A 72,089-nucleotide genomic window follows, 5' to 3' on the forward strand; every position below is an offset into this window, starting at 1 on the left:
TGGTAAGTGATTTGACACACATCAAACATAACACTTAAAATGACCGGATTTCTCCTTTAAACGTTAATAATAATGTTTGTGTTGGTTTCCAGGACGACCCTCTGTCCTCACTGCCTCCCCCAGGTCCTACTGCCCGCCTCCCTGCGTTCAGCGACACAGAACAACCTGGTGAGACAGACACACGCACACACACACATTTAACATCTTTATTTGCGTTTCACATTTAACAAGAAAGTCTTGAACGCAAACAATAGTAGATGCACAGGCCTTGGGAAGCTCAACAACAAGTATTTCAGGATACAGATCACGGGTACAGGAAGCATCGTCTCCTCCATACTGTTTACGGTGACTGCCAATTATCACAGACACTGAACAGATTTTAGCCAATATCTTATCAGCTCTGGGCTTGGGCATTCCTTCCATCTGCAGGCAGGCCTCTCACCACTGATTTATGGACATTACCGAGGCTTCCAAATATGAACACAAGCAGTTTACATTTGTAACCAAGCTGTATAACAGCCAGGGGTGCACATAACTTTTTAGGTCTCGTACGCAGAAGAGCACCTGGACATGTAGTTAGGGAATTTTAGCAATATGTGTGGACCATCTGTGAAAAAATTTACTACCAATAGCTTTCTTCACCAATGTGTTCTTATAAGTGTCTAGAATCACCTCTCAATTAATGCAAACCCAAATCCTCGTGGAAAATCCTGGAGAGCCAATCAAAGTTAAGGAGCCCAGAGGGCTTTGGTGAAACATATTAAAAAAAAAAAAAAAGTCTAAAATGAACTTGTGAGGTGTCTAACTAGGGGTTTTCAGGGGTGCTGAATCCATTCCAACCATTATTTTTGAGTAAAAATGTCTCCCTGGACATCTAATATTGGTATATTGGTTATTGTTAGTGTATAATCAGTGTATAATCAATGGTAAGGGATTGGGGTGTTGTTGAATTGATTCTATTCTGAAAAATAAAATAAGAAAATATTGCTAAACACTTGATAAGAGTGTACTCCTACTTTGCACATGCTCAGTGGGATACACTGTCTGAATGTGGGGAAGGAGCGGGAGTGTTGCATCCTGGCAAATATGTCTGGACGGTTTTAAGGTACGGTAGTTTATCTACTTTTTGGCATTTATTTTCCTCTGCTGGCAAAACTTTTGATTACTGTGAATTTAGATGTCAATTTTCTCTAGCCTATTGCTTACATTAAACAACCATTAGTTAAACAATCATGACACTTGTCTTTTAGTAGACAACATGGAAGAGGATTCTGTAGCTTGTGGCTTAAGGTGCTTCATCTATGGTCGTCCTGAGGCTGATATTCAAAAGTCACCCAAAAAGGCTATGCACATTTTTTGTCTTATTCTGAGAGTGTGGATGATGCAGCATTAATCAGAAGACTTCATGAGGACTGGAAAAACTGAGATGACCCCAAACTAAGATACCATTTGGAATGCAAAACCGAGCTATACAGTCGTGCAAGAAGTACAGTATATCCACTGGATATCGTAAGTATTTTTTCATTGTGATGAAAGTTGCCACTTGCAGATTTCAATCCTATTCTATGTTGTGAGTGACATCATAATTTAATAAAAACTTTAAACATAATCTATTCTTTAGAGCAAGCTGAGCAAGTCCAACGGCCAGACAGGAAGAAAAGACGCAGGGCATTGTCTGGGTCAAGTAGTTCAAGTCCTAGCTGGCACACTTGATCTACTATAATACTTGCATCCTTTGCAATGAAGGTATCAATGTTGGCACATTGAAAAGAAACCCTGGTAAGTCTTTTGTATGTAAGATTCAAATTAATTTTGATAATTGTTTTTCTTGCTCCTCATTGTAGGCTTCCACTCAAAGTCAAATTATTTAATCATGCACATACTGTATGTGGCTACCTTTTATCCAGACAGAGCTTGGCAGTTGTATCGTGCACCTGATAATGTCTACCAGGACCGACTGAAAAGGAGTTTGATGCAGAGAGCAAAGTGACGAGGTGATGACTGGGGACTTGAAGTCGCTGGTCGCCTGGTGGCAGAAGAGGCAGTATATCATATTCGATGCAGAAGAGACTTTGAGAACCCTGTTACAAAGTCTGACGTAACATTGTATGGATACACAATACAGCTGTACAATACAACTCACATTTCTTATCCTTTATTAGTCCCCCTCATTCCTGGACCCATATCAATCTTGCAGAAAAAAATATTTTGAAGTCAAAAGTTTCACTATTAAAAATTATATTTCTTCCCTCGGGATAAGAAATGTGAGTTGTATTGTACAGCTGTATTGTGTATCCATACCTCAGACTTTGTAACAGGGTTCTCAAAGTCTCTTCTGCATCGAATATGATATACTGCCTCTTCTGCCACCAGGCGACCAGCGACTTCAAGTCCCCAGTCATCACCTCGTCGCTTTGCTCTCTGCCTCAAACTCCTTTTCAGTCGGTCCTGGTAGACATTATCAGGTGCACGATACAACTGCCAAGCTCTGTCTGGATAAAAGGTAGCCACATACAGTATGTGCATGATTAAATTATTTGACTTTGAGTGGAAGCCTACAATGAGGAGCAAGAAAAACAATTATCAAAATTAATTTGAATCTTACATACAAAAGACTTACCAGGGTTTCTTTTCAATGTGCCAACATTGATACCTTCATTGCAAAGGATGCAAGTATTATGGTAGATCAAGTGTGCCAGCTAGCACTTGAACTACTTGACCCAGACAATGCCCTGCGTCTTTTCTTCCTGTCTGGCCGTTGGACTTGCTCATCTTGCTCTAAAGAATAGATTATGTTTAAAGTTTTTATTAAATTATGATGTCACTCACAACATAGAATAGGATTGAAATCTGCAAGTGGCAACTTTCATCACAATGAAAAAAAACTTACGATATCCAGTGGATATACTGTACTTCTTGCACGACTGTATAGCTCGGTTTTGCATTCCAAATGGTATCTTAGTTTGGGGTCATCTCAGTTTTTCCAGTCCTCATGAAGTCTTCTGATTAATGCTGCATCATCCACACTCTCAGAATAAGACAAAAAATGTGCATAGCCTTTTTGGGTGACTTTTGAATCTCAGTCTCAGGACCACCACAGATGAAGCACCTTAAGCCACAAGCTACAGAATCCTCTTCCATGTTGTCTACTAAAAGACAAGTGTCATGATTGTTTAACTAAGGGTTGTTCAATGTAAATCTAAATCTAAATTCACAGTAATCAAAAGTTTTGCCAGCAGAGGAAAATAAATGCCAAAAAGTAGACAAACTACCGTACCTTAAAATCGTCCAGACATATTTGCCAGGATGCAACACTCCCGCTCCTTCCCCACATGCAGACAGTGTATCCCACTGAGCATGTGCACAGTAGGTGTACACTCTTATCAAGTGTTTAGCAATATTCTTCTCATATATTCTCTTATTTTATTTTTCAGAATAGAATCAATTCAACAACACCCCAATCCCCTACCATTGATTATACACTGATTATACACTAACAATAACCAATATACCAATATTAGATGGCCAGGGAGACATTTTTACTCAAAGATAATGGTTGGAATGGATTCAGCACCCCTGAAAACCCCTAGTTAGACACCTCACAAGTTCATTTTAGACTTTTTTTTTAATATCTTTCACCCAAGCCCTCTGGGCTCCTTAACTTTGATTGGCTCTCCAGGATTTTCCACGAGGATTTGGGTTTGCATTAATTGAGAGGTGATTCTAGACACTTATAAGAACACATTGGTGAAGAAAGCTATTGGTAGTAAATTTTTTCACAGATGGTCCACACATATTGCTAAAATTCCCTAACTAATGTGACTTGGTGCGCATGGCGCCCGTCCCGTTTTGTCAACGGGGGGGGGGGGGGGGGGGGGTTCAGCACGGTGCCCACCGGACAGTTTTGTCAACGGGGGGGGGGGGGGGGGGAGAAAAAAAGGACGCTCTGCTTCTAAATTCCGCCGATTTTCGCCGTTTTTTTTTCTCTCGCTGTTAGATAAAGCCCCCAAGGTTGGTGCCCTGTGCTGCTGCGCTGATTTTATCCGCCAGATTGGGACGTTCACGGCATATTTTGCACCATTACGGTGCGTTCATCATCGGTGACGAGTGCCTCTAACAGCCGCTGCTGGCTGCGTGCACGCAGCGAGGCAATGCGAGGCGATGCGAGGCGACGCGAGTCATATCTCTACCCCTGTGCCTAATGCATAATACATGGGGCCGACGGGTGCTTTAGAGTGATTGTGTGAGTGTGGCTTCAGGAAGTAAATTTCTAGCCTCGATCTCCAGGCTTTTATTTTTTAGTTTTGCTAAAAAATAAAAGCTTGGAAATTCCTGTCCCAGCTGTTGGTGCGCAAAAGCGCCTCGCGTCGCCTGATGTGGTGCGCATTTTTTATTTTGGGTGCGCACGCGCACCTGCGCACCAGTTATGTGCACCCCTGATAATAGCATCCTTAAGCCTTTGGTACTTTAGCGCCTTGGTAAGAAATGCCTTTTCCAGACTGTGGTCAAATGTACATGCCACTTCCAATGTATATGGTGTATTAGCTGTAATACCTGAAAAGGCATCATTTTCATTATTGCACAGTTGGAACATGCAAGATTTCGCTATTTCGCCTTCTACCGTTTGCAATACATTAAAATCGCAATAGAAGTCAATGAGGTTTTTGGGGGGGCAAAATTTACACTTGATTTTATTACCTTTGTAAACCTTTTCATACACACTTTGTTTTCCATCGCTAGTTTAAAGCCTTTTTAAATCATCATGATATGCGTTTAGTAGATTATGGTCCCAAAAATGTTTTAATTAATGATAAATGATCTAGGGCAGTGGTTCTCAAACTTTTTCATGTCAAGGACCCCCAAATTGACACTTTTTAGCCCGCGGACCCCCATTTGAAAAGATATGCCAGGGAAGAGAAGACTTTTACGGCTCTATAGCAGTGATTCGCAACCATTTTAATTTCAAGGACCCCCAGTTTGACATGCATTAGGGCTACGGACCCCCATTTAATGGCATTTCTACCTCTGGGACCCCAATTTATATTGTAAAATCAATGTTAATGTAACTCTGAGAGTGTACAAATGGAACCAAATGGACCCGTTAGGGTCCATTTGGTTCCATTTGTACACTCTCAGAGTTACAGACCCATAAGGGTCCATTTGGTTCCTGTCCATCATTTAGCTGGGGACCCCCTGGAACCCCCTCAAGTACCCCTGGGGGTCCCCGGACCCCACTTTGAGAACCAACGATCTAGGGTTTCTACTGGTTCTTCCAAGTGAAGACCCGCCCTCGCTGCGGTTGCAGCCCAAACAAACGCAACCCGCAGCTACCAATATTTGTGTCTGAGAAAAACGAGCCCCAAGTCGGTTATAATAATGCAGACATGGCAACACTCACTGGTTCTAATCTAATGTCTGTGTGTGTCTTTCTCTCACTAGGTAAGAAGAAGAGGAAAACCAGAGGAGATCATTTTAAACAACGTTTCAGGAAGAACTTCAGCACTCTGCTGGAGGAGGAGGTGAGACTGATCACTCTGTCTGTCTGTCTGTCTGTCTGTCTGTCTGTCTGTCTGTCTCACTGACTGCAAACGAATGCTTGCTACCACTTGATCAGACCTAAAACCTACTTTATTGACAACTTTTTAATGTAGTTTTACAATTCCATTTAGTTTTAGTCAGTCTTAGTCTTTTGAATACATTTTCATTTAGTTTTAGTCATCTGAAATGTTTTAGTTGACTAAATATCGTAAGATTTTAGTCGACTAAAGTTTATGTTGGTGGGCCTTGATGATGTCGTAATGGCTGATTTATAAATAAAAAAATCTAAAATATTACAAATTATTTTCCAAGATGTCTTTGAAATTAGCCGATGTATAATAGGGTTAACTTATTTAGCTGTGGACCCTCTGGAACCCCCCTGAAGGACCCCAGGTCCTATATTATTATTTTTGTATTGCCTACTATCCTGTCACCTGACCTGACTGTGTCCGTTGTCTGATTGGCAGAACCTGTCGGAGCGCCCGGAGCCCAACTACCAATCGGCCGAGGCGCCGCCCTCCTCTCTGCCGCCCCGCCAATTCTGCTCGGCGTGCGGCTTCCCCTCTCAGTACACCTGCACCTCCTGTGGAGGGCGCTACTGCACCACCAAATGCCTCCTCACGCACAGAGAAACCAGGTACGTGTGTGTACGCGTGTGTGCGTGCGTGCGTGCACGCTACAGCATTGGTTCTCAAAGTGGGGGTCCCCAGCAACATGTGTTAATATAGCATCACAATAATTGTAACCTTTTATACTTTGGATATTCAAAAATAGCAGATCTACAAGCTCATAGCGCGGCACTATGAACTTGTAGATCTGCTATTTTTGAAAAATCTATATCCAAAAATCCAAACCTTCAAACCTTTGAATATATATATTTTTTAAAGTGAACATTTGTAACTCAAATCTTTGCTTCTGGCGGGGGGGTCCCTGGAACAACATACTTTGAGATAGGGGTCTTGTGGGCCAAATACATATCATTTTGGGGGTCCTTGACATGAAAAGGTTTGAGAACCACTGTGTTACAGTACATGTGAGAAACCTGTATAAGCAAGAAAACTACGGAACTGGGAGCGCCCGTATTTCCGGCGCGGGGGCGGACCCTTTGAGTCCCTATTTTTGCTGCTTTTGTGTGACCCTGTGCTGTGACGACAGCAACGATGTAAAAGTTGCTGAAAATATCCGATCTACAAGCTCACAGTACAAGCTCACAGCGCATTGCAAAGTGACGTGTTATTTTGCTTTTGTACGACCGACACTCCTGTGTGACAAAATAGAGCGTTCATTTGACAACATGAAAAGTGGAAATACAACGATTTGTACTGCAAGTACTGTATGCACCTGGTCTCTCTGTCAAAGACATTTGTTGGTGCTGTAGTGCCTTCCACAGGATGTGCAGGTGTACTGCAGTACTGTGTGTGTGTGTGTGTGTGTGTGTATGTCAATTATGTTACACCAGCGGTTCTCATACTTTTTCATGTCAAGTACCCCGAAATTGATATGTATTTGGCAGCGGACCCCCCCCACTGAAAAAGTTTTGTGCCAGGGACCCCCAGAAGAGAAGATTTATGTGTAAAAAAAACAAAACAAAACAAAACACTTTAGATATTTAAAAAATAAATAAAAAATCAATAATAGCAGATGCATTTTTGAATATCCAACATATAAATGGATGAAGTGGTTAAAATGATTGTGATGCTATGTTAAGTATTTTAGCTGGGGACCCCCTGGAACCCCTTCCAGGACCCCTGGGGGTCCCCGCACCCCTCTTTGAGAAGCTGTCCAAAACCATTCCTTTTTCCTTTTTATATCGTTGCTGTTGGGCAGAAACCTTGCATATCCATATGTATATATATTTTTGTAAATTAACGCCCTACTACGTCGTCATAGCAGTGTCAGACAAAAGTAACAAAAATAGCAGATCTACAAGCTCAAAACTGGTGTAATTTTAACAACATCTCAAGCAACATCTCAAGCTCAATTTTAACCATGTTGGAGTGATTGAAAATACACGTCTCTGCTTCTGGTGACCGATATTGTCCTTCTAATGAATGTTAGACTAATTGAAAACACGCATCCCTGCTTCTGGTGATCGATATTGTCCTTCTAATGAAGGTTAATCTGAGTTCCCAGAAGTTTTCGCCAGCTCTCGCATACAAATGGGAGGGGCGAGGAACTTCTGGGCCAAAACCCCTGGTATTTGTGGACGGGATGTAACTTACGCTCAGAATCTGAGCGGACACGCCTCTTACCGGTCTGAGAGCTGTGCAACTCGTCTAAAAAGTCCGACGAGAGGCAAACAGCAGTACACAACAATGGCGGCCGAAATTTCTCAAGGGGAAATTGCTTCCCGTCGATCCTATTTAGATGCAACACCCACTGCATGTGGATCCCGCCCCCTTTTCTTCATTGGCTGTTGATTTGAATCAGAACTCAGTGGCCGCGCCCCTGTTGTCCAGGATCCAAGCCGAAGACTCCCAGACTAGCACCTGGTCTCTCTGTCAAAGACATTTGTTGGTGCTGTACGCAAAAGTGCCTGAGTACTCACTTTCTCTCTCTCATTCTGTCTGTCTGTCTCTCTCTCAGGTGTTTGAAGTGGACACTATAGCGGTATCCGTGACAACAGAATTATGGGATGGTGAGACCCGAGCGGCACCACGTGTTAAATGTCAGAGGTCACGACTACATCGTGTTGATGTATTTTTTCTTTAATACTTAATAGATTATTTAATGTTCTTTAAACTGAAAATTAAAACATGTAAATAAAAATGTCTGTCTTTATAATGTTTGATGATTTCACATCAGAGAAGCTCAGGATAGTTGGCTCGTTTCAAAATGGAATTCTTGCTGCGCCAAAGAAGAGGAAAAGGGAGCCGTGAGTGACGCACGCTTTTTGCTAAATTATATAGGCAAATATTAAAGAGAGGTTACATTACAAATCAAAGTTAATGAGCTGCACGCCGGGCGGTGTGAATGGGGCTTTAGGATAGTTGTCCTCAATGTCCTGGTATTCACAACAGAAATATTTGTATGGTTAAAAAAAAAGGTTTTAGAGTTAGGCCTACATTACAATCGGTAAAAGATCCAGTTTGGGATTAGGGTAAAGAGGTTACAATTAGGCGTTTAGAGGTTAGATTTAAGATTAGGCATTTAGATGTTAGATTTAGGGATTAGGGTTAGGCATTTAGATGTTAGATTTAGGGATTAGGGTTACATTACATTAGTCATTTAGCAGACGCTTTTATCCAAAGCGACTTACAATAAGTGTATTCAACATAGGTAGGGAACGAAAACTACTAATCGCCAGAAGTATTAAGTGCATTTTCTGCAAAAACAAGCAACCAAGAGTATACCTAGCGCTAAGGTAAAAGTGCAATATATCAGCTACCTATTTCCTTAAACAGATGAGACAAAATAGCAAAAATCAAATGAGCAAGAGCTAAAACAAATATGTGTTTCGACTAAACAAGATCCAATAAAACAATAAAACAAGCGTTGGTACAACTAGTTAACAAGTAGGTCAGGCACAGAGGAAGGGTAGTGTTTCCTGAAGAGGTGGGTTTTGTAGGGTTAGGCATTTAGATTTAGGGATTAGGGTTAAGATTAGGCATTTAGAGGTTGGGGTTAGAGTTGTGTCTGATTTATACTTAGTTGTGCGCACCGAATATATGTCCAGTCTTTAAATCATGTAGAATCACTGGAGATGCTGGGGTTTGAACCCAGCATGCGCTCTACCACTGAGCTACATCCCCTGTGCTGTTAGTGCTCAAACTCACACAATTTCCTCTGTGATGCATTGCGAGCTTGCAGATCGGCTATTTTCGGCATAAGGTTTATGGTTAAAAATGGCAACGTGCGTGCGTGTTTGTGTGCTTGCGTGCCTGATATTTAACCCATTAAGACCTGGAACGCATCTGTGTCACTTTCGATTTCTTCGGCTATTCAAAAATAGCAGATATACAAGCTCATAGTGCGGCACCGAGTGCTGCGCTATGAGCTTCTTAATGGGTTAATAAATGTATGCTTAAGAAAGCATCGTTGAAATAGCCGATCTACAAGCTTCAAGTTAAAGGCCCACTCAGTCATTCAGTACCGTTGAACAGAGACTGCGAATAGATTACGGAGATCTTTTTTCAATTCATTTTGATCAATATTTCAGCTGCTGACCTCCACAAAGTAAGAAGGATTGTCTATCCACAGGCTAGCACATCCATAACGCACTGTTTATAATAATCTACCAAATAAAGATTGGAGATGCTGGGGATTGAACCCAGGGCCTCATACATGCGAAGCATGCGCTCTACCACTGAGCTACATCCCCTGTGGAAGCATTCCTTTAAAAAACATGATGCGTATCTCCCGTTATATAGAAGTTGCAGGAAATTGTACCAAGATGTTTTGCGTGATCTTTAGTTTTATCTTTATCTATTCTGTCGTCATGGCATCAGGCGCAAACAAATCAGTCAGCTCCATATATGGGCACAAAAGGGGCATGCCCATATATGGGCATACACTGATGACATCAGGGATCTCTTTATGCCCATATCATATATGGGCATAAAAGAGACAAGGCTTGACAGATACAGAGATCTCCATATAAGGGCATAAAAGGGACAAGGACCGACAGATACAGAGATCTCCATATAAGGGCATAAAAGGGACAAGGACCGACAACTACAGACCTCTCCATACTGTATATGAGATTTGGCGGTGCGATGTAGGTGTGAGGGCCGGAACTGTAGATGTTTGTGATTTTTTTTCACATTTTCATTTTTTTTTAAAGTTTTTTTTGGTTTCACTCTAAACTCTAGAGTTTAGAGTGATTTTATTTAACTATTTAACGCTCCGAACGTAACGTCCAAACGTGTAGTTAATAAATGTAGTAGAGGTGCTCCGATCAGGTTCTTGGGGACCAATCACCGAGCATCTGAAGCCTGATCGTCCATTACATTTTTTCATTTAATTTCATTTAATTATTTTTTTTAAATTATCCTTATTATTATTATTCATGTATTTATTGTGTAGCAATAGAAGACAACATGTCTCAAAACACTGGCTTAAATAAATATGAATTCAAGACAGTAAGACCAATACTGACAGTACCTCTTAACATTGGCTTGCAGTTATTGCACACTAAATAATATTATTAGGCTGTGGTGTGAAAATACATGCACATGTATTTGTCCACACCAAGTTTCTTTCTTGCTGCTAGCATGCACAAGACATTTGACGTTTGTTCCATTTGATGCATGTCCCACCCAAATGTCCGCCCAAATTTCTTGTTTGTGAGATACATTTGAGAAAACATTGAGAAAATTTTGATTATATTTGGGCAAAAATACATAGAATCTTGCTTCATCATATTGAGTTCCGCACGGCTCCATATTTGGGACAGACTGATCGTTGGGACTGTGGATCTGAGATTATTAATTCTCAAGATGAATGAAATATTCAGCCCCTTCCAAAAAAAACACATAAAAATCACAATCATACAATCAAAAAATATTCAGGGATTTTTCTTCCTTGGCCTACTGGCAGCATGCACACAAAACAGCAAAACCAAGTCAGTCACTGTCACACAAAGATTTGGGATACAGTATGTATGTGCTTACACGCATACTGTACATACATACCAAACAGACACATGCTCTTCCAGATGGCTTAATTGCCTTTCAGGCGCCATGCCATAAAAAAACAACTGATAATAATGTTCAATACATACTGTATGTACATACATTCATACTGTACAGACAAAACGCTCTTCCAGACAGCTTGCCCTTTAGGCGGCATGCCGTAACAAAAAAAAGAAAATAAATTCCACTCCTCTACCTTTCTCTATCTTCATCTGAGGACATTCGCCCAGATTGCCTTTAACGTCAGACACTAACCCAGAACATGGCATACAAGCATTAGGTCAGGTCCAGGGACCACTAGCGGTTGAAATGTGGGTCAAATATTGTACACTCTTGAGACCCCAGTGTCGATTGGGGTATTAGAGACAATAAACTATATCAAGGTCCGTGGCCTAATCAAACTGTGGGCCCTTGAAATGAGTATGAGTACAACAATGCTTGTGTAATTGCTCAGTGGTTTAATCATCAGAGGCAGGGCCGGTGCTACGAACCGTTTCGGTGCCCCCCGGGACCGTTTTGTCAACAGGGGGGGAATTGACACTTCCCCGCCACGTTTCACTGTTCTAGCGGTCCTTCAGCAGCCGCTGCTTCTAAATTTCGGTGCTAGTTCTGTCTTCATTCACATTCTCCCCGCCAGTTGGTGCCCCCCCAAGGCTGGTGCCCTGTGCTTCAGCACCTAAAGCCCTTCCGTTGATCCTGCACTGATCAGAGGAGGGGGAGGAGTCTGGCTCGATGCTGTAAGCCATGAAGAAGGCGTCGGGGTGGGCGGGGACGAGGGGATGTCCCGGCGACACGACCTCGAAGCCCAGGAAACCGAAGGTTCGCAGCAGGGCCGCCCTGTCGTGGCGCTTCTTGTGGAAACAGATGAACACTCTGTCTTTCCGCAGCTGCTCTTCCGCAAACTCCAGCAGGAGGGCGAAGCTGTCTTTGCTGCCTTCGGGCAAAGGCCCGGGAGGGATCTCGACGTAGAGGTGCCCGCCCTTCAGCGCCGCCCTCCAGACGCAGTGCTTGGCCCCCGTCGAGCGACAAGGCGCGAAGAGCAGGCAACGCATTCTGCAGTTGGCGGGCGGGGGGCTTTCCAGAACCAGTAGCTTGGCGTCGGAGTAGAACAGCTGCAGCTGATCATCGTGTCGGCCACCCGGGATCTTTAGCGGTGCGTGGGGGGTGTCAGGAGCACCACAGAGGCCCCGGACCGGGGTTACTGCAGCGGGGGGTGGACCTCGTGATGGGGGAGGAGGTCCCTTCACTTTCAGGTTTACTGCTTTGTAACGACATGTTGGATAAGTCTTTCTCTTTTTTTCGTATGAAACAGTGGCTATTCAATATTGTTTGCAGGTTGGATTTAATCATGTGGTAATCTTGATGAATCTCCTTTGGATCTTCTCGAAGTCAAACGATTGTGCTGTGTTTTGTCTTTCTTCCCTGCAGCTGCTAATGCTATATATGGGCTAGACCCCCCGCAGTGAGTGATGTAATCATGACGTCACTGGAGCGTCATTGTCATGTCACGAATTCCCCGCCTCCTCATTATGGAGTATGGAGAAGACCGGAAGACACTCCCCTCTGCACGTCTTAGCCATTCACAGCGAATGCCTTTTTTATATGAGCAGCTTTTTAGCAAGGTACCCGTCTGTCTGTCAGTGTCCCTTTTATACCCATATATGGAGATCTCGGTATCAGTCTGTCTGTCTGGATGTGACCCTTTTATCTGTCTTTAGTGTCTTATGTGTCCCTTTTCTGCCCATATATGGCGAGCCCAACCGCAGTTCTGACCATACTCTATGGGGATTTGCAGTTCTATCAATGTTTTATTTCTGTGTGTATCGATATCCGCGATACACACAGTGAGCTTGAATTTGATTGGTCATAGGACAGATCGGAGATAGGACAGATACACACACACACACACGCTCGCTCGCACGCACAGAGATTTGCGTAAGTTATAAATAATAATAAACATTTTTCTATTTATTAAACTACATTATGTGGCTCTCAGGATCCACATGGGAACGGCTCCATTGTGGATCTGGGACATCAGGTGACCAGCCTGTGACATCACTCACCATCTGTGACATCACTCATCTTCTGTGACATCACTCATCTATGATGATGTATCTATGAAGATACAATAGAGTCCAAATTTGGACAAGGTTTAAGCACGATCACAGCCTCATTGACTTCCATTATAATATTAATTAAATATTATCCAAAAGTATAAAACGTGAGCAAAAAATGAAAACAAAAAAAACTTAGGTACTTCTGTGGCAAAGAAAATAAAGTTTGGCGCTGATCAGTGCAGCAGTCTGTGAGATTAGCTCCAAACCCTCTCATGGCTAACTTCTTGCAGAGCCGAAAAGATAAATACATTAATAAATAGAAATTTTGGACTTGCCCAGAACTAGGGACTCCAGGATGAAAGTGGATAATACGGTTGTAGTCCAGTTTCTTTCTTTTTTGTCCCCTTCTTATTTGTACCTTTATTTAACCAGGTGAAGTCGGCCCCATTGGAGCTGATTCTACGGCCATGAAAACTCAAAGCCTTCCCCCCATCTTCTGTGGACAGACGAGGTACGGGTACATAGTGGGCGGGTTCAGGGAACGGAAATTAAAAAGGCTTAGGGTTAGAATAGCCCAAGTGGCCCATTGATGGCTTCATAAATGTGCCAATGAAGCCATCTGCAATGGGATAATGAAGCCAGCACTGCAATACTGTCCTTTAGTACATGTTATTTTTTCCCCTCACCTGCTTGTTTCACCATTGAAGTTTCCTCTTTTTTTTAAATGACATGAGCTCCACAGAGGTGAGCCGTCTCTGTCTACCTTTTTAATTTCAAGGAACCCCAAGTTTGTTATGGATTTGGCCACAGACCCCCATTTGATATATTCTTTTGAATATCAGGGACTCCAATCTACACTGTAAAGTCCTCAGTGTTTAACTCTGTCTGATTGAACATTTGGACGCCCGGTGGTTCCTGTGACTAGACGAGTGTTCTAGAATAGGGTATTTTTCCACATCATTTATATATATTCTTTGAATTATTAACTTTAATTATTATTAATTTTATAATTGAAGTCAATTAGTCTGACCTGAAATCTTGCTCAAGCCTGTGACTGGCATCACAGGCTGGCATCACAGGCTTCCAACATACAGTATGAAGTCCAAGTCCACCTGACCACATGGTTCCCGAAATCCACATGATTCTATTTTTGCATTTTTGTTCAGTTCAGTCAGCAAGACAAAATTCAATGATACATTGTGTGAAAAAAGAAAAGAAAAAATTGGTCAAAAGAGATTTTGCAAGCATTGACTCAAGAAGATTTGGCATTTTGGATCCGTTTTTAAAAGTCATGCATTTGATTTAAATGATGATTTAAATTTGAATTAGTTTTGTTTTCCTAGTAGTTCATCTTCGTTGTTTCTTGCTGTTTAATCAGTTGCCTTTTTTCAGGACCAACTTGTTCTTGATGTGTCCTTGCTTCCTGTGGGAAGTCTTTTTGGATGTGTACGTCTGCTTGGGATTGAAACTGCGCAGTTTGTGGTCCAGAGGTTCCCTGTTCTCCGGGTCCTTGACCTTGTAGATTCGGACCAGCCAGTGTTCTGAGGTAAACGCCTCCTCCAGATGTTTGAACGTTATGTCTTTGCTGCCGATCACGTAGCCGCGTGCCCGGTCATAGCCGGGCTGTTTCTGGGGGTTCACCTGCAGCTCCCCGAAGCGATAATAGCACATCTTGTACACGAGGGAGTTGAACATCGTGGTTGTACCGGCCTCATCCACCCTGTACTCTCCTTGAGGGGTGAGGTAGTCACTCTCCCTGATGTCTTTGGGGTGTTCCCCCTCCGATATCCGCACCATCCACAGGAACTTGCTGATGTCATCACCCTGGGCCATGACTCCCCCAAAGATGACTAGAACATAGTCTACATCCAGGGACCTCAGGATCTCATAAGCTGCGCTCTCATTGGATGCCATGGCTTTTCCCACCAGTGCTATGTGACTATTGTTCCACGTGTTGTTGTCGACTATCGTGGTTCTGTTAGCCATGCCGGCGATCTGGTAGCCGTAGTCCCACCACGACATGATCCGCGCGTGATCATCTGTGTTCTTTCTCAGCCAATAGTACGCCTCCCTGTAGTCATCGATGATGTTGGTCGATCCATCACGGTTCCCTGTAGTCAGTACCACACTGGGGTGGGAGTAAGCAGACTTGGTGACACTGGTACAGTGCATGGCAAACAGCACGAGTAGCATCAACATCGTAACGCACACTGCAGTTTTGGTTTTGGACCCAAGACCCTTCTCTATCTGCTCTATCTCTGGCTTCTGCTCAGGCACGTGTTGTTTGCGCACCTTTCCAGACCCCTCGATCTGCCCTCTCTCTGGCCTCTCCTTCTCGGGCATGTGTTGTTTACGCACCTTTCCAGACCCCTCGTTCTGCCCTCTCTCTGGCCTCTCCTTCTCAGACACGTGTTGTTTACGCACCTTTCCAGACTTATCAGAGAGCTTCCCAGAGTTCCTCTTGTCCTCTGCGGGGGGTTTGTTGTCTCTGTCGGTGTCGTCCGACAGGTAACATTCGAACACACTGGAGAACGCCACTGCGGACAGAACGCACACCACTGGAGTCAACGTCAAGATCAGACGTGACATCACACCGGCGAAGTACACCGCACTGATGGCGTACAACGCAACAAAGACTCGCTCGTCATTGATGTTCTTGATGCAGAACCATAGGCCTGCCGGGAAAGTGCACACCAAGACATGCAGGTTGAAGAAGAAGGGCCACCAGGTAGGCGTTTGATGCTCTGCCACCGACGCTATTAAGGGGATGTGGACCATAGCATAGCCGGTGTCCCAGAGCGAGTAGAATCGCCCGCTCCACGGAGCGATGTAACCGGCGTACGTCAGGTAGACGAGAGCGAGGGTGCCGACGACAGCCGCGGTCGGGATACAGAGGAAGAACAGAGTCAGGAACTCTCGTCTGCTCAGACGATCCCTTAAGTAGTGGATGAAGGCGTAGGCCTGCAGCAGGCCAAACACACCTGCAGCAGCCATGTGCTCGCTGGTCCTGACTGGCTGGAAGCCCACAAAAGGAATCTGCAGGGACAGCACAAGGCCCATGATGTAGAACGTACTGTAGGCGACGTACACTCGACTGCTATAGCGCTGCATCAGCAGTAGTACGAGCACATGCAGAGGGATCAGATTGATAATGAACACATAACCTCCCCATGCAGATACCATGTAGAAGTAAGAGATACTGCAGAAAATGGTCCAGAGCACAGAGCCGGTCTTCACTGATTTCACCCATAGGTAGTAGGTGAACTGGAGGGCAAAAATGGCAATGCCCTCGTTGTCGTAGGAGCCCGCCACCGAACGCTGGGTGTAACCGGGCACGATGGCGATGAAGCAGGCGGCCAGCAAGCCGGCGCTGTGGCTCCACAGCTCCCTGGTCAGCAGGAATGTGGAAATGGAGGTTAAGCCACTGAACACCGGCGCCAGGAACACACACACGTCACGGATGTGAACGGTGATGTGCAGCAGGTTGAGGACGTAGTGGATCAGTCCCGCAGTGACCATCAACCCTGGAAATACCGTTCCCCCGACAATCCTGCCCAGCGGGTACCAAGCTCTCTCGTCGAACCAGTTAAGGAACTCGTAGAAGCCATTGGTGGTGAGATATTGCGTTGCTCTGTAGTTGAACCACGGGTCAAACTCATGGATGATGCTCTCGAACCGGATCACAGCAAAAAGTCTTGAGCTGAATCCTACCAACCAGGCCAGGAGAAGGATGGCAAATGAAAGTAAAGACAGCCACCCGGACGCTTTGTGCTTCCCATCGCTGGACGTGTGGTGCTCCTCCTTGTCCGCTTGATTTACGCGGGGTGTCGTTGCGTTCTGCAAAGTGCGCCCTCCTGCCATGCTCCCTTGTGGCCTGCCTTAGTGATTTTCACTCTTCTTTGCTTTCCCAGTCCCTTTGTTTTAATGAAGAAGTACCATTAAACCCACCCAAATACTGACTCTCACCACAATTTTTAAAACTACGAAAAAACTGCCAACGACTGAACAACGGTGAAGAGGGCACACCTGATATAATATGGCTGTTGCGCTGATGTCACAGTGACGCCACTGCAGATCCGCAGGGCTGAGGGGTGCTCCTGGACCCGGGTTACTGCAGCGGTGGGTGGACCTCATGGTACTGGAGATACTTTTTATTTCAGATGTATTCGTTTTGGTCCAATAACGGCGGGGCTTCATGTGGATCTCAGACAGTCCAGACAGTATGACACCATTCGTCTATGACATCACTCCATATTATGGGCAAGGTCTCTGCCCGATTCGGCCAACATTCACTTCCTTACAGACGGCTTGATAAAGAAAATGACGCCGGCGTCTCTTTCTTATGAAATACATTCCTTGACAGACGGCTGAAAGAGTCCAGCTGATGATGTCATCCGAGCCATTATAAAAAGTGATTTAAAGAAGTATAGAACCTGTGACAAAAAATTGGTGATGCTCTAAGTTGGCCTATAGTGACAGCGTGCACAAGAAATATGGCAACCTGCGGACAGACAGGCAAGGCAGACATGTAACTATTTATATGTCTGTCTTGCCTGTCTGTCTGTGTCTTTCCGGAGCTAACTTGTCCTGTCACTAGGCTAACTTAGAGCCTCACCAATCAAGCAAAGCAGGATCTAAAGCTCACAATGTATGGCACTAAAAGGTTTAGTAACAATCCAAGTATCCAACCCTATTCAACCTTACAAGTTAAATATTTCCTTCAGTGTCCATGATAGCTCATTTGTGATTGAGCAGTAGTACCTTCCGAACCATTTCACAACAATAAACCCTATATAGCAGTTCAGAGCATATTTCGGTTCAGTACAAAACAAACTAAAAATAAATCCAAAAAACAGAACATAAGTTTTTGTATGCTGTGTTGAATATTAAGGATTGACATACTCCTGGAGCACAGAAGAGCAACAAACACTGCTGTGGAGGCCTACTCTTCCGTATGGTGTCGTATAGGCTGGTTTAAATGATGGAAATTGCGGAAAAAGGAGAATTCTTGGCAGGTACGCACGTACGAGCACGCACATTTATTTTTTTCAGCTTTTAAGACTTATTCTTTTTCTGAATTACACAAAATATTAATTTCATGTCATGTTAATGTGGTAGGTTCCCTTGAGAAACATAAATAACGCACATCCTCCGTTCCTTGGTGCTGAGCTTTAACTGTAGAGACAGTAATAAGACAAAGATTTGGCTCGCAACTCACTTTTATGCTCCAGGTTTTATTTCAAACAAACAGCTGATACGACGTTTCGACCCTTTCGGTCTTTTTCAAGTTCCCTTGAGGAAATGAGCACTTTGAGCAAAGATGACAGACCAGTCTATGTTCACTATTTGTGAATTTACACATTAGTTCTAGGTCTAATCTAAGCAAGTGCGAGAGCAGGCGGCAGTGGCGGCCCCTCAATACAGGGGCCGCCCTGTATTGAGGCTGCTTACAGTATATATACTCTCTTTCTTTCCCTATCAAGCAGAACGAATCAGATCGATTCTTACCTATACCAATCACAAGGTGTTTTAATCTTTATGAGTATCCTGCATCTATCATCAGCATTCATGTTGCTGTCCTAATATGTCCAGTCTTCTTCTCGTCTTTATTTTACACTTATTGTAAGTCGCTTTGGATAAAAGCGTCTGCTAAATGACTGTAATGTAATGTATTTTAATCGCAGCCCTTTAGTGACCAGGACAAACCAATGTCTTGTAACTGGTCAGTGTGACCCTTCCAGATATCATGTGTCATCATGTTTCATTACTCTTAATGTAGCAGTTCAAGCAGACAGTGACTGACCAATAATCATATGTCTATGTATTTATTCAAATACATGCACAGTATAGTATGAATCTTGCATTCCACCACATAGTATAGAAATTCCCTAAAATTAGCATGTTCGTTAAGGAGAGAAAAAAAAGAGGAAAAAAATCCATCCTTCAGGATACGCTCCTTGACCCAGGCAGTTGGCATCATAGATATAGAAACCTCATTGGCCGCTGCAGTTCATTGGAGCGATCTGTATTGCGGCCGCCATTTTGGAGAAGGCAAGCTTCCTGACTACGGGCCAATCACAGCGCATCTTTTCCGGTATCCTTTCCGGTATTGGCAGAATCTAGTTGTATAAATATATTTTTTATACAACTAGATTCTGCCACGTCTGTCTCTGGCAAAACTGGCAAAGCAGAGATGCCTGTAATCATGCTGGCCGTGCTAACAGGTGATGTATTCCCACTGGGCGAGTTGGCCACGATGGGGAAAAAGTAAGGGTGGTCCATGGCCTCGCGGGCAGTCAGTCGGACCTGGTGGTCGTAACGCAGCAGCTTGTCCAGGAAGTCCAGAGCCTCGGGGCTCACCAGGTGCTGGTTCTCGCTGTTCACAAAGCGCTCCCACTTCTTACGAGAATGTCTTCCTAGGATGTTGTTGAAGCGAGATTCTAGCTCGATGTTGTACTTGTCGATGTAGTCGTACAGGTCTTCAGTACCGAGTACCTTGGCTATTTTCACCAACTGGTCATAGTTGTCGTGACCTTGGAAGAAATGCTCCTTCCTGAAGATCATGCTGGCCAGCATGCAGCCTAGGCTCCACATGTCCAGACTGTAGTCGTACATCTGATAGTCCACCAGGAGCTCTGGGCCTTTGAAGTAGCGTGAAGCCACTCTCACGTTGTATTCCTTCCCTGGGTGGTAGAACTCGGCCAGACCCCAGTCGATGAGACGCAGCTTGCGGTGTTGGTGATCGATCATGACGTTCTGCGGCTTCACGTCCCGATGGATGATTCCCATGCTGTGGCAGCAATCCAGGGCCTTGAGAATCTCGTACATGTAGAATCGGATGTCGTGGTCGGTCAGGTTCGGGTACAGTTGCCTGTTGTCTGTGTTGTTAACGTGCTCGAAGACCAGGGCGGGCGTTTGAGACACGGGGTCTTTAACGATATCGATCAGGGAGATGATGTTGGGTCCTCCGCGCAGGTTCTCCAAAATCTTGATCTCACGCTTGATTTTGATCTTATTCTTCACCGGCTTGAGTATCTTCACCACCACCATCTCGCTGTTTGTGACGTTGATCGCCTCGAAGACCTCACTGTATTTGCCCCGCCCTACCTTCCTAACCAACTGAAAGTCATCCTGATTTCCCCATTGGACCACCAGGGACTCGTAGTCCCAGTACTCCCTGGGCTGGTGCAGTGTGTTGACCTCGGTGTACACGCGTGCCCGGCTTGGCACGAGTCCTGCCATGTCTGACAACTTTTGCAGCGTTGGTGGGGAGCTGCTACTGCCAACAAAGATAGGTAGGCAGGGAGCACAAGGATGGGTTGGGTTATTTTTGTTCCAAACAGGACAGGGGGTATGGGGGGAAGGCTTTGGCTGTTGTGTGGGGGCCTCTATAGGGACTTTTTTGGACAGCTATCTGCCCGACTCAACAATCAAAACTCTTCCCGTTGCAGCTGAGTTTTTACCAGGTTGGTGACTCTGTTCGGTCGTCCCCGCATCTCCAGTGGATCCACTTGTGTGTGCGATTTCCCGCGGTCTCGGAGACAATATGGCCGAGCAGCGCTCCTATTTACTCAGATGACAATCAATCTGGTCCCTGTCAACAATGACATCATGAGGAGGGCGACCAACAATGGTGTCCCTTCTCGATGATGTCACTGTTAGGCAGGTTTCTGAACTGTCCACAGCCCTCCTCTGAGAAACAGACTGAGTAGTCACAAATTGTACCATCGTATAATTAGCATAAGTGAGGACCAGTTATATGACAATAGGTTGGAAATGGGTGAAGTGGTCCTTTAAGTAAGAGTAGCAATACCACATGTAGAAATACTCTGTTACAAGTGAAAGTCCTGCACAAAACTACAAAGGTTTTAGTGTTAATATATACATAAAGTGCCAAAAGTAAAAGTATTATGAAGAATGTCCCATTTCCCCTTTTTTTCAAAGCTTTCCAAATTTGTCAAATCTTTCAAAAATAGCAGATATACAAGCGTACAATGTGTCACGATGCGACGCATTGTGTGCTTGTAGATCAGCTTTTTGACTAGCTTAATGTGGGCTTAATTAGTTAATGTATGTTTTGTAATTGTAAAAAACAATGGTTGAAAATATCTCAAACATGTGATTATTGATACTTTTTAATTCTTAGATGTGTCAAAATAGGTTTGAATTTGCTATTAGCTAGATGTCAGACTATACAGTGGGTATTTAGATTGTTGGTTAGGCTTAAATTAGGTATGTTTTTTTCATATTTAATTTGTAGGCAGCTGTGTGCTGTTTTTCTCTTTGTCATGTTGTCACTGTGATGTATTTGTAAGTGGGACTATACGGATGGAAATTAGCTTCTAGCTAAATCCGGCGTATTTACATGCCATTAATGTGCACTGTCCCGGTAAACAAATGAAGAAAGAAATAATAATCTACTAAGTAACTTGGTCACACAAAAATGGACACTCTCATGGGTGGGATTTGGGAGGCTTGTTGATGCAGTAGAAGTAGAGCTCTGTTCAGCTTGGTCACGTTGGTGAGGATGAACACAGATTCTAAGCATTGTGAGCTTAGAAGGTTTTTGAAAGTTTTTGAAAACGTAACAAAATGTAAAAGGTTTTTTGAAAATTTGTGAAAATGCTTTAAAAATGTTCTCCAATGATGACATGCCCACAATACGGATGCCAGGTTGACAGTGGTAAAATGTAGGGTAAATGATATTTTTGGGTTAAAACAAAAAGTATTTTGTTAAAAGGTTAAAATACTATATTCTGATAGTAATCATTTCTATAGAGTGTTTGTTCAGTAACAGGAGTCTCCCCGTCTCTCCAGCTCTTTAATAAACAGAAAATACATTTTCTGGTAGGTGTCAAAATCTCAGCCAATCAGGAGACAGTACCAATTTTTAAGCTTCATTTTTATAGTGTTCCATGCAGTTCCAATTTTGCCTGCTCATTTCTTAGTGTCATCACTTCCAATTTCACTTGTTTAATCTATATCCTGATTGAGTTCTCTGTCCTGATTGGATACAATTGGAAATGAAACTGAAACGAAAATGCATTTACTGAACAAACACTATATAGCAATGAGTACTATCAGAATATAGTTATTTAACACTTATTTTAACCAAAGAAAATCACTAACCCTACCTTTAAATCGCAAAGGCTAAGAAAATGCCCAAATGTTGTGGAGACGATAGTTGAAAAAGCCCAAATGGTGTTTTAGCATGTTTGTCATGTTGGTCCTCCTACAGTACATGGCTACAGGCCACATCGCGGCCTTCTCCAAAATGGCGGCCGCGATACGGACGCCTCGTAGCCGGAGGAAAAGTCTACCTTTATATGTCTATGGTTGGTATTCCTGAACCTGTGGAAATGAAGTTGCTTTGCTATCAGTGCGGTGCGGCAGCGGGTACAGGTGTCTCCAGGGCGTTTGTGGTGGCAGCAGAGAGGAGGGGTGGGCTGGTGAAGGGGCCCACCAGGGCAGCAGTAGACGCTGGCAAAACTGGGAAAGCGGAGATGCCTATGTAATCATGCTGGTCGTGCTAACAGCTGATGTATTCCCACTGGGCAAGTTCACCGAATATGACTTTCAAGACTGATCTTTCACGATGGGGAAGAAGTAAGGGTGGTCCATGGCCTCGCGAGCAGTCAGTCGGACCTGGTGGTCGTAACGCAGCAGCTTGTCCAGGAAGTCCAGCGCCTCAGGGCTCACCAGGTGCTGGTTCTCACTGTTCACAAAGCGCTCCCACTTCTTACGAGAATGTCTTCCTAGGATGTTGTTGAAGCGAGGTTCTAGCTCGATGTTGTACTTGTCGATGTAGTCGTACAGGTCTTCGGTACCGAGTACCTTGGCTATTTTCACCAACTGGTCATAGTTGTCTTGACCTTGGAAGAAATGCTCCTTCCTGAAGATCATGCTGGCCAGCATGCAGCCCAGGCTCCACATGTCCAGACTGTAGTCGTACATCTGATAGTCCACCAGGAGCTCTGGGCCTTTGAAGTTGCGTGAAGCCACTCTCACGCTGTATTCCTTCCCTGGGTGGTAGAACTCGGCCAGACCCCAGTCGATGAGGCGCAGCTTGCGGTGTTGGTGATCAATCACGACATTCTGCGGCTTTACATCCCGATGGATGATTCCCATGCTGTGGCAGCAATCCAGGGCCATGAGAATCTCGTACATGTAGGATCGGATGTCGTGGTCGGTCAGGTTCGGGTACAGTTGCCTGTAGTTTGTGTTGTTAACGTGCTCGAAGACCAGGGCGGCCGTTTGAGATACAGGGTCTTTAACGATATCGATCAGGGAGATGATGTTGGGTCCTCCGCGCAGGTTCTCCAAAATCTTGATCTCACGCTTGATTTTTATCTTATTCTTCACTGGCTTGAGTATCTTCACCACCACCATCTCGCTGTTTGTGACGTTGATCGCCTCAAAGACCTCACTGTATTTTCCCTGCCCTACCTTCCTAACCAACTGAAAGTCATCCTGATTTCCCCATCGGACCACCAGGGACTCGTAGTCCCAGTACTCCCTGGGCCGGTGCAGTGTGTTGACCTCGGTGTACACGCGTGCTCGGCTTGACACAGGTCCTGCCATGTCTGACAACTCTGGCAACGGTGGTGGGTAGCTGCTACCGCCAACAAAGATGGGGAGAAAGGGAGCACAAGGATGAGAGGTTGGGTTATTTCTGTTCTAAATAGGACAGGGGGTATGGGGGGAGGCCTTGGCTGTTGGCCACTATACAGACTCCTTTGGACAGATATCTGCCCGACACAACAATCAAAAGGCTTCCCGTTGCAGCTGAGTTTTTACCAGGTTGGTGACTCTGTTCCGTCGTCCCCGCATCGCCAGTGGATCCACTAGTGTGCGATTCCCCGCAGTCTCTCAGACAATATGGCCAAGCAGCGCTCCTATTTACTCAGATGACAATCAATCTGTGCCCTGCTTGATGTCATCGATGACATCATGAGGAGGGCGACAATGGTGTCCCTTCTCGATGATGTCACTGGTAGGCGGGTTTCTGAACTGTCCACAGCCCTCCTCTGAGAAACAGACTGAGTAGACACAAATTGTACCATCGTATAATGAGCATTAGTCATATGAAGATCCGTTGAAAATGGGTGAAGTGGTCCTTTAAGTAAGTGTAGCAATACCACATGTAGAAATACTCTGTTACAAATGAAAGTCCTGCATAAAACTACAAAAGTATTGGTGTTAATATATATGTTACAGGGAAATTGGAAAACCAGTGAAATTGAAAAAGGAGCGCTCGTTTTCACCCCCCCTCGCTTCCCCCTTTGTTATCGATTCACTTCGATTGCGACTGGTGACGTTATGTGCACGGGCAGAAAGCCCAGTCTGCCCGCTAATTAGAGTGTCGTGGATAGTAACCGATGAAAAGATCTATTCTCCCCCTATCGGTTTACAACTCGGACGGCGCTGGGGCGTGCCTCAAGGTCTGCTGAGTCGGCGCGCCTCTTGGCTAACCGCTTCATTATCCAACCTGTCATAGAATATTTCTCTCATATTATCCATTTTATTTTCAGTGCTCCTCAGCGTTCCCCTAGCGTAGCTTCCTGGTTGCTATGTTGGGGGGGAACAAAAAAAGCCAGGTCCGCCTCGCATCAAAGCCCCGCCTCACGCCAAAGCCCTGTGCCTAAAAACGAGCATACCTTTCCAATTTCCCAACAAATGCCAATTTCCCTGTGACATATACATAAAGTGCCAAAAGTAAAAGTATTATGAAGAATGTTCCATTTCCCCTTTTTTCAAAGCTTCCCAAATTTGTCAAATCTTTCAAAAATATCAGATATACAAGCGTACAATGTGTCACGATGCGACGCATTGTGTGCTTGTAGATCAGCTTTTCGACTAGCCTAAATGTAGGGCTTATAGGGATATGTCACCCAAAAAAAATATATCGATTAGTCACCCCATGGAGACTTGAATTCATGGATATTCTTCTGTTTTTGTCGCATTCCTAAGCCAATAATTTGATGACCAGCGAACCGGTAGGCAGCGTTTCTGGTAGAGACACAAAGGAGACTCCGGGCACTCTCCAACCAGTGTTGCCAGGTCTGCTTATTATAAGCAACTTCGGGATTGTTTTTCTCCGAAGTCGCTTTTAAATATCGGTAGTTGCGGGTTGCGTTTTTTTGGGCTTGTTTCTAAAGTGTAGTTGCTTATTTGGGCTACTTTCCTGAATGTTGTTTAAATCAAGGCCCCCTCAAATTAACATTTACTTAATATTTTGTGCCAGGGACCCCCATACAAGATTTGTGTATTTAAAATGTCTCAAAAATATGTTTTTTTCTTTGAAAATAGCAGATCTACAAGCTCACAATTCGGTGCATTGTGACGCTTGTAGATCGGCTATTTAAAAAAAAAAGTGCTCATGTGGTCTATAGTCGCTCCTTTTGGGCTTGTTTTCATAGACCCGGTTGCTTGTGTCACTCGCAAAATCAGGCAACTCTGTCTCCAACTCTGTCCCCATCAGCTTAACCTCGGTCCCAGCCTCACTCATCTGCGAAAAGAAGAGCCTGGCCACGACCTAAAGCAGCGAGTGTCTAGGAAGTCCTGAGTGGACAGGATTTCCCTTTCCTCCGGAAACTATATTTTTTGACCAATCACTTGTTCCATTCAGAGAGAATGTTAACAGATTTGTAAAGCATCAACGTCATTTCCTTGGGTGGTACTTCCGCCAAATTCAACCATTTCCGGTTGTCAACTTCCTAGACAACCAACATCCCAGAGTGCCATCAGCTATGCTAGGTGCTTCTTCCTCCTCACCGACTGTTTGGCGGCTGCCTCTGGATCCGCTCCTGGGTTGGGGATAGCACTGGTCCAGAGCATCAGCGATTTCCCTCTCAACGCTCTGGTCCAGAGCGTTAGCGACTTCTCTCTATCATTCTGTTAGTGCTCCAATAGGTGCTATTCCCATGGACTGTAACTTCCACTACCGTGCAAGGTCTCCAACTGCAGTAAAAAAAGACGGAAATTATTTTATTTACTCCACTGCACCCTCTACAGATCTGGTCAATATGAATTACCATTGACTAGAGAGAACTCGCTAACGATCTGGACCAGAGCTTGGTTGGGGGAAGAGAGCCTGTCTTTCCAGCCCGTGACATCCATCGTCAGCCCACCGTCGGCCCACCCTCTAGGCTATTTTAATATAGGATTCTGTTCACATAATAACTGACGACTGATCTGTGAGAAATGTTTCTCCACTTGACCGCAACAGAATTTGTCTCAAAAGTTTCACTTTGTGTGTTCGCATAGTTTCATAACGACTTCCCTTCCTGTTCCTGTATTAAAATGGTCTGAAATGATAGGCACCGAACATCATTCGCACATCATTTCGCACCCATTGCCCCGGTCTGGGTCGAAATGTCCCTGAGCAAGACACTAAACCCCTAACAGCTCCCTGAGCACTGTATTAATTGCACCCACACTACCCCAAATACGTTGACAGAAAACACCCCAATGGAAGGACTGCTTTTCATTCACAGACCACCATCTATAACCACAGCTGTGGGGACCAGCAAAAGCTGTGGTTTCCCAGTGGGAAAAAAAGAGCAGCAGTACACCTATTGCAGTGGGCCAGGACCCATTTTAGGGTCGTGGACCCATTTTTATGCGTCATAAGTACATATATATATATTTTTTTTTAACATTTACTTCCAAGTTTTTGTATTACTATTTCAAATAAGTTTTAAAAAATTAAATCAATCAAAGATTTCAGAAATGTTCATGTTGTGAGCTTGTAGATCAGCTATTTTCATGATTAAACAAGGCCTAATTCATAATGTATTTGTATAAGTTTGGGTCCTGTGTTCTATTGGTCCTTCTCTGGGGAGGACTCCTCTTGAGATTCTGTCTCCTCCGGTGACGCCTCCTCATACCTGAACATCTCGGTGAGTTCTCCTTTGAAGAGAGCAACAAGAACTGGAAGCCCGACACAGGCTGGAACAAGGTACAACAGAGCAGGCTGGGCGTGTTTGAAGGTGTGCATGATGAAGATGGTGAGAGCCAAACCCAAGATATACGCCAATAAACTAGAATAGAAATATGTTTTCCCGTTCTTTTGGCTGACATCAAAGCGCAGCAACAGAGCAATGAAGATACCTGGAATGACAATGTCTCCCAGACCCAGCATGGCAAAGTTACTGGCCTCCAAACCTCTCTCCAACAGGTCCTGAGGAAAGACCAGTTTGATCGGGGCATCGATGGACTTGGCCACGGTTACCATGACATCGGTTCCAAACACCCAGAAGACGTCGTAGACGAAAAGCCCCCCCAGCAGGATACAGCCGGTGCTGACGTTGTTCAGGTGGAGCATTTCCACTCCGTTAAACGCCAACGCCAAACCAAACAGGTTGTTGGCTACCCAGTGCTTCTTGAGGAGGTACCAGACTCCAAGCACGCCGCTGGGGATGAGACACACCAGGTCCTTGATGTCTAACCCACAGCTGGCGATCTCTTCCTTGGCCTCTCCGGTTCCCTGTGTAAACAGCAGTCCATACTGTTTGTTGGGCAGATTGGATGGGAATACCTTGGTCATCAGAGGACTCATGGTGTGAGACAGAGCGAAGACTCCCAGGGCAAAATAGAAAACAGAGGACATAGACAGTAGCAGGTCCAAGTATTCCTGAGGAAAGACCTTGAAGAGCAGATAGAGGCCAAACAGAAAACAACTAGCCACGATGGGAAACCTGGCAGCCTCCCTGCTCGTTAGAGTCTCTGGCATGTCTGACGGATCCTTGGACTTGGAGCGGCTGACAGACCTCAGCGCTCCGAAGAAAATCGGAACCAGGGCCATCAGAACCAGACTGCCGTATGCTAGCGCCGTTCCCTCTGTGGAGGCCACGAATTTGGCCATGGTGGTACCATTCACAGCCTCGGTGATGTTGGACCCCATGGTGTTCACAACTGAACCTGGATCGACCTCTGCCATGTTTCAATGCGGTGCTGGAGGATAGAAAACAGATGTCACGAGATTTACTTCAAGCTGTAAGAACTAACCCGTCTTACTCTGTGGTACAACGTGTTCTGCCACATGTTACTGAAACTTTCATTTTATACTGGAAGTCAATGGAGAGGCAAATAACTTCATATTTGGGAGTAGGTATGATGTCACAGTGTCACTCACTATATGATATGATGACATCAACATGATGTCCGATATCTACATTATTTCACGGGGACCTTCACAGTGGGTGTCGCGTACCTATACTCTCTTCTAAACTGAATGATCCCAGATGCCTTCATAAAATGTCACATACTATGATTGATTGGAAGACGAAGTGGGTCTAAGCTCTGTGGGGTGCAGTGCTCTGCCCTTCAGCATCTCTATGACCAGAGGACAGTGAAAAAAGCAGGAAAGATCGCGAGTGACCCAACTCATAACCTCAGCACCTACTTTCAGGTCCTGCCCTCGGGTAGGAGATATGCATGGTGCCTCTATTCAAGAAGGCAAAGGGCAGTGCCAGTTTCATCTGCTCTGGTCGAACTGGACTTGCTTGCTAATGCCCCCCCCCCCCCCCCCCCCCCCCATGAATATGTGCACATGCACACACGCGCGCGCACACACACACACACAAATGGACTCGGTGTGCAAATAGCAAATAGCAAATAGACATACATGCACACACACGTGAAATCATACCCAATCACATTCTGGGCGCTCCACAAGTGTGGAGAGGACATTGCTTTCTTTTAAAGACCCTTTTAAATTTAGAATTTTATCTTTTATATGAATTCACTTCGGGCCAAGAGGCAAATAGCAAGAGTCACAATCTCCGGTTTACTTCCCGTTTCTGCGTGACGTAGGTGGACGCCTTTTTAGGAGACAGGAAGCAAGTTGGAGTCTATTGATTCCAATGGGAGAGTGAACGTGAACACAGCTTCTGAACCATTCCTTAGCTCCATCGTTACTGAACTAAATATTGGACCCAATCATCAGAGAAAATCTACTTTGTTATCGACCTTTCTCTATCCCAGCAACACACTCTCGCGAGATTTGGGAAGATATCTGAAGAGTCTGCAGTCTGACGGACGAGACATAGAGGGCTCTGTCCCTTATGTTATATTGTATTATTATATTAGATTTTAACTCTATGCTCCATAAGATGTTCTAAAATCTGATGAACTGAGATTCTATATGTGAATGTAGTAGGCCTAAGTGAAACCATTATGGACATTTCAAAAATTAAATACAATGTGTGTTCCAATGCTCAATAATATCATTTTCCATTATTAACTGTCTTGGTTGATGGGGTGTGATTTGGGAATCATGACATTTTGCTAAACATTCATGCTAAACACATTAGTCTATAGTGGTAAAATATATACCGTATAAATAAAAGGACCTGTTACAATGTTGAGCAGAAACGTGTGAGTTTGTGGTGGGAATTTTATGGGTTTCTTTAAATGCATCTTTGCCAATAACTTTAACCAGTGCACTTTAATTGATTCAAAATGCTAACTTAGGTCAAGCTGAAACGGGCGATCCATTTGGTAATGATGGCAAACACTTTACAACCAGACTCGACCAAATAAGCTCTCTAAAAACTCTGTTTGGAATGTGCTTGTTGTCACATTTCTCGTGTACTTTCTTTATTTCAACCTTTCAACCTGGTGTCCTTATTTTGGTCATAGCATTTATAGGTGAACATTTTTACAATTGGAAGTTGTTTTCAGTGGTGGGAAAAGTACTCAAATGTTTTACTTAAGTAACAATCAATACTGCAATGTAGAAGTACTCTGTTACAAGTAAAGGTCCGGAATTAAAAATGTCCTTGAGTAAAAGTACAAAAGTGTCGGTATCAAAATGTACTTAAAGTACCAAAAGTAAAAGTACTAAAATGTTTGAAAATAGCAGATCTACAAGCTCACAACGCGTCGCGATGCAACGCGTTGTGAGCGTGTAGATCGGCTATTTTAACCTAGGTATAAAATAGGACTAAAGTGATTAATGTATGTTTTATAATGTAATAATTTATATCTGCAAAGTAACTAGTAACTAAAGTTTTCAAATAATTGTAGTGGAGTAAAAGTACAATATTTGCCTCTGAGATGTAGTGGAGTAGAAGTAAAAGTATAGACAATTGAACAATTGGAATACTCAAGTAAAATAAAAGTACCTCAAAATTGTACAAGTACAGTACTTGAGTAAATGTTACTTTACACCACTGGTTGTTTTGGAGTTTATAACCAAAAATTTTATATTGTTTTGCTGCTGTCAATCTTGGTGTCAAATAAGTATCTTCTTCGTTTTTGGGTTTATTATTATTATTATTATTATCATCACAACTCCTTCAAACTTGTGCCTCGATTACGATTAATGAAACAATGAAAAGGTGAAAATACAGTCTGCCTGTCTGCCTGTCTGCCTGCCTGTGTGTCTGCAGCTAATCGGAAATACTTAAATAATTACACCGCTTGATAAACCGGCTCAGTGGCCTTGTTGGTTAGAGTGTCCGCAGTGTTTAAGCACAGGCAATGTAGGCAAATGCCTATGTCCTGTCGGGGGAAGGAGGCAAAAATGCACCCATGAAGAAAAGAATTCCTAGTCCCTAAATAATAATATCTATTTTTTCTTTTTTTTGTTTACATTTTTTTTTTGTACAGAATTAACCAAAATAACCGAATTAATGTAACAAAAATACCCCAAATAAGTGGGGGGGGGTGAAACCTGTCCTTTGCCTAGGGCGCACTCTGACATTAACACGGCCCTGTGTCCGCCCTGATACGTCATACCAAAGACTCTGAAAAAGGGGATCCAATGCCACCCTGCTTGGCACTCAGCACCAACAGTTGGATTGATTTATATCCCTGCGAAATACAGTACCAGTGTTGATTTTGACAGCAAATTTTGATTTAGTTTTAGTCATAGTCTTTTGAATACAATTCCATTTAGTTTTATTAGTATTTTAGTCATCTGAAATGTTTTACTGTTAGTCTAGTTTTATTCGACTAAATACCATAAGATTTTAGTCGACTAAATCTACAGTTGATTTAGTCGACTAAAATGTATGCATTGGCAGTGCCTTGATGGCGTCGTAATGGCTGATTTTTACACTTGGTTGCATGCTGAAAATAGCCGATCTACAAGCTCACAACGCGTCGCAGCGCGACACGTTGTGAGCTTGTAGATCGGCTATTTTCAGAGCACAACACCTGACACCAAACGTAAAATGACTTAGTCTTGTCTTAGTTCTACCGGATCTCATTTTAGTCTAGTTTTTATTTGTTGACGAAATTGTCAGTATATTTAGTCTTAGTTTTAGTCATCATAGCTTGGTTTTTATTTAGTTTTTATCTAGTTTTCATCAGTGAAAAAAGGTAGTCGACTAACATTTTTTCGTCATAGTTTTAGTCGACGAAATCAACACTGCGAAATACTAGTATCATGTCAAGGGGATGTAGCCTACTTGTACACTTATACTGTAGCTGCCTGACGTTACAGAAACAGGAGATACAGTAGTCTCCTGCACCCTTCGTCCACATGGCTTGGAAATGCTACTGTATATAAACAAAGAGTTCACACAATGAAGTGAGAGTAGCTGCCAGACGGTTCCTGTTTTTCACGCTGCATGGGGAAAAAGGGAGTGTCTCATACATACTGCATAACCAGGTTGATCAGGTCCTCCCTGGCTGTCAACAAGACGCTTTTTAAACTGCAGGGCTCCTTGCAAAGTGTGGTCAAGCCACACAAACACCATGGCCTTCGTGAAGGAACTACTCATGATGCACGCGGCTTTCACTCTCATTTCACTGGGTGAGTTATGTAGTAGCATCTTTGATCCATTAAAGGGATAGTTCACCCCCAAAATGACTTTTTTTTCCTATCGATTAGTCACCCCATGGAGACTTGAATTTGTGGATTTTTTTGTTTGTTTTTGTCGCATTCCTCCAAGCCAATAATTTGATGACTTGCTGGCAGGGGTTCCGGTAGGAGACTCAAAGAGTCTCCTTTGTGTCTCCTACTGGAACCGCTGCCTACCGGTCCGCTGGTCATCAAATTATTGGCTTAGGAATGCGACAAAAAAAACATCAATGAATGAATTCAAGTCTCCATAGGGTGACTAATCGATAGAAAAACCTTAATTGGGGGGTAAACTATCCCTTTAAGACCGGTAAAGCATCTGTGTCATTTTAAGATTTCATTGGGTATTCAATAATAGCAGATATACAAGCTCATAGCGCAGCACTATGAGCTTGTAGATCTGCTATCTTTTAGAAAAAATCTTGAAAATGTGTGCAAATCTTTGAAGGTATATATTTTTAAAGAGAACATTTGTAACTCTAATCTTTGCTTCTGAGGGTCCCTTAAACTAAATATTTTGAGATGGGGGGGGGGGTCCGCGGGCCAAATACATATCATTTTGGGGGTCATTAATGAAGTTTGAGAACCACTGATATAGGTTTTTCAGAAACCTGTTAGGATTTAGGAGACATTTGTAGATGCGTTCCTGGATTTAATTATGGTTGATCGGAGTCACTCAGGGCTCTGTACTAGTGTGTCTTTTTTGTTTGCTGTTATTGTGGGGAAAGCTTTCGCTGAAAATAGCCGATAGACAAAGCTTGTCTATCGGCTATTTTCAGCGAAAGCTTACATGACGCTGCAGGGGTTTTAAGTGGTTAAACAAACTCAAATGGACCCCTATAGCTATGAGGCTGTTTTGTATGGGGAGAGATTTGTCTCAAAAGTATTTGTGAATCCAATACCAAGATGCACAAATATTCTTTCATTTACAAATGTGTTTCCATGATTTACAAATGTATTTTGCAATCTACAAACACATTATTTATTTGTGACTTTTGTAAATTTGAAAATATAATTTGTAAATCATATATTCTGTGTGTGAATTGTTGGATCTTATTTGTGAGTAGACCAACACACGCATACATTCCTTTTTCCTGTTTTGAGACAAACATCACGCTTTTTTAAGAGAATTTTTACAAATGTATTTTCCTATCCACAAACTTACTTGTAACTTGTAAGTTTGCATTTAAATACATGTGCTAAGTTTCACACAGTGTTGGAGAGATTCACTCTCGCTTTCTGCAGATCCGTGTGTTGGTGAGATTCATACTTTGTGCAGATCCGTGTGTTGGTGAGATTTATACTTTCTGCAGATCCGTGTGTTGGTGAGATTCATACTTTGTGCAGATCCGTGTGTTGGTGAGATTTATACTTTCTGCAGATCCGTGTGTTGGTGAGATTCATACTTTCTGCAGATCCGTGTGTTGGTGAGATTCATACTTTCTGCAGAGCCGTGTGTTGGTGAGATTTATACTTTCTGCAGATCCGTGTGTTGGTGAGATTCATACTTTCTGCAGATCCGTGTGTTGGTGAGATTCATACTTTCTGCAGATCCGTGTGTTGGTGAGATTCATACTTTCTGCAGATCCGTGTGTTGGTGAGATTCATACTTTCTGCAGATCCGTGTGTTGGTGAGATTCACTCTCACTTTCTGCAGATCCGTGTGTTGGTGAGATTCATACGAGACAGGCTTCACACTCTTTAGTCCACGAGCCAGAGCCCCAAAATTAAGCAATGATTATCGAAAGAGTGGGCAAAACCACACCTATATTAAATTGTTTATAGGGTCAATATAAGTAAATAAATATATGATAACCTTTCCACAGGAGCAGCTTTTTCATATTTATCACACATTTTGTTATTTCCCCATGCGTACATGACAGGTGAAAATATTACAAAATTTAAAAAATAGTTATCATAATGAAACTTGCCCAGTTGATTACTTACATGAAGACAATGATTTATCGTATTACAAGTTTTCTGAAATTGTATATTTAAATATGCAAATTAGGCATTTAGTCCATAAGCCAGAGCCCCAAAATTGAGCCAGATATTGAATATTCTCTCGTTAAAAACCTTTGACTCCAACATCTTAACAAAATGAAATAAGAATGTTGACTCTGGCTTTGTCCAATGTTCCAATGTTGATTCTGGAAAGTTATGCAAATTCGGGCATATTTTCCTAATGCCTAATTTGCATATTTAAATATACAATTTCAGAAAACTTGTAATACGATAAATCATTGTCTTCATGTAAGTAATCAACTGGGGAAGTTTCATTATGATAACTGTTATATTAAATGTTGTCATTTTTTTTCACCTGTCATGTACGTATGGGGAAAATAACAAAATATGTGATAAATATGAAAAAGCTGCTCCTGTGGAAAGGTTATCATATATTTATTTACTTATATTGACCCTATGAACAATTTAATATAGCTATGGTTTTGCCCACTCTTTCGATAATGAAATCTTGTCTGGCTCATGGACTACTTTTGGTGAGATTCACTCACAATTACCTGCAGATCCAAATGTGTGTTTGGACTGCCCCACCCCCACCCTATGGCAATTACAGCCAGGTGGGCACTGCCACTAATCAGGAGGGATCAGTTAGACAGGAGGGATTTCAGAAAAAAAATAGGTATTTGGGGGTATACGTTGGGAAGTTGAACAAAAAAACATGGTACAAACACTGGTCAGGGATCTGCCATGACAATAGTCACACAAAAATGTAAATCATTTGCACACATATGTGGCACTTCACTGCAGCAGTGTTATAGCAGTGTCAAACATTTCAAATGGCCATAACTCGGTGACCATTGCTCTGATCAGCACGATAGGACTCGATTTGAGCGCCACATAACAGGGTGAAAATCGAGTCATCTATATTTTCCAATCCTGAATGGTTTGGTAAAGCGCTGACATTTTTTTACCATTGAGCTAATATAGCCTGCCGGCTTGCTCAGGGGATAAATTTAATCTTGACTAGCAGGTCAAAATTCGTGTCTAGGTGAGCCATGACCTTTTGTCTCAATAGAAGAGCAGGGAGACAAAATACAACCACCCCAATTGTATAAGTTATATTGTATTAACATACTCTACCATACAGATTGGACAGAATTGCATTCTATTCATTAAAAAAATGTACATAGTGCGGCTTTACCATACAAACTGCTAGCCAGCTACCTAGATTGTAATAACAATTGTAAAAAATAAATAAATCTGGCCACAGGAGCTGTGCAAATAGACATCACAACCTTACTAATATCTATGAAATCCACAATTTTACAGTGTTACGTTTTTTTTGTTCATGCAAGAGACTTGAATAATATCACCCCCTCCAATCCCCCAAAATAAAGCTGTAATCCCACATTTTATGTCCTCTCCTGATGTGGAAACAACTTAAACCATATCCTTATTTGACCAATTCCCCAGGGCTCTATAATTGGCCCTCCTGTTTTCTCTGAACACCAAATAACCGAAAATGGCCGATCTACAAGCTCACACCATGCATGATAACGTTACTTGTGACACGTTGAGACACGTTGTGAACTTGTAGATCAGATGTTCACTATTTGCCCCTGAATAGGAATGCTAAGATTCAAGTGTTTTTTACAACTGTAAGACCCAGGATTTGAACCTGGGTCTTCCGCATGGGAGCCAAGAGGGAATCCCCACTTGGCAGGGGAGATATTGGGCGTAGGAGCTTCAGGAAAGTCTACTTGTCAACCTGTTAGTTGTCCTACCTAACACCAGGGAAAAGACACTATTATAAAGCCCCAAGGGCCTCCGGTCAACCATGTAGAGTTTAAGTGGTTAAATATAGTTCACTTTATATAGAATATCCGTTCCCATTATGTGTCAAAAGACATGGCTTTCAGATCAGTCTTTCAACCCTGCTTCCCTTAACCTTGGGTACCTTGGATCCCTTATGGCAAATCCAAGGCCAGGGCAGGTGATAATGGTCTCCATGTCTGCCTATTAGGCCTACTATACGATGGTCAAAGAAGAGAAGAATTAATAGGAAAGAGTAAAGCACAGCGGGGATCATAAACCTTGCTTATAAGCTTACAATAATGAAGAATGAATCAAATCACTTTACTGAATAATGCTGTGTGAGTAAAGCTCCCCAAACATCTTGGGGACTTTTGGTGTGTTGCAATACAACACACCAAAAGTTACTGGTTACTGGACGCGAAAGTTACCTCGTATGACACAGGAGATGTCTACAGTACTGGTCACTCAGTGGCAAACAGGATGAAGAAATTAAGACATAGATGAGTACAGTATACTGTACATTGGGCTGGAGAAAGCAGATTACAACACACACAGGCATACGCGCACACAAAGATTGCTTTGGGTGTGGGGGCACGACGCTGCTGCAATACACACAGGCACACGCACACACATAGATTGGGCGTCATAGATTGGGTGTGAGGCACGGATGCTGTGATACAGACACACACGCATATGGGAAAAGTACTGGGCCATTACAAAACCACAGGGGGGTCAAGAAAGAGGATCTTGACTGAAATGAAGCAGAGTGGCAGATCTAATGCTGGACATGATGACAATTATGATTATTTGACTAATGTAATTTAATCAACAGTATCGATCATGCTGAAGTATGAAACTAACTAAAAGATATGTGTACAACATCTGATAACTAGAGAGTACTGTTCCTGAAGAAACAGTGTGGGATCGCTAAGAATGTTGCAGGTATTGAGTATTGATAGTGTTAGTAGTGTTATAGGTTTGAAAGGTTTGAAAGGTTTAAAGGGTTTGAAGGGTTTGAAAAGTTTGAAAGGTTTGAAAGGTTTGAAAGGTTTGAAAGGTTTGAAAGGTTCTAAAGGTTTGAAAGGTTTGAAAGGTTCTAAAGGTTTGAAAGGTTCTAAAGGTTTGAATGGTTTTAAAGGTTCTAAAGGTTCTAAAGGTTCTAAAGGTTCTAAAGGTTCTAAAGGTTTGAAAGGTTCTAAAAGTTTGAAAGGTTCTAAAGGTTTGAAAGGTTTGAAAGGTGTGAAATGTTTGAAAGGTGTTAAAGTATTAATGTTAAACGTTTTTATAGTGTTGGCAGTGTTGAATAGTGTAAAATGTATTTTTTTAGGGTAAAACAGTGATAGCTAGGTTCTAATAGGCGGTTGCTAGGGTCTAATAGGCGGTTGCTAGGGTCTAATAGGTGGTTGCTAGGGTAAAACAGGTGGTTGCTAGGGCCTAATAAGCGGTTGCTAGGGTCTAATAGGTGGTTGCTAGGGTCTAATTGGTGGTTGCTAGGGTAAAACAGGTGGTTGCTGGGGTAAAACGGGTGGTTGCTAGGGTAAACAGGTGGTTGCTAGGGTGTAATATGTGGTTGCTAGGGTCTAATAGGGGGTTGCTAAGGTTTAATATGCAGTTCATATGGTCTAATATGCGGTTGCTAGGGTACAAAAGGTGGTTGCTAGGGTAAAACGGTGGTTGCTAGGGTGTAATAGGTGGTTGCTAGGGTATAATATGTGGTTGCTAGGCTCTAATATGGTGTTGTTAGGGTATAATAAGCAGTTGCTAGGCTCCACTGTGGCTAAATAGCATTTCTCCATTGAAATGAATGGGATTGTTTTAGCAGTAAAAAGTGAAATATCTCTAAAAGTACAAATTATTTCAAAAATTCAAATGGTAGCCAATATGTCCTAAGTAGGCTGAACGTTATAGAGTTGGAACGGAGTTTCTAGCTAAAAGTATGAATTTCCCCATTGAAATGAATGGGCTTTTTTTAGAAGTAAAAAGTGCAATATCTCTAAAAGTACAAATTATTTCAAAAATTCAAATGGTAGCCAATATGTCCTAAGTAGGCCGAACGTTGAAGAGTTGGAACGGAGTTTGTAGCTAAAAGTATGAAGGACTAGTTAGGTGCCAAAAAACAGGGGTGACATAAATAAATATTGACAATAACAGTAGTGTGATCGCTTTAGCGATCCCACAATGAAATGGAGGAAATCTGATGCTTATAATATGAGTGATGGAATTCATTGTTTATTATAATAGAAACAAATCCACTGTGAGGCCTTTTAGGAGTAACCTGACTCCGCCAGAAAGAAGAAGCCTGCGTCACATACTTTCCCCATCTGGTCAGGTTATTTTAGCAGTTGCATCCATTTGATGTATTCTTTATAGAAATGTGGAATTAATCATGACTGATTGTTTTATGTTAACAAAGGACATCTGCATTTCAGTTTGGTTGAAACATTACCCTTTAGTTTAGAGTGATGATGGGAGATAACTAGACTAAAAGGTCACCTGGACATGGGGTCAGCTCAAAAAGATTGACAAACAACAATTGAGGAACCAAACTCATATTGATTTGTAACTTATGTATTAGTGAGCAGACACACCTATTACATGGGCACATTTCCTAACTAGAAAAAGTGCTCCTCGGAGCACAGGTCTACGCCAGGTCACGAACGTTATTGTGGCCTCCTGGTGGCGCTATAATAGGCCAATGTGAAAAGGGTGGCGTTTCTTCTTAGGCCTTTCATGGCAATCAGACACTGCATGCATGATTTGAGGCATTTTGTTCCAAAAAATGTTTTGCTAATTAGACCTGCTGGTAGCGCTGTAACAGGCCAATGTGAAAAGGGTGGCATTTCTTCCTCGGCCTAGTGGGCGATATTTTGGTTTTAAACCCAATGCTGATAGGGAACCTGAGAATGTCAATGAGGTTATCTGTAAACTATGTCTGGGTAAGGTGCAAGCATCTGGAGGCAACACCTCTAATCTACAGACTCACCTGCTATCGAAACACAAGAATGAGGCTGCAAAATTGGGTCTTGCTGGAAAATCTAGGACAAATGATTCTCACACACACACACACACACACACACACACACACACACACACACACACACACACACACACACACACACACACACACACACTGGTGGATAAGAGAAGGAAACTGGCAACAGTAAATAAGTCTGTTGGAGTTTTGCCTAAAGGAAATTGGAACCCACCGCCGTCTTGTTCCATCTGTGGAAATGAAGTTGAATATCTAGTTTGGGTATCTAGTCAACCTATAATGCTCTCATTGTAGGTTGACAAAGTCATGCTGTTGCAATACTTTCCTCAAATTTCCGCATTGTCATTTATTGTGCATAAATTATAGCTACTCTTTATTGATCCCTGTGTGTCATCACAGCCCGCAGTAAGTGTGAAAAATACGACAGGAACAGCTAAATAACTTATAACCAGGGAACATGGAATAGATTCATGTATATACTTATTTATTTATGAACGAGTACTGTACATGCTGTTGTCCTGTACCTCCATCCAATAAAATGAAATGTAATTAAATAAACTGGTGTTTAATAGCTGGTGGAAAAGAGAAGTAAACGGGCACTGATAAATACATCACAGTTGAGGTGAAGAAATCGTGAACTTATGAGGAAGAGAATCAAACTTGTTACGAAGGACGTTAGCGATATCCGGCACTGCGTCCGTATATGGACACAACGCCAGCGTGACGTAGTCTTACGACAGCATGGCATCATATCCTACCCATAATACTACGGTCATCAGTTGAGAAGCCAGTCGGGCAGTTCGGCGACTTCAATAGTAATAAATAGTAATGATCAATAATAATATAAAGAGTCAGATACTCATAATCATACTTAGAAACTAGGCCCATTCATCAGAACTACTTAGGTGATTAAGGGACTTCTCCCGGGCCTGTGGGCACTCCGCTACGGTTACATATCAGCCAGCGCTTAGAAATACAGTCCTTTTAGAATACTGAGGCTAACTCCTCAACATTTGGTCCTTTAAACGAGCCTCCTCATAGTACAGTAGGAGCCTTACGCCTAGCCAGCCAGACCGATTGCCAGTGCTTATAGCCCGCCAGGACAACCTTATAGCCGGGATACCAGGCCTGGTTAGCCGACCGTCGAACTTAGGACGAAATTAGACTCTTTGCTCGAGACCTATTGCACTCGATACCATTATAGGAGAACAGGATGAACGTACAGCTCGCTGCGTCCACTGCGGCCATGCACCAGATGGGGCTCGCTCGGGGACGTCCCGAGCGGACCTACACGGACCTTACGACTCACCTTGTCGTAGCCAGGGGCCAGGAGCCCTTCAGGCGAGCCCTTGGCTGGAGGCCGCTCACCATCCCAGAGACCCCAGCCAAAGAATATGACGACTTCGCAAGGTTTCTCCAGAGTGCCAGCAGGGAGATGGACGCCGGCAGACACAATAGTGCCACCCGCGACGACCTCATGCGGAGCATCGTCATAAAGCTACCCTTTGCCGTAGCCACGATCGACTGGCGCCGTTATAAGAACGACATCGAAGACAGGGGGCACATCATAGCCTTCGTCAACTTGGCTGACTTCGTGTCGGAGTATGCCAGACGGCGAGCATACTACGATGCTCACATCTATGACCTCCGTGGCCATGCCCACTTTAAGGCCGCTGACGCCATGCTTCGCATGGCGCGCGCACACACACCATCCACCACCTGCACTTCCGACTCATCCGAGCACGAGGTCTCCCGGCCCCGGCGCTCAGGATCCGTCCCCCGCCACCACCGCGCCGCTCCCAACCCGACGGCCAGCACCCCAGCTCCCTTTCACCTCGAGCTTTCATCCTCCACCTCCAGCAGCGACGCCGAACGTGGCGCCCACCACCCTACCGTCCGTCCGACGGGCTCCATGCCCCCTCCGTACCACTCCTTCTCCGAGACCACCTCGGACTCCACCCTCCTCCTGCATCATCTGACACAGACCCGTCAGGACTTTCTCGATTTTCTGGCACAGGAACGTCGAGAACGTCGAGACCAGGGCCAAGACCGGCGCTTCACAGCCCCCGCCATCCGGGTCTTCGATGGCGACCATCTCGTCTATCTCCATTTCCTATCCAGTGTGGAGGCCTGCTCCGAACACATGGACGACAACAAGACATTCAACCTCCTGTCCTCCCTCACGACCGGGAGGCCCCACCGGCTAGTCGAATGTTGCCGATTCGACTCAAGCCCGCTCACTGCCGCCATCAAGAAACTCGACGAGACCTACGGAGACACCGAGAACGTCCTTGAGGCGCTCCACAAGAAGGCCCTCGACTGGCCCGAGTTGAGAACGGCCGAGGACTACGCGAACTTCGCCAGTTTCCTGCAGAGTGTCAATAAGATGATGAAGGCCGGCGCGTGCAGCACGCTCGGAGCCGGTGCTTCCAGCTTCTCAGGCATCGTCGAGAGGCTACCCACCGACATACGGGAGTTATGGTTCGATACTGTGGCGGTGATACACGGCAAGTGCATGACGGTGACCTTCGACGACCTGTCCGCGTTCGTGGCGAGGTGCGCCACGCGCCGCGCAGTCTCCCACAAGTCTTCCTATGGGCGACCAGCGACGACTGACTCACGGCAGTTCCATGACCCCACCTACCCTGGGCGGTACAACAATTTCCCGGACGCCTCCGGTGGATACAGGGGGGAGAAGTCCTACGATAATCCCCGCGACTGTGTCAGGTCCCCCCAAGGCAACTGGCGCTCCACCACGGACAGACGTAGAGCACAGCCACCCCGGTCCACAATATCTAACTACGTGGCCACTGGTGGCGACACAGCACGTGGACAACCCCAGGCGGCCGCCCCCTGCCCGTACTGTGACGACAGAACCCACCTCATCAACGCGTGCCCTGCCATCGTACAGCTGCCGGCACAAACTAGAGAGTCATGGATCACAGCACGGAAGCGATGCAGGAAATGTGGCCGCGAGCACCAGAACGCGGACTGTGCATCCAAATTCTCATGCGCGGTATGCTTCAGGGACCATGCGTCCGTCCTCCACGACGTCAACCCCTGCAATCCCCCACGTCAGGCCCCGGCACCAACACATGCCACCCCTGAGAAGCACACCAAGCACACCGACCCCGTGCTAAGCACAACCACACCAGCTAGCCCAGAGCTTAGCCTGGACACCGTCCTCACTACAGAACCGCTGCAATTCGCGCTCCACTCACAAGAGATAGACCAGCAACAGCCTACGGCGGAGCTCGCAGTCACTCCCATGCCACACAGCCTTGGGGACGTCCCTCCCCAGTCTAACATCATAGCGCCGGGGATGTCCACCCCTCCACGGGGGAGCAGTCGTGAAGACGCAAACAGTCATCTACTCCCAAACGACGCCCGGGACCTTAATGAGGGACCCCCTACAGTTACTGTACCATCTGCTACACAGGCGGTCCAGGGGGGAGCAGTCCCGCAGGCAGGGACCCCCCTCCCGCAACAAATGACATCAATCTACAGCTTGTCCTTGAAGAAGATTCCTTGAAGTCGCCACAAGGAGCGCATGGACACCACAAGGAGTCCATGCAATTAGGACCAACAACGATAGCTATTGCCCGGCAATCAAGCCAGGCTGGGCGTAGCCCGTCCCAACATCAATGCCAAACTTCGCAGCAGTGCCTGCTCATTCTCCCCGACGCCATAAGACTAGAAGTGATAATGCTATGCCCCCAGGGGGGGAGAGGTCCACGGATCAAGAGAAGGCCCCCAGAACGATCGCGATTATCAAAGCAGAGAGTCCCCGCAGTGAGCGGTGCACCCACGAACATGACACGCCGACTCATAGCCGGTAGGCGTTTGGGCTTAGAACAACAAGTCCTCCGAGAAGTCTTAGGAACGCAGGTGATCTCTGAGGAGGCACCCTCCACCGCCTTGATCGAGATAGAAGCTGTTCCATACTCAAGCCATTCAAGACCTTTGGGCCACGTGTCAGATGTAACGGACCCAGACCCAGTGAACAGTGAAACCTCGTTGCCTCAAGTCTTCTACCCAGAGACTGAGGTGGAACGAGGCACGAGACCAGGAGACCCACACCATGACGACTCACATAGAAGTCAGGTAACAGAATCAAGAGACGTGAATTCGATTGTTACTCTCGGTCTTGTTACCATGGTGTTTTATGTCATAGTGACCGCACATTGCAGTCACAGACACAAGTTCCTCCTTAACCATCCAGGCCAGCCTCCCTGCAGCTACGCCGCTGCACCAGCTGCATAGCACATCCATCCACATCGCCCGCACCCGTCGGAGATGTAGAGGTTCCCGGACAGAAAGCACACACAGGTTCTCCACCCCTACCATCAGGAGGAAATCGAAGTCAAGAAAGGCGGGAGAAAGAGACCATAGCGGAACACAACACCGGACATCGTCTGACACCGTCATTCGAGAATGAGAGTATGGTTTTACCACCATACTCGGCGGGAGTGTTACGAAGGACGTTAGCGATATCCGGCACTGCGTCCGTATATGGACACAACGCCAGCGTGACGTAGTCTTACGACAGCATGGCATCATATCCTACCCATAATACTACGGTCATCAGTTGAGAAGCCAGTCGGGCAGTTCGGCGACTTCAATAGTAACTAGAAAAAGTGCTCCTCGGAGCACAACTCTCCGCCAGAAGACTTGTGTTGGTTCGAAGGTCGCGAAGGTCGCTATCCCTCTTGTATATGTAAGTGTCCTATCCATCCTGTCTGGGTAAGTGTCCTCTTCCGTTCATTCTGTGTAAGTGTCCTATCCCTCCTGTCCTATCCGTCCTGTCTATGTAAGTGTCATATCCCTCCTGTCTATATAAGTGTCCTATCTGTCCTATCTGTCCAATAAGACAGATAGGAACAATTGGACCGCGACTACTTGACTACTTCCGGTTCGAAGGTCTGGGAGTGAGCTAGTGGCCGGATTTTCGGTATTGGAATCTGGCTTATCACAGTGACACATGTATTTATAGGTCGCTATCCCTCTTGTATATGTAAGTGTCCTATCCAACCTGTCTGGGTAAGTGTCCTCTTCCGTTCTGTCTGTGTGAGTGTCCTATCCCTCCTGTCTGTATAAGTGTCCTATGTCATATCCCTCCTGTCTATATAAATGTCCTATCTGTCCTATCTGCCAATTATGTATCAGCCATGCAGCCATTTCATGGTTCCCGTCTTACCTCACTCTGACAGTGGCGGAGACACTGTCAGAGTGATGCCATGTATATATAGGCCCGGTGGCGTCACTAGCCAATCAGATCACAGTATTTCACGTGTCACGTGAGGCTTGACCAATCGGTGTGTCATGTTTAGAAAGTGAAAACGCAGTGATAACAATACTCTCCTGGCGGAGAGTAATAATAAATAGTAATGATCAATAATAATATAAAGAGTCAGATACTCATAATCATACTTAGAAACTAGGCCCATTCATCAGAACTACTTAGGTGATTAAGGGACTTCTCCCGGGCCTGTGGGCACTCCGCTACGGTTACATATCAGCCAGCGCTTAGAAATACAGTCCTTTTAGAATACTGAGGCTAACTCCTCAACAAAACTGATGGTGGAGGTTGAATGACCTCAAGTCAAACAGCCAGTTGGTCAAGAGAGAGAACTCTGTGTAAATCATGCTGTACAGAATGTCCATGTTGCAAGTGTGAAGCATGTGAGGTTGCGTGACAAGGAAACAAATACATTTTCCAAAGGTTTCCCCCCTCTCTCTCTGTATCTTGTTCCATCTGTGAACATCAAGTTGAATATCTAGTTTTGGATAGACAATGGTCTAATTGTACAGTACAGTACTCAAGTTCTGTACCTAAGTACACTTTTTAGGTATTTTTACTTTACTGGAGTATTATTTATATTACTCGGACAGAAATCTTAGGGGGCCCACAGTGAATCTTTTTCCCCAGGGCCCAGAATTTGGTGCTACGCCCCTGCCTACTTCCCAGTAACTGCTGTCAACTACATCGACGTGTCATCTTAGGTCACCAAGTCATTGAGTGAACTGTTTTTCATGGCATGATCACGGGTGGTCCATGTCTGTCTCTTCTTGGCTAATGTGGAGTTTCACGTCTCATGTCATTTTCTGGCTCGAACCTTGCCCTGTACAAATCTTCAGGTATACCAGCATGAAAATACTACTGTCACAAAGACACATAGTTACAAAAGGTAAAATACATTGGCGGCCCCTGGTGTGACTATTGTCATGGCAGACCCCTGAACAGTGTTTGTGCCAAGTTTGGTGCAGATTGGTGGCAACGGTGCACCTGTGGAACCCCGGGGGCCCCTGATGTGGCTCCTGAGGGCCACACATGGCCCCTGGTGTGGCTATTCTGATGGCAGACCCCTGACTAGTGTCTGTGCCAAGTTTGGTGCTGATCGTATGTATGTATGTACTGTATGTATTGTACGTATGTATGTATGTAGCACGAACACCTGCAACTGATTAAATTAACATTAAATGTCTAAATATTGAATCAAGCAACTGTCTGAAGTGCACACAAAAATACAGATACAGAAGAAAATAAGGGGGGTGCATATGGATCACTTTTTTGAGTACTAAACAGTTTTCTGTAATGGTGGCCTCTATTTGCATATTTAGGAGTAGGCTTACCACTAATTACATTACAAATACCGTACACACATTGTCTGATCGTCAGAACATAGATATAGACACTTTATTTTTCAGTTTTGCTTGCCTTGTTGAAATTGTTCAACATTGGCTGCCATTTTTTATGCAAATTAGAAGAATTTAAAAAAACAATTTTGTATGGGAACCATATTATTCAGATTCAGCAGCCTTGAATTATGTAAAATAGTCAGCTTCCCAACTTTTACCCCCAAATTAAAAAAAAATCTGAAATCCCTCCTGTCTAATTGATCAGTGGCAGTGGCCACCTGGCTGTAATTGCCATGGAGTGGGGGTGGGGCAGTACAAGCACACGTGTGGATCTGCAGGTATGTGTGAGTGAATCTCACCAAAAGAGAGTGAAGCTTGTCTCAAAACTGAATACGCGTGATGGTGTACTCACAAATGCATATTCAACAATTCACACGCATAATTGATGATACAGATGATATTTTATGATGCGCCTGCAAGTATAAATTATTTGTCATATATTTGTACAAATCATAGCACATATATTTAAATGCCAAGTTACAAGTAAGTTTGCAGATAGGAAAATACATTTGTAAAAATATTCTTAAAAAGCGTGACGTTTGTCTCAAAATGATGTAATAGGGAAAAGAAATGCATGCGTGTGTTGGTCTACTTTGCAAATGATATTTTATGATAAATGCACACACAAGTATAATACATTTGTATAAAAATTCCAAATTCATATTTACAAAAGTCACAAATAAATAATTTGTGTTTGCAGATTTCAAAACACATTTGTGAATCATGGAAACACATTTGTAAATCATGGAATATTTGTGCATCTTGGTATTGGATTCACAAATACTTTTGAGACAAATCTCTCCCCATAGTTTTGGGTCGATTTGTTCAAAACTGTGTTGTGAGCTTGTAGATCAGCTATTTTAGCTATTTCAGAAAATGTAACAATTTGTTGTATTTATTTTATTTATTTGTTTATTTTTTTTTAAATTTAAATATTTTGAAAATGTGCTCAAAACACCAGGGTTAATGCCGTTTTACAGTTTACAGTTCAGGAATTTAGCAGACACTCTTAATGCAATTCCAAAAAAGGTTCAAACAGTTTATATTGGGCAAATACCGAATGGAATGATTGATGATTTATTGACCAAATTGTGATCAAATGTAGGATTGATAGACTAGATCTATCTATCTATCTATCTATCTATCTATCTATCTATTTATCTATCTATCTATCTATCTATCTATCTAGGATAATAGGTAAACCAAAAACCTATTATCAGTCTCTAAACAGTATAATAAAATATATATATATATATACATATAATCTGTTAATGTGGTTAAACCCTTTCAGGTGAAGGCATAATGATGGGCAGTGAGGTGAAGCCTCACTCACATCCCTACATGGCCTCTATACAGGCCCCAGAGAGAGGGGGCACCATGAGACACGTGTGTGGGGGCTTTCTGGTGGACCTGCAGTGGGTCCTGACTTCTGCTCAATGCCTATGGTGAGAAGAACAATATGTACCGTATCTCTGTTTGTTCTGTCTATTTGTTATACACTCTGTGTGCTATCAACAGAGAGTCGTCACCTTCTTAACAAGGCCTGAGGTTCCGATCCTACGAATGCCTTCTAAATCCTAACAGTTTTTTGAAAAAAACGTATGTTACTATGTCAGTGGTTCTCAAACTTTTTCATGTCAAGGACCCCCAAAATGTATATGTATTTGGCCACAGACCCCCATCTCAAAAAAATTGTTCCAGGGACCCCCAGATGCAAAGATTTGAGTTACAAATGTTCGCTTTGAAAAATATATATATTCAAAGATCTGCACACATCACGATTTTTCAAAAATAGCAGATCTACAAGCTTGTAGCGCGGCACTCGTGGATTATGAACAGTTATTGATTATAATGAAGATGTATTTGTTTCCATGGCACAAAAGGGGGAAATAATAGATGTTGGCACTTTATAGTATTTTGCACAATTAAGTCATGATTTTAAGTATTTATTGAATTATAATCATGGGCAAGTGCAATGTGTAATAGTAATAGGTATGAGTGTGATAAGAGACCAAGAGCAATATGTTTGAGTAGTGCAATATGGGTAATGCTGGGTGATTATTGAAAGCTTAACATATCCCTGTAAGTTGTGCTGTGGCCAGAGTAATTGGGCTGGACCAAGTCAGAAGGGTAGAGGGGGGAGGGGGGGTTATGTAGTCTGAGAATCATTGGTGTAGTTCATGGAGTTTTAATAGATGTTATGAGAGTTAATGTTATCTGTATTTATGTATGTGTATTATTCGGTAATCTACCCCTTGACATGGTTGAGTCCAAACTAATTGCCTCCAGCTGAGTATAAAAGGCTGACAGCAACAAACACTCTCAGTTGAGAGATGAGAGCTGGACACCACCATGCCACCTGTGTGGAGAGCTTCTTACTGTATGTTCATGTATTTTTGTATTGTTGGTGAACAATCAGAATTAATACACCTTTTTGGTTGTACCCTATCAAGGCCTCTGTACTAACTCCAACCGCAAGTCGGGCATTCTAACAAACACTAAAAACGAAATAGACAAATATCGGTATCAGTATCGGCTATCGGTTAAATTGTTGATTTAAACATCGGTATCGGCCAAGAATTTCTGTGCATCCCTAAGTTCCCACCCTAGTAGTATAATGGCCTTTGTCAAGAGTGTGACCGAGGCCATTTTATGTTGCCTACGGCAGTGGTTCTCAACCTGTGGGTCGGGACCCCCAAGGGGGGGGGTCCCCGCATGATAGTGAAGTGACAATTTTAGGACTTTTAAGTCCCTTTTATTGGGTGCCAGGTTTTTTAAAAAACAGAGTACACTGAGTGCCAGGATTTTTAACCATTTTTTAGGAGCCGAGATACAGGCTTTTGAAGTCATAAGTTAACCAGAAAGTGGATTGGAGTCAAAATCTTCGGAAAATGATATCTCCTGGTGCTTAGAAGGTAAAAAAAAAAATGAAAACATTTTTTTTTTTTTTTTTTTTTTTTTTTTTTTTTTCAATTTTTTTTTTTTTTCAAAAACCGTATATATACGGTTTTGGCACTCCATGTAAGTATTGCAAAAACCGTATATATACGGTTTTGGCACCCAATGTGTTGTTAAAACCTAAAAAGTCATCAACAAACCATACTATAAAACATTGACCAAATTGACAAATAATAAAAGAAAGAGAAAAAATTGTGAAAATAGCCGATTGGCTATTTTCACAATTTTTGCCTCTTTCTTATATTATTTGTCTATTGGAATATTTATCTGTGGAACGAGTCAAACCAAATGGGGGGTCCTCGGTTCAAATATGATTATTTTGGGGTATCACGACCTGAAAAGGTTGAGAACAACTGGCCTAAGTCAAAGACAATGTGACTTGGGCCAATTTCTTTCTTCTCTTATTTGTATGTCAATAGTCACATACTGGAACAACTTTTTGGGTGAAATGATTAATAAATATCAAATAGTTTGTTTTGGTTCAGTTTTTCCCCCCATTATTTTAAGAAGGTAACGGAGTGATGTTTGTTTGTTTGTTTGTTTGTATGTATGTTTATATACTTATTTATTTGGGTTAGTTTTACTTGACTACTAGTTATTTATCAAAATCTCAGTTGTCTTTATCTCAATCAAGCAAAAAATGCTAAATGATGCCAATATAGGCTTGGGCAAAATAACTGTGGTAACTTAAGTGTTTTTTTCTTCTCAAATTCACTACTCATTCAGTTAAAGGGATAATGTTGTTGATTTAAATTAGTGGTTCTCAAAACCAGTGGTCCGGGCACCACCAGAGGGGGTTCCAGGTGGTCCCCATGCAGCTAAATGATGGAGAGTTGGTAACCAAATGGACCCTTATTAGATCTTTAACTCTTAGAGAATGTAGAAGAAATATTTAAAGTTTTGGGTCTGAGAGGCTAAATCTCATCAAATGGTGGTCTGTGTCTCAATTGCCGAATAAATAATGGACCTTGATGTGAAAAAGGTTCAAAACCACTGATTTAAATGAGTGTAGCCTAATCTGTTAATCTGTTATTTCCACAGGAAAACCAAGTTGAAAGTAGTCCTGGGTGCCCATTCCTTGAGCCCGGAAGCGACACAGCAAACCTTTGGTATCACCCAACGGATACGTCGTTATGTCTCGGGGTATTATGCACATGACATTGGCCTGATCAAGGTGAATAACTCCTGTGTGCTATTTTTTTGTGAAAAAAAATCAAATATACTTTGAGTACCAAAGTACCCCCCCGCCACGCATGCACACGCAGACTCTCACACTTGTTTTTCCCAACTTGCATGATATCCACTTAAGCCCTATACTCGTACGACAAACCAAAATTGACGATTTACAGTCTTAAGCTTGTAGATCAGCTATTTTTGACATTGCTATTTAAACAATTTTATTTGTTTGCTTCATGATGTTAAATCTGGGAAATAGCTGTAATTTTGTGCAACATGTTTAAAATGTTGGACTACCTCCAAACATACACTGTCTGTCTGTCTGTCTTTCGATCGCCAATTACCCAAAGAAAGTTTAAACGTCCCTTGGAGAATACCGCAGTGTCTTCAGCTAAGCTCTAAACACATGGTTAGAAAAGCCGTTGAGAGTCAAGTAGCCCGGAACATAAATGTCTGTCAAGAACTCAATAGAGGATATGCGCATGCTTAAAGTGAATGGCACATCGAGTGGCAAATCGAGTGGCAAAGAAACATGCAAAATGAGTTTAACATTGTTTAATGTTGTTTAATGCAATCAGATATGACTTTTCTGTTTGAATGCATGGGCTGTTAAGGCCAGAAAGTATTTTTTTGACACTCAGGCATTCCTGCATAACTTCCGGGTTTGATGATGATGTCACACGCATATCCTCTATATGCTGCTTTGAGGGATAATCCCCCCCCCCCCTCAGTGAATGTAGTGGATAGATAAACTACAGCACATGTTTCAAATGTGTTCACGTCATGTTTCCGCTCTTAACATGTATGTAGTATACTATACCATTCTTTAAAATATGATATGATATATATGATGATATATCAGCTAATGTAACTACTTTTGGAAAGTTTTGGAAACTCTTTTGAAAATGTTGACCTACATTGACATGAGCAAAATAGGGATGCCAGGTTGAAAGTGGTTAAATACAGTAGCATTTAACTTTTTATTTATTTAACTTTCCTTTTGTTATTACTTCAATTATATAGGTTTTTTTTTTATATTGTGAGACTTTCTTTGTTAGCTGCATAAGGAAGTGTACCAACAGTCAGTTAAAAGTCAGACTGACTGATTGACTGTTTTTGTTGATGTATAGTGTATGAATGGTGCAATGGTGCAAACTTGAAAATGAGATGGGTGTGCAGTCTTAGTGGCTCAGTGTGTTACTTATTTTGGAGATTTGAAGTATGTGAGATAAAGATCTATGTCAAACAGAAGATCCCCCAAAAACAGCCATGGTACCTAACAGGTTTGAAACTATAGCATTTTGTTGAGGTAATTACATCATCCAGCAAAATACAGAAAAATACAGGGTCATTTGTGTAGTTTGATGGCTTTATGTATTTATTCTAATGGCCATATATGGTGACATCCTAGAGTGGTTTTATTTGTTTTTATCATGTGTGTACATATGTGTTTAAACAAAAATGTGTGTTTATTGAGTAAAGGGTTGCAAACAGCCCTGAGCAATGGCAAACAGGCCACACATACAGTACCTGCTCAAACAGGTTCTTACATAAATGTTAAAGCATTCCAATAGTAATCATTGCTACGGAGTGTTTGTTCAGGTGTCCGGCTCTTTAATACATAGATTATTGATTATTGATTTCACAATATAAATTGGGGTTAGAAAGATAGAAATGCCATTAAATGGGGGTCCGTAGCCTAATGCATATCAAACTGGGGGTCCTTGAAATTAAACTGGCTTTAGAATCACTGCTAGAGCCGTACACATCTTCTCTTATGGGGGTCCCTGGCATATCATTTCTAATGGGGGTCCACGGGCTAATAAGTGTCAATTGGGGGGGGTCCTTGACATGAAAAAGTTTGAGAACCACTGGTCTATGGAATCCACTTTTTGTTTGTCTTTGATTTAATGCTCAATCGTGCCACATACTTGCCGAAAATTGTGAGACACACGGAAGTGCAGTGGTGTGAAGTAACTGTACATGTACTCAAGTACTGTACTTAAGTACAATTTTGAGGTACTTTTACTTTACTGGAGTATTTCCAATTGTCTATACTTTTACTTCTACTCCACTACATCTCAGAGGCAAATATTGTACTTTTACTCCACTACAATTATTTGAAAACTTGAGTTACTTTTCAGATATAAATTATTACATTATAAAACATACATTAACCACTTTAGCCCTATTTTATACCTAGGCTATTTGAAAATAGCCGATCTACAAGCTCTGCTATTTTCACAAATGTTAGTACTTTTACTTTTGGTACTTTAAGTACATTCTGATACCAATACTTTTGTGCTTTTACTCAAGTAAATTGTGAATTCCGGACTATTACTTGTAACAGAGTACTTCTACATTGCAGTATTGATACTTTTACTTAAGTAAAACATTTGAGTGCTTCTTCCACCACTGCGGAAGTGACCGCTCTTTTGAAATTTTCCAGCTGGATCGTCCGGCCACCGCGACCCCGGCAGTGCGTACCGTCGAGTACGAGCAGCAAGAAGAGCAGAGCGTGTCGGCCATTTGCAGGTACTTTGCGGTGGGTTGCCCGCAGCCCGCCTACCCACCCGTAGGCGCCGAGGTCATCACGGCGGGCTGGGGCCAAAACTGGCACTTGAACGGCACGGAGAGGCGTGTGCTGAACGAGGCGTTCATCGAAGTGAAGGACCAACGCTTTTGTGAGGTCAGCACCGCTGATTACTCGCACCTGCTGTGTGCAACAGCATTCAGGAACTGCTATGGCTGTGCCTGTGAGGTGAGTTTCAGTGGCCTGTTTACTTTAACCCATTAAAGGGAAAATTCAGCCCCAAAATGTTTTCCTATCGATTACTCACCCCATGGAGACTTGAATTCATGGAGATTTTTTTTGTTTTTGTCGCTTTCTTAAGCCAATAATTTGATGACCAGTGAACGCAAAAAGTCTCCTTTGTGTCTCCTACCGGAACCGCTGCCGGTCATCAAATTATTGGCTTAGGAATGCGACAAAAACTAAAAAATATCCATGAATTCTCCATGGGGTGAGTAATCGGTAGAAAAGATGTCATTTTGGAGGTGAACTATCTCTTTAAGAGTAAGACCTGAGGCCGATTCTACAAATGGCTTCTATATCAGTTGTTCTCAAACGTTTTCGTAATTCAAAATTATTACCAAAAAATCAAACACTTTCAAGATTTTAAAAAAATGTTCAAAAAATAGCAGATGTACAAGCTCGCAGAGCTGTGATCTTGTATATCTGCTATTTTTGAATAGCCAACGCTAAAATCTAAAATGACATGATGAATGCTTTCCAGGTTTTAATGGGTTAAATGATTCATATTGATTGATTCATTTATTTAACCACTTTCAACCCATGGCGTCCCTATTTTGGGCATGCCATTAATAGGGGAAACTTTAAAATATCTTCCACATTAAAAAAATAAATAATAGAAGATCTATACAGTATATACACGCTGTTTGCTTGTTATTTTTGAGTGCAACACCGTTGCTCGCTTGTACTGGCTTTTTGAGAACAATGAAGTATGAATAGTGTCAGAGACGTGCAGTGAAAATTAGAGGGGCAGGGTGCTGAAATGTCCAAAAGGGCACATCAGTCTGGCGACTTACGTTGACGGCAAAATTCTTTTGACATTTCTTGCCAGATATAGAGGAATATCTCGTTTTAAATTAACTCTATAGGTTTATTGTTACGTGTACTGCCGTCAGGCATACACTTGTGTCTGTGTGTTCTGTTTTCCTCCCCCTGCTTTTGTACTCTTGTCTATCATTCATAATAATAATGAATTGCATTTTTATGGCGTTTTTCTAAGTACTCAAACTTACTCAAAGCGCTTTACAATGGTTCATTCATTCATACATTGGGAGGTCAGAGGCATACGCCATTGGGGCCAACGAGGCCATGGCCCGGTCTGTGAAACCCTGCTTGCCCCTGTGTAGGGGCAAGGTCCGCCAGGGGGAAACAACAAAAAATCAACATAACAATATTAGCAACCCCTCACCCTATAAGTCGCCTTTGTTTTCAAATGGGGCTCATTTGCATTTGGCCGAATTGTTAAAGAGTGGAAAACCAGTTTCGCCGTCAAACCGGTTCTCCATTGCGCAGAGACGGGCACCTCTTTCCATTCAGAAATGTAATAGAAGAAGAACCGTCGTCCCAAAACACCCTGCCCCGGGTCTAAACCGGCGGCCTCGGTCCGCGGAAAAAAATGGGGCAGTGTGTTTTGGGACGAGCGTTCCGTTTTCAACCCGAAATGGCTCGGTAATTCTCAATAGACTTATCAGCCGTTGTTGCACGAACCCCCCCCACCCCCGCGGGGGGAGGGGGAGGGTGGGTTTAAGATTCTGGCCCGGTCAAAGTTAGAATTCCCCATACGCCAGTGTGGGAGGTGAAGCGGCGAACAGTCAACGCCAGCGTCCTCACTTCCCACATTCAGACACCAATGCCTCTCTTACAGTGTGTACGTTCCGTAATGCAATTCCAATGGTGAAAGCTGTGTTGTTTCACCAGGTGAAGGAATGGCGGATTTGGCCACAGCCCCGAAATACCCTTATATGTGCGCCTCAAAGAATTGTGTGTTTTGTTCCTCTTGCAGGGGGACCTGGGCAATCCTCTGCTTCTCAACGGCGTGGTGGTGGGCATCACTACCAAGTGGGACTGGGAGACGTGTGGTCACATAGGAACGCATGGCATGTACTACACTTACACCATGGTGTCCAGACACACAGACTGGATCAAACAAATCGTGAGAAAGAAGTACGCCAAGGACAACAGGGGTTTCGGGCTTTGGGTGGACTTTCGGAGGTTGGGACTTTTATAGATAGATGACTAGATAGAATGATATAATCAAGCGTCTTTAGAGCTCAATATCAAAGATATAATATTATAGCCTGGCGTAGACAGACTATATCACTGCTTGGATATGAGTCTGGTGCTTCCATGAGGACGTTTTTTTTTCCCAAGGGGCGGGATCAAAACGATGGCCCTCGACGCAATTGGTTAGACCTACAACCAACTACCAATTACAGTCTCCCATATTCGAATGCTGGGCCCTGATTGGTCACACACGTCTTCTGGAGCAGGAAATGGATTCTCTATGGAGCGGTGCCAGACCCAAATCGCAGACTGCAAATTTTTTTTCACTCGCAGATTCATCTGGTCAGGGGCTTCTCCCTACACGCACACTACGCAGGTTGCGTGGGGCCCCGCCTACCCGCCGATCAAAGGAGCCCCCTCTCCGCCCCCTCCCTTCAGCAGAAAATAACGTGCATTACTGCGTTCACATCAGCGCAGGCTGCGCAGCGCTGCTTGTCACCCTAAAACCGAAATAAAGTAACAAAAAAAGTTACTTTATCCGCGGGAAACCCGAAAAAAATCTCACGCGCGTGCGTTTTTTTTCGGGTTTGCCCAGGCGCGCGCGTGCATGTGTCCCGCATCATGCGTAGAGCCCCTGTGGAGTCTAAAGCGGCACTGCATCTGGTCCCAGGCTAATAATATTATATGTATGTATATGTATCAGTATGTTGATAGACACATATTTATTTAAGTATCTAATGAGGGAGTATAGGGGACTAAAATGATCACCATAATCTTCACTATATTGAATTATTGCATGGCTTCGTTGAATATAGAATCAGAATGATCCTTATTGTGCCATCACAGGTTCACAGGTGTGAAGAAGTGGGTGATTTGTTTGTATGTATTTATTTGTACTTGTTTCCAGGTTAATCAAAGGTTCTGCCTCTGTTTACCTTGCTGTGGAAGGTAATACAATCATTTTTTTAAATCAATATTTTGTCAAAGTATTGATTTCATTCACAAGCAGTCATTTAATAAGCAGGATAACGTAGAACAAGATGGTCATCACTGCAATATAAACCCTTTAAAGATAAAGTCAAGTTGAATGTCTGAGTTGAATTTTCTAACAGTGACCGGCTCACTGTACATTATCCCTTATACACCAGTTAAAGAAGACAAGGATATGTGCTTGTTTTCTGTACAATTTTTACATTTTTATTCATAACAATATCTGTTATTTAGTTTGCTAAGTACTCCAGCAAAAAATAAAACATTATTCTCTTTAAAAAAAAAATCTGAGCCTCCATACATTGTGTACTATATAAGCTATGTGTCATTTTAGGTAGGCTACTGATACTGATATACTGTGCATGTTCACATTATGTAGGCTATTCTTTACATTACTTAAATATATATATATATATATTGTTTAACATTTTGGACAAAAGAGCGCATTTTACATTGAGGTGCCCACTCTTCCTTAGTGCCCACTCTTCTTGTATGTTTACCAGTCTTTTATAGTGGGTCTAGGAGGAAGTACACAACACACCGTATCCGTATCCGCTCTAGAACGGATATGCAAACAACAAAGTGAATGGTCACCATGGATACCAGGCTATCTACAAAAGCCATATTATTGGAACATAGAGCGTTCAACTTTGTAATAATCTTTGTTTTAACAACAAATATCACTTACAGCACCCTTCATTTCTTTGCTCAGTGATGTTTTGGCTTGGTTTGTTTCAATGCTGCACTCATTGTAAGTTGCTCTGGACTACAGTAACACATCAGCTCATTATCAAAGATATAGTCTTGTGAGACAGACTGTTTTGTCCCACAATGTTCAAATGATTCCGTCATTCGGAGAATGTGGAATAATTGTCTGGCTACGCAAGACTATCAAAGATATAGTAGCTCTTTGTTGATACGGACATTATTAGTGAATTGTGAATCTAATAAATTAGGGAGTGGTGGGGGGGACTACAATATTATGACCCAATTATGACTGGCACACCTGAATGCAATCAAGTCTGGGTCAGAGACCAGCAGAGCTTCATTCAGTGAGCAGACCTGCTCTGAGCAACATGCAACAGGACCAGAGCACTGCCTTTTTCTATGTTTTTGTTTGTGTGCGTGCATGACGCAGGTGAGGGACTATGTTTGAGTTGTAGATTACGTTTATTTCTTTATTACGTATGTTTCCTTTACATTTAACACTGTGTCATGATGTTTGGTTAAATGAGTCTGTTATACTGTATATGTCCGTAAGTTGAAGTGCTGTATTATACATACTATGACTGTTTACTGATGCTTGTGATGCACACATCTACGTTAACTTAGGAGATAGATATATATATATATATGTGTGTGTGTGTGTGTGTGTGTGTGTGTGTGTGTATATATATATATATATATATATATATATATATATATATATATATATATATATCTGGAGCGTTTATTTGTCGAGAGCTCAGTCAGTAGGAGCTGGTCGGCCGACCTTAGGGGTCTGGATGGGGTGTAATTATCAATGAGGTCTGTGATAAAAGGCGGGGCTAATCCGTTACGTGATTTAAAAGCAAACAATAAAACCTTAAAGTCAATTCTGTAGCGGACTGGGAGCCAGTGGAGAGAGGCCAGAACAGGGGTGATATGCTCGCGCCGCCTAGTACCCGTGAGGAGGCGGGCGGCGGCGTTTTGGATGAGCTGGAGGCTTGGTCTATGCCAATGTAGAGTGAATTACAATAGTCCAGCCTGGAGGAAATTAAGGCTTGAATTACTCTCTCGAGGTCGCTAGGAGAGAGGTAGGGCTTGACTTTGGCCAATAGGCGCAGCTGGTAGAAGCTGGAGCTAACCACCGAGCTGACCTGCTTGTCGAAATTAAAATTGGAGTCAAAAATGATGCCGAGTTTTTTTACGTAGGGGTGGATGTTGGATCTTAGGGAGCCTAGTGTGTCGGGGGGAGGGACAGAGGAGTGGGGGCCAAAGAGGATTATTTCCGTCTTGTTTTCGTTCAATTCTAGGAAGTTTATGCTCATCCAATCTTTGATGTCAGATAGGCAGTCTAAAAGGAGTTGGTGTGAGTTGATTGATGTTGATTGTAAAGGCAGGTAAAGCTGGATATCATCTGCAAAGCAATGAAATGATATGTTATGTTTTTGGTAGATGGGCCCTAGCGGTAGCAGGTATAGGAGAAAGAGGATCGACCCTTGGGGGACCACTCAAGTAAGGGGGGCCTTGGTGGATGTGTAGTCCCTAGGCGGATGGAGAAGGACCTGTCGGCTAAATATGATTGGAACCACTTGAGGGCTGTGCCAGTGATACCTACGTGGTATTCTATCCTATGTAAAAGGATTCTGTGGTCAATTGTGTCGAAGGCTGCAGTCAGGTCAAGTAGTACTAGGACAGCAGAGTTGCCCTTATCAACGGATAAAATTAGATCATTAAAAACTTTTAAAAGAGAGGTTTCGGTACTGTGGCCAGGCTTGAATCCGGACTGGAATTTCTCATGGATATCATTTGTGGTTAAAAACAGCTGGAGCTGGACATAGATCACTTTCTCTAAGACCTTTGAGAGGAATGGGAGTTGGGAGATAGGCCTGAAATTTGACAGGATGGTGGGATCTAAATTTTTCTTTTTTAAAAGGGGCTGGACCACCGCTTGTTTAAAAGCAGGTGGAACACAGCCTGTGGAAAGACAGGTATTGATGATGAGTAGCACGCTGGGCCCAATGGCAGAGGTGGGACCAAGTCCCTATGTTGCAAGTCCAAGTCGAGTCTCAAGTCTTTGCTCTCAAGTCCCGAGTCAAGTCCAAGTCAACACAGCCAAGTCCCAAGTCAAGTCCAAGTCCTCAGCTTTTTGTTTCGAGTCCCACACAAGTCCTTAGCATTTTGGTTCGAGTCCCACACAAGTCCTAACCTTTTGTTTCAAGTCCCAAACAAGTCCTAACCTTTTGTTTCGAGTCCCAAACAAGTCCTAACCTTTTGTTTCGAGTCCCAAACAAGTCCTAACCTTTTGTTTCGAGTCCCAAACAAGTCAAAATGTTAATTCAAGATATGTAAAGATTTACATAAATCATGAGCATTTTTCACAATTTGCATTTGTTTTAAAACATGGGTTCTTCCAGGCCAACAGAACGCAGATACTGTACTTTTAATTTCCTCCTTGAGGACAGGGTTTAAAAGGGCCCTTTTTAATGAATATAATGTAATTTTGTACAATCTGTATGGTAGAGTATGTTACTACAATATAACTTATACAATCAGGGTGGTTGTATTTTGTCTCCCTGCTCTTCTATTGAGACATTTAGATAATGTCAAAGGCCATGTCTCACCTAGACACAGGATCTGACACAAATTCAGTGTATCCTCTGATCAAGCAGGCAGGCTCTATTATCACGATGGTGAAATTTCAGCACTTGCACTGGAAACCGCGTTCAAATCCGGGGTAGAAGAGGAAATGTATATAGCGCTGAAGTGGTCAATGTATGTTTTGTATTAATGACCAAAAACTACAAAGTAATTGGTACCTAAAGTTTTCAAATAATTGTAGTGGAGTAAAAGTAGGCTAATATCTGCCTCTCATATGTAGTTGAGTAGAAGTAGGTAGCTGATATATTGCACTTTTACCATAGCGCTAGGTATACTCTTGGTTGCTTGTTTTTGCAGAAAATGCACTTAAGACTTCTGGTGATTAGTAGTTTTGTTCCCTACCTATGTTGAATGCACTTACTGTAAGTCGCTTTGGATAAAAGCGTCTGCTAAATAATGTAGAAGTAAAAGTACTGAAAATTGCAAATACTTCAGTAAAGTAAATAAAAAATCACACCCTGTGTGAAGGTAGCGGCGTCTTTGATACATTTTGTATCAAACGGGTCTGACCAATCAGAGCGTTGACGGGTCTGACCAATCAAAGCGTTGACGGGTCTGACCAATCAGAGCGTTGACGGGTCTGACCAATGAGAGCGTTGACGGTGAACACGGACAAAGTCAGGTATAGAGCAGGATCCGCGGCTAGCGCCGCTAAAAATAAGTCAAAATTGTACTTAAGTAAAGTACTTGAATAAATGTACTTAGTTACTTTCCACCACTGGTTATAGTTTGCACTTAGCACGCAGTAATGTTAATGTGAAGTATAGGTCTTGCCTTGCATACTGCTTTTCTCGTCTTGTCTTCACTAATCTTTAAAACCGAAAGCTATAACTGCTGGAGTTGACATTTTATTCCACCTGGCTTCAGTTCCAGCAGCGACGGCAGGAGTGAAGCTGGTGTGTTGTTTGTTTGGTAACGTGCAACATGTGGGCCAGTGTTGCCAAGTATCAGGAGAGAAACAAGCGAACCGACTTCCAAAAACAAGCCAAAAACAAACCAAATTTTGTCCAAAGGTTAGGGTAAATAAGCAGCTTTGGCAACACTACACTAGGTGTCACTGACGGCCGGGATTTCTGACTAATAACATTATAGTTGATGCACATTTTTTAAACATTTTTGGCTTGCTTAAGTGACTTGAAAGTGACTTGAAAGTGACTTGAAAGTGACTTGAAAGTGACTTGAAAAGACTTGAATTTTCAAGTCAAGAGGGCTCAAGTCAAATCAAGTCTCAAGTCTTTAGCGTTCAAGTCAAGTCAAGTCTCAAGTCTTTGGCTTTCAAGTCCCAAGCAAGTCCAAGTCTATTTTTGATTTGGTCAAGCAAGTCTAAAGTCATCAAAATCGGGACTTCAAGTCAAGTCGAGTCTCGAGTCTCGAGTCCAAGTCCCCACCTCTGCCCAATGGCATCAAAAACGTAGGCGAGAGGGGATGGTGTCAAGGGGGCAGGTTGTGGGTCGCAGGTGTGAAACAATATCCGAAAGCGATGAGAGGGATATAGGTAAAAAAGTGTCAAGGGCAGCATGGTGAAAAGGGGGAACTGGTTCTGGTGTGACGAACACATATGCTGACCTCAGGTTTGCAATTTTATCAATAAAAAACTTTAAAAACCTCTCGTAGAGAGGTGTTGATGGCACAACAGATGGTAAGGCACGGGCATTGACTAAGGAATTAAAAACATTAAAAAGGACCTGTGGCTTGTGGCAGTTCATGGATACCAGATTTGAAATATATAATGTTTTGGCAATTTTTACAGATTTCTGGTAATCTGAAAAGCAGGCACGGAGGATCTGAAGGGAAACAAGTAATCTGTCATTTTTCCAGTTTCTTTCCGCGCGCCTGCATGCGCGTCGGAGGCTGCGAGTGGAGTCGTTATATATATATTCGGAGAGTGGTCTAGTGCGTTTAATCCTTAGAGGAGCAACAGAGTTTAGAATGTCAGTGCAGGTGGAATCGAATGTAGAAATGAGACTATCCACATTGAGACCGTGGCTGTTGTCTAATGTGGTCATGGGGGAAGTGGTGAACATTTCAGAAAAATGTGATGCAGTTTGGAGGTTGAATGTGCAGGAGCGGATTGGAGGAGCGAGATCTCTGGCTGCTGATAGCGGAATTACAGCAGTGAATAGGATGGGTATATCGTCGGAGATACTGCTAGCTAATGGGGACAATTCAATGTGGGGAATAGATAGGCCGTAAGAAAGCACAAGGTCCAGTGTGTGGCCCTTTTCATGTGTCGGGCCGGTTACAGACTGGGTGAGATTGAAGCAGTCCATGAGGTTAAAAAAGTCTTGAACAAGGGGTTTTGATGGGCAAGGGCAACATACGTGCAAGTTAAAGTCACCGCATGAAAGGAATTGGTCATACTTTAATGTGATTCTAGACAGGAATTCAGAAAAGTCATTAATAAAATCTTTGTTATATTTAGGGGGGCGGTATAGTACTGCACAGAGCAGGGGGGAGATTATTTTATATTCATGATATATCAATTATGGTGCCCTCTCTTCTTTAGTGCCCTCTCTTCTTTAGTGCCCACTGTTCTTTAGTGCCCTCTCTTCTTTAGTGCCCACTCTTCTTGTATGTTTACCAGCCTTTTATGGGGTCTAGGAGGAAGTTCAAAAGCTGTTTGTTATTGATTAACTGAAGATTTCCTTATCCGTATCCACTCTAGAGCGGATATGCAATCAAAGTGAATGGTTACCAGAGTGAGTGTTGTGACTCTTTGTTTTCACTCTCATTTACCTGGAACACCACAAGGCACGAACACAGTGAGTGAGTCTCCTACGTTTAATTATAATAGTCATATAAATACTCAAATAGATATTTTCAGACTATAGTATAGAGTAATACGTAATTAAAATGTCATTAGAATTTGTTTAAAATCATCATAAGGGATCCTAACTATCAGTGGTGGAAGAAGTACTCTAATTTTTTACTTAAATCAAATTATCAATACTACAATGCATTACAAAAGTATTGTTATCGAAATGTACTTAAAGTACCAAAAGTAAAAGTTCTCAATATGCAGAAATCTTCCATTTCATGTTTTCAAAATGTATAGAATAATTAGAAATTAGCAGATCTACAAGCTCATAACGCGTTGCGAGCTTGTATCGGCAATTTTCACCAGGCTTAAATACCATGTCACTTCACTATATTATTTTATTTCAAATAGTATATTGCAGATACAATATGTGATCTACTGTACAGAAATCAGTTGGAAATAGGATATTCTTTGATTTCTTATACAGTAATTCCTGGAAAGACTTGAATTATTAGATTCTTCCAAGTAAACAAGCTATACAGTATAATAAACTGTATAATATACTATATTATAGCCTCCGTCCTCCAGTAAAAACAACAAGTGGGTTATAAAGAAGGTGGACTTTGATCAATAATGTGGATGCTGACGATAACACCCTGAAAAACAACACTTCTTTCTGTGTACAAAGAAGTACTATGACTGTAGGGGGAAAATAATGTTGTCTCAGAAGAGACAACATCATAGAATCATCCATAGAATTAAATGAAATAAAAATGTAAATGTGGAGTGAATTCACATTTTTATTCTAAACGTTTCAACCTGTTCACAGCACGAAAGAGACCAGCAAAGGGTTAACTTCCACAAAGCGTGACCTATGATTATTACATCTCAATGATGACATATCAAAACCAGTAGTACAGTACCTGTACTTCAGACCCACAGCAATTTAACAGCAGAGCTACTGTAATATTCCCCAAAAATATCAGATCAACAAGATCTACTCATAAACAGAAAAGTTTAAGACAGACGGATGAGTTTGGTATAATTGTTAGTATTCAACACAGAACGCACATTTTAAGTCCATGATACATTTCTATTTATCAGAAAGTATTTTAGTTAATACAAAATGTGTTGTGTATACTATATTGTATGAATTAAGGTTTTTCTTATAAATTAAGACAAGTATCATTCAAGAACTTAAAGGGATATTTCACTTTCAGAAGAACTTTTGGTGATTTTATCATCTACTCAAGCCTTTGTGAGCCCCCCAGACAGTTTTAAGTTGCTCGATTCAGTATTTAGATATTTCATTTTCATTTTATCAGACACGCCCCCTTCCTATACAAACCCATTATAACTTCAAACTCCATTTTAACCATGTTAGATTCATCAAAAACACCCGTCCTTGGTTCTGCAGACCCATGTTTTTCCAAGATTTCTTTTCATTTATTTTATTTTATTTTTTTATTGTATTTTATTTTTTTCATTTTCCAAAAAAAATATTAAAAATAAATGAAAAAAGTAATCGAAAAAACACGGCCCCCTCACGTATTAGGAGGGCGGTAGGAGACGGGTGAACCAAGGACGGGTGTTTTTGATGAATCTAACATGTTAAAAATGGAGTTTGAAGTTACAATGGGTTTGTATAGGAAGGGGGCGTGTCTGATAAAATGAATATCTAATATCTAAATATTGAATCAAGCAACTTAAAAACTGTCTGCGGGAATCACAAAAGCCTGAGTAGACGATACAATCACCAAAAGTTTTTTTGAAAGTGAAATATCCCTTTAACTTTTGTTTTTATTCTCATTGTGTAGAAATGGCGTCTACCAGCAGTCTCCTGTCTGAAGAGCAGTTTCTGTGTTCCATCTGTCTGGATGTGTTCACTGATCCAATCACCACTCCATGTGGACACAACTACTGCAAAACCTGTATCACACATTACTGGAATAGCAGTGTTGTGTGTCAGTGTCCTCTATGTAAAGAAAACTTCAATGACAGACCAAAATTATGTGTTAATAAATTCATCTCTGAGATGGCTGATCAGTTCAGGAATTCAAAGCAGCCGAAACAAACTTCCAGCACAAACCAAGAACCTGCTGAACCAGATGAAGTCTCCTGTGACGTCTGTACTGAACCAAAGCTCAAGGCCGTGAAGTCCTGCCTGGTGTGTCTAGCCTCCTACTGTGAGACTCACCTGGAGCCTCATCAGAGAGGAACAGCGTTTAAACGACACAAACTAATCGACCCTGTAAAGAACCTGGAAGACATTTTGTGTAAGAAACATGACAGACCTCTGGAGCTGTTCTGTAAGACTGACCACACGTGTGTTTGTCAGTTCTGCACCGAGGCAGACCACAAGTTACACCAAATTGTATCTCTGAAAGAGGCATATGACGGAAAGAAGGCTGAGCTGGGAAAGACAGAGGCTGAAGTTCAGCAAATGATCCAGGAGAGACAAGTGAAGATTCACAAGGTCAAACACTCAGTAGAGCTCAGCAAGAAAGATGCAGACAGAGAGATTAGAGTCCGACCGATAGGGATTTTTGTGACCGATACCGATAACCGATTTTAGAGAGGTTTGGATTATATCGGTCACCGATAACCGATATGCAACAACCGATATTGTGAATTTTATTAGCTGGAATGAAAATAGGCCTTTTCTGTTTTTAGTTTTTTTACATTTACTCAAGTACTGTACTTAGGAAAAGTTTAAGTACATTTTTGAGGTATTCTTTTTACTATTATTTATATTTAGTAATAGTAAAGTATTGGAAAGTATTTCCAATTTTCAACACCTTTACTTCTACTCCACTACATCTCAGACTAGGCAAATATTATACTTTTACTCCACTACAATTATTTGAAAACGTTAGTTACTAGTTACTTTGTAGATTAAGATCTAGAATATTATAAACAAAACACACATTAACCACTTCAGCCCTATATATATTGATTTCTGCCATTTGAAAATAGCAGATTTACAAGCTTGTAGATCTGCTATTTTCCAAAGATTTTTATCCATTTGAAATCTTGTTGAACAGGACATTCTGCATAATGAGTAGTAGCCTAAGTAGTAGCCCCTAAAATATACTGACGGGCGGTTCTGAACTAAGCGCGGGTAGGTAACGTTTTATTGTGAAAATCAGAGAGCCCTGTCTCCGCGAAAACAACGTCACTTGTGTAACTTAACACAGCACAACAGCATGGAGCACGCTGGTCAGTTAGCTTAACTCACAAAACACATTGAACATCCTGTTAAACCTTCAAATTAAAACCATCTGAGACGTAAACAATGACACATGCTTACTGCGTATGTGCGCGTTCGCGCGTGTGGCTAAAGCTCGCTCCTCCGTCTTCACTTGTACACTGAATGTAGCTCTATTGTTGAAGGCTGCTAGCTATCCTTTTCAACACACTTTTAAATTGAGTGACTGTCTGTAGGCTAGGCCAGGGTGAAGGGTGGGTCTACTCTGCAGATCTGATTATTGACGGGCAGCGCGGGTTCTCAACATTGGACCCCTGCAGGACTCTGCTTTAAGTAGGCCTACATTTTGATACCAAAACTTTTGTTCTTTTACTTTACAGATTTTTTTTAATTCCGGACTTTTACTTGTAACAGAGTATTTCTGTATTACAGTATTGATACTTTTACTTAATACGCAAACCCGCTATGGAGACAATTAATTAATTAACACTACAGCTGTGGTGGTGTTGTTTTTGTTTGAGGCGTAACAAACTAAGCCAAAATGACGACGCTAAAATAGAAGTGAGTATAGCCTCACCTCAGCCTATCATCATCATTATTATTATTATTATTATTATTATAGGACAATCCACAATTATTTATACTGGCATATTTTGGGCTGAACCAGTCATCAGATTGAACTAATTTACCGTCGCATCTGGGAAAAGTATCCGCTGGTTGAAGCCAACACCGTCGACGATGTTTTTGTTTGGTTTAGTGTTGTGTAGAGTAGTAGAGTATGGTAGGCCTACTGAAAGTAGCAGATCTACAAGCCCAGTGCGCTCTGCTGGACAAAATATATAATTACACCAGCAAAGTGCTTTTTGAGCAAACCTTTTTTTTTTTTTTCATATCGGTCATATCGGTGAGAAATTTCACCGATACGATATGATCCGATATAACCAAATAAGGCCATATCGGGTACCGATATATCGGTGACCGATATATCGGTCGGACTCTAAGAGAGATAGCAGACAGTGTGAAGGTCTTCACTGCTCTGATCAGCTGTGTTGAGAGAAGCCAGGCTGAGCTCACGAATGTGATCGAAGAGAAGCAGAAAACAACAGAGAAACAGGCTGAATTCTTCATTGAAGAGCTGCAAGAGGAAATCACTCAGTTAGAGAAGAGAAGCTCTCAGCTGAAACAGCTCTCACACACTGAAGACCACCTCCAGCTTCTCCAGAACTTCACATCCATCATCACCCCTCCTCCACCCACCAAGGACTGGACAAAGGTCAGTGTCCATCCATCTTCATACGTGGGGACTGTGAGGACAGCTGTGACTCAGCTGAAGAAGACACTCGGTAAAGAGATGGAGAAGCAGTGTGCTGGAACAGCCATGGTGGCTGGAGCTACAGCAGGAGAAACCAAACATGATTGTCCAAGATGTCTTGAATCATGGAAAAACCTGGAAAAACTAAAATGCGGCCATGAGCTTTGTAAGGAATGTAAGACACGGCTAGTGGAAACCATGAGGCCTGTCTGTCCTTTGTGTAAAGATGTCTTTGGGAAGATAGAGGGAGATCAGCCACATGGAACCATGACATGGAAGTCTGAATGCTATTGCCTCCTGTCTGGATTCCCTGGCTGTGGTTTAATAAGCATCAACTATAACATTCCAGAGGGAATACAGACGGTAAAAACCTGTAGTTAATAAAATGATATCATACTGTCTGTTAGTATGTTAATTGTGAGCATATTAATGCACAGTGGTGGAAAGTACATTTACTGAAGTACTGTACTTAAAGGTAGGGTAAGTGATATGTTTTGGTTAAAACAAAAAGTATTTTGTTAAAAGGTTAAAATACTATATTCTGATAGTAATCATTGCTATAGAGTGTTTTTTCAGTAACAGCAGTCTCCCTGTCTCTCCAGCTCTTTAATAAACAGAAAATACATTTTTCGGTAGGTGTCAAAATCTCAGCCAATCAGGAGAAAGTACCCATTTTTAAGCTTAATTTGTGTAGTGTTCCAGTTCCAATTTTTTCTGCTCATTTCTTAGTGTCATCACTTCCAACTTCACTTGTTTAATCTGTATCCTGATTGAGTTCTCTGTCCTGGTTGGATAAAATTGGAAATGAAACTGAAACTGAAACGAAAATGCTTTTTCTGTTTAATAAAGAGGTGGAGAGACAAGGAGACTCCTAATACTGTACAAACACTCTATATTCAATTCAATTTCAATTCAATGGGCTTTATTGGCATGAGAAAACATACGTTTACATTGCCAAAGCAAAAAGCACAATATAACAATACAGCAATACAATCAAAACAAAAAATATGTACATTTGAAAGTCAGAATCTTCAATAGATCCATTTCTATGTACCAAGATCGCTGGGTGCAGGTATAGTGCAGGAATATACACAATGATTAGTCTTTAGGGTGGTTGTGTTCCGTTTGATATCCTTCTCCTATCACAGCAACTCACGAATCTTGCTGCTGTTTTTGCACATTGTTGTACTTCGCCCAGCAGATATGGGAGTTTTTTGTCATTGGTCATGTTTTCAAAATCTCTGTGTGTGGTAATCTGTGGGAAGTATGTGTCTCTGATGTCTTGGTACAATCGACAGACGGTTAGGAAGTGTAGCTCGGTTTCCACTTCATTTTGTGTGCAGTGGGTGCATAGTCTGTCTTCTCTCGGGATACAGGTCTGCCTGTGACGACCTTTCTCGATCGCAAGACTGTGCTCACTGAGTCTATACCTAGTTAAGATTTTTCTTTGTTTTGGGTCGGTCACTGTGCTAAGGTATTCTGCCACTGCGTATTCTCTGTTTAGGGCCAGATAGCATTCTAGTTTACTCTTGTGTTGCTTCTTTCCAATGTGTCAGGTAGTTTTCCTTTTGCTGTTTTATAATTTTGTTTGGTCCAATGGGTTTTCTATCTCGTGGCTCTGTTTGTGTTTGTGCCCGGAGTTCCAGGGCCAGCTGGCTGAGGGGGCATCTCTCTCTCTCGAGTTTCGCTGTGTGTGAGTGCCTTGTTATGGAGTGCATCTAGGTCGCTTTCTTTTAGGTGGTTGTAGAACTTAAGTGCTCTCTTTTTTATTTTGATTATGAGTGGGTATCGTCCTAATTCTGCCCTGCATGCATTATTTGGTGTTTTTCGCTGGGTACGGAGAATGGATTTGCAGAATTCTGTGTGTAGGGTCTTGGTTTGGTGTTTATCCCATTTTTCAAGGTCATGGTTTGCTAATGGTCCCCAGATCTCACAACCATAGAGGGAAATTGGTTCTATCACAGAGTCCAGTATTTTAAGCCAGGTTTTAATTGGGATGTCTATTTTGATGTTTCTTTTGATAGCATAGAATGCCCTTCTTGCCTTGTCTCTCAGGTCCTTTACAGCTTGGTTGTAGTTCCCTGTGCTGCTGATGTTTAGGCCAAGGTAGGTATAGTTTTTAGTTTGTTCTAGTGGGATTGTATTTAGGAAGAATTGATGGTTTTGGCGGCTGGATCTTTTTTTTAAATATCATGATTTTAGTCTTAGTTAGGTTCACTGTCAGGGCCCATGTCTGGGAGAATTTGTGTAGGAGATCAAGTTGCTGCTGTAGTCCTTCCTTGGTTGGAGACAGCAGCAGCAGGTCATCTGCGAAAAGTAAGCATTTGATTTCTGTGTTTGCCAAGGGGATGCCTGGAGCTGTAGACTGTTCTAACGTTTTTGCTAACTCGTTGATATATATGTTGAAGAGTGTTGGACTCAGGCTGCATCCCTGTCTAACTCCTCGGCTTTGGGGGAAGAAGTCTGTGTGCTTTTCGCCTATTTTAACTGCGCATTTGTTGTTAGTGTACATTGATTTTATGATGTCATAGGTTTTCCTCCCATGCCACTTTCCAACAGTTTGTACATTAGACTCTCATGCCAAATTGAATCGAATGCTTTTTTGAAGTCGACAAAGCAGGAGAATAATTTGCTTTTGTTTTTGTTTATTTGGTTGTCAATTAGGGTGTTAAGTGTGTAAATGTGGTCTGTTGTGCGATATTTTGGTAGAAAGCCAATTTGTGATTTGCTCAGGACATTGCTTTCTGTGAGGAAGTTTAGAATTCTGTGGTTGAGGATCATGCAGAGGATCTTTCCGAGGTTGCTGTTTACACAGATCCCGCGGTAGTTATTTGGGTCATATTTGTCTCCACTTTTGTGGAGTGGCGTTATCAGCCCTTGATTCCATGTGCTGGGGAAGATCCCCGAGCTGAGCACGATATTTAGGAGTTCTAGTATGGCCATTTGAAATTTGAGGTCGGTGAATTTTATCATTACGGGGCCAGAGCTCAGCTCTGGACCTGTTTTGTTATTGGCAGTATTCTGTCACTTCTTCTTTTTCTTCTTCTGCCACTTTTCGCAGTTCTGGCTGAACCGTGCAGTCGCTTTTTACGAAACTCGGCCATATGGTAGATGGTCATGAAAAACGATCAAGAAATAATTCTCACAATCTTTCGTCCAAAGGTGGCGCTATAGCACTCAATTGAAAATGGCAACTTTGAACAGGTACAACTCATGCCCTGTTTGACCTACAGCCATGAAACTTGGATACACATATGCGTCTCCTCATGCTGAACAACTTTCACCCTCTGACTTTTGACCTCTGACCTTTAGATCTCCCACCATTTTGAATTATATGAAAAACAGTCATTGGCTCCTAACTTCTGCATTTTTTCACTTATGGAAAATCCGTTGGTTGTAGGCAGTGGTCCAAAGTTCAAGTGTTAAACGTTTCGTGCAGATTGCTCAAAAATCCCAGGAGGAGATAGATTTTAACTATTACAGTTTTATGAAAATTATTCATCTGTGCCTAAAACATACATGCAGACTCACATTTCTTTGAAACTTTGCAGAAATGTGCAGGGTCATTCCAAATATCACTGAAACCAATCTCACTCCAATTGGCCAAAAGGGGGCGCTATAGCAATTTTTTGAAAAGGCAGATTTTAAACAGGCATAAGTCATGCCTCGTTTGGCCGAAAGTCGTGAAACTTGCTTACACATGTGCATTGACTCATGAGGAACACACGTATCGATTTGACCATTAAGCTCCGCCCTTAGATTTTCCGCAATTTTGAGCAGTTTGAAAAATACTTGTTTTTGCCAGTTCTGGCTTAACCGTGCATACGCTTTTTACGAAACTCGGCCGTAGATGCTCATGAAAAACTACCAAGAAATAATTCTCACACTCATTCGTCAAAGGGTGGCGCTATAGCACTCAATTGAAAGTGCCAACTTTGAACAGGTACAACTCATGCCCTGTTACCCTACAACCATGAAACTTCAATACACACATGCGTCTCTTCATGCCCGACAACTTTCGTGGTCTGACTTTTGACCTCTGACCTTTAGATCGCCCACCATTTTGAATTATATGAAAAACAGCCATTGGCTCATAACTTCTGCATTTTTTCACTTATGGAAAATCCGCCGCTTTTGTTTTGTCGGCAAAGGTCCTAAGTTCATGTGTAAAATGTTTTGTGCAGATTACTCAAAAATCCCAGGAGGAAATAGATTTTAACTATTGCAGTTTTATGAAAATTATTCATCTGCCCCTAACACATACATGCAAGACTCACATTTCTTTGAAACGTTGCAGTAACGTTTCAGAGTCATTCCAAATATCACTGAAACCAATCTCACTCCAATTGGCCAAAGGGGGGCGCTATAGCAATTTTTTGAAAATGCAAACTTTAAACAGGCAAAAGTCATGCCTCGTTTGGCCGAAAGTCGTGAAACTTGCTTACACTTGTGCCTTGACTCATGAGGAACACATCTATCGCTTTGACCAGTAAGCTCCGCCCTTAGATTGTCCGCAATTTTGAGCAGTTTGAAAAACACTTAAACCCAGGATTTTTCAGCTATTTGCGTGAAAATGTATCATCTGTGTGATCTCCTTTTTCACAGTTGTTGGGCCAATGGCGTCTCCCTTAAATGAATGCCTCACAATCTCAAGGTCGCCAGTTCAAGCCTCACTTGATGCAGACTTAATTTAAGTTGAATTGCAAACAACATGACTGTATCAATGAATACATGTGCAAATGGTAAAGATAACCTGAAATGCTTATTTGAGAGTACGTTTTTTCAACGTATGACATACTTCATTCTGAAAATAGCTGATCTACAAGCTCACAACTTTTCATGGTTTGTGAGCTTGTAGATCGGCTACTTTCACTAGTTTTGGTTCTGAGGAGATGTACAATTTCTTCATTGGTAAATGGTTTGTGAACAAGTGATCTTAGTGTTAGTGAAACAGGGGCTTGGTTCATGAAAGAAGGCAAGAGTTTATGATCTTCAACAGACAATATCAGCCTGGACAAAGCTATAGCACTATAGGTAGTGTTGCAGCCTATTAGTCTGAAGGTTGAGAGTTCAAATCCTGTTAATGGCAGTTCAACCTAAGAGAGACTTCACACCACACAGAATGAATGCAATGATGTTTATTACAAAAGTAATTTGGTAAGCATGGACAGTAATAAGATTTATCATTTGGCGCGGGCCCCATCGAAGGAGAATCAGATGTGTGGTCTCACATCAGATCCTGCCTGATGAGGCAGGGGGCTCTGGAGCCCGCCCCCGTAGATAGGGCCTCCTGGTGGTTCCTGCTGCTGGGCGGTGTCGGGGAGGTGGCGGGTGATCTGAACAGATAGCATGAGAGAGTTAGGGAAGGAGGAGGCATGTTTTAAAGGGACACTGTCATGAGCTGAACTGATCTGATTGGAACAGAGCCAAATAGGGAAATTGGTTGATGGGAGAGGAATGTTATGAGTGACAGTTCGTTCAGTCTCTCTGTTGAACTGTCGTTATAAAAACTCCCATTTCAACCTAAGAGAGACTTCACACCACACAGAATGAATGCAATGATGTTTATTACAAAAGTAATTTGGTAAGCATGGACAGTAATAAGATTTATCATTTGGCGCGGGCCCCATCGAAGGAGAATCAGATGTGTGGTCTCACATCAGATCCTGCCTGATGAGGCAGGGGGCTCTGGAGCCCGCCCCAAAGGAGAAGGTGAAATGAAATACATACCTGAGAATGATTAATACAAACATGGATCTGTAGAGGTTTCCAGAAAGAGACAGGACATCTGACCTTCAGCACCGAGGGTTCTAGAGGGAGAGAAAAAAGACTGACACCTGCTGTGGTTGAACCTTCACGACTGAAGGTTCGCAAATGATAAAATCCTCCTGCTGCTTATTGGAGCCATCACGACTGAAGGCTCGCAGTAGGTTTATGCTCCTGCCGTTATGGGACCCTTCACGATTTGAAGGGTCGCAGGAGATAATGGTTGCTCCTA

General features: G+C 42.7%; 6 protein-coding genes and 1 pseudogene across 7 annotated transcripts in view; 2 read left to right on the forward strand and 5 right to left on the reverse strand.

Moving 5' to 3' along the window:
• Positions 1-8,293, forward strand: part of znhit1 (zinc finger, HIT-type containing 1) — an 11,028-nt gene extending 2,735 nt beyond the window's left edge. Inside the window, exons 3-6 of the mRNA XM_084063656.1 lie at positions 93-168; positions 5,440-5,519; positions 6,006-6,175; positions 8,125-8,293. Of these exons, the coding sequence (XP_083919782.1) occupies positions 93-168; positions 5,440-5,519; positions 6,006-6,175; positions 8,125-8,146 (348 nt within the window). The 3' untranslated portion in view covers positions 8,147-8,293. The remainder of the gene's footprint in view (positions 1-92; positions 169-5,439; positions 5,520-6,005; positions 6,176-8,124) is intronic.
• Positions 8,294-11,761: 3,468 nt separating this feature from the next.
• On the reverse strand, positions 11,762-12,521 carry LOC311048635 (ornithine decarboxylase antizyme 1-like; annotated as a pseudogene). The gene has a single exon. The product of its transcript is annotated as an ornithine decarboxylase antizyme 1-like (transcript).
• A 2,081-nt stretch (positions 12,522-14,602) lies between these two features.
• Positions 14,603-17,089, reverse strand: LOC311048636 (dolichyl-diphosphooligosaccharide--protein glycosyltransferase subunit STT3B-like; the record flags this gene model as incomplete). The annotated part of the gene is made up of 2 exons (XM_084061899.1): positions 14,603-15,493; positions 15,638-17,089. The coding sequence occupies 2 exons, from the start codon at positions 17,087-17,089 to the stop codon at positions 14,603-14,605; spliced, it is 2,343 nt and encodes a 780-aa protein (XP_083918025.1).
• Positions 17,090-19,303: 2,214 nt separating this feature from the next.
• On the reverse strand, positions 19,304-20,476 carry LOC311048637 (casein kinase II subunit alpha-like; the record flags this gene model as incomplete). The annotated part of the gene is made up of 1 exon (XM_084061900.1): positions 19,304-20,476. Exon 1 carries the CDS (start codon positions 20,468-20,470, stop codon positions 19,304-19,306), a length of 1,167 nt encoding a protein of 388 aa, XP_083918026.1. The 5' UTR covers positions 20,471-20,476.
• Positions 20,477-22,804: 2,328 nt separating this feature from the next.
• Positions 22,805-23,809, reverse strand: LOC311049124 (casein kinase II subunit alpha-like; the record flags this gene model as incomplete). Its single annotated transcript, XM_084062593.1, has 1 exon — positions 22,805-23,809. One exon carries the CDS (start codon positions 23,807-23,809, stop codon positions 22,805-22,807), a length of 1,005 nt encoding a protein of 334 aa, XP_083918719.1.
• A 3,241-nt stretch (positions 23,810-27,050) lies between these two features.
• LOC311048639 (minor histocompatibility antigen H13-like) lies at positions 27,051-28,169 on the reverse strand (the record flags this gene model as incomplete). Its single annotated transcript, XM_084061902.1, has 1 exon — positions 27,051-28,169. One exon carries the CDS (start codon positions 28,167-28,169, stop codon positions 27,051-27,053), a length of 1,119 nt encoding a protein of 372 aa, XP_083918028.1.
• Positions 28,170-31,883: 3,714 nt separating this feature from the next.
• On the forward strand, positions 31,884-54,777 carry LOC311049036 (complement factor D-like). Its single transcript, XM_084062469.1, has 5 exons — positions 31,884-31,994; positions 46,802-46,955; positions 49,510-49,642; positions 52,094-52,405; positions 54,240-54,777. Exons 1-5 carry the CDS (start codon positions 31,937-31,939, stop codon positions 54,462-54,464), a joined length of 882 nt encoding a protein of 293 aa, XP_083918595.1. The 5' UTR covers positions 31,884-31,936; the 3' UTR covers positions 54,465-54,777.
• The last annotated feature ends 17,312 nt before the right edge of the window (positions 54,778-72,089 follow it).

The sequence above is a fragment of the Gymnoscopelus microlampas genome (assembly GCF_963454915.1).
Source record: "Gymnoscopelus microlampas genome assembly, chromosome: 7".
Lineage (NCBI taxonomy): Eukaryota > Metazoa > Chordata > Actinopteri > Myctophiformes > Myctophidae > Gymnoscopelus > Gymnoscopelus microlampas.

What these genes read in the sequence shown, in the direction of transcription:
- LOC311049036 (XM_084062469.1), top strand. Translation starts at nt 31,937, where the DNA reads ATGGCCTTCGTGAAGGAACTACTCATGATGCACGCGGCTTTCACTCTC. An exon ending in TTTCACTCTCATTTCACTGG is followed by an intron (nt 31,995 to 46,801) that starts GTGAGTTATGTA and finishes AAACCCTTTCAG; the next exon opens with GTGAAGGCATAATGATGGGC. An exon ending in ACTTCTGCTCAATGCCTATG is followed by an intron (nt 46,956 to 49,509) that starts GTGAGAAGAACA and finishes TTATTTCCACAG; the next exon opens with GAAAACCAAGTTGAAAGTAG.